The sequence below is a fragment of the Lontra canadensis genome, unplaced genomic scaffold (genome assembly GCF_010015895.1).
Source record: "Lontra canadensis isolate GAN:19392208 unplaced genomic scaffold, GSC_riverotter_1.0 scaffold107, whole genome shotgun sequence".
NCBI classification, from domain to species: domain Eukaryota; kingdom Metazoa; phylum Chordata; class Mammalia; order Carnivora; family Mustelidae; genus Lontra; species Lontra canadensis.
The window spans coordinates 4687783-4757471 of NW_022631101.1; the positions used below are offsets into that span (position 1 = coordinate 4687783).

Sequence of the window (69689 nt, forward strand, 5' to 3'; positions counted from 1 at the left end):
TCCCTGCGGAGTCCCATAGACAGTGCTGATTTTTCCCAGCACTGGTGTGTGATGAGAGGCAGGGGGGTGGGTGTGGGCAGGGGGGTGGGTGTGGACGGGGGGTGGTACTGCCACCAGGGAAGCTCACCCTTGCCTTGTGTCCTGGGTTTCTACTGGGGGTCAGTCACGTGAGTATGGAGCACCTGTATGACTGACCTTGGTTACGTGGTCTCCAGCCCCTCTAGAGGTCAAGCTAATACTGTGTGGCCAGAGGCCCCAGGTGAACGGAGATGTTCCCATCAGGCAGGACCTTCCACTGGCTTAGAGCTTCCCTCCCAGGGGCTGGGGCAAAGGGTCAACCCTTTCTTCGGGCACACTGGGCCTTTTACCACACAACGTCCTTTGCTTTCAGGGTTCATGGTATAATTTTGTAATTGTTTGCCTGAACTTCTGAAATACTGGATGGTCCCTGAGGGCAGTTCAGCTCTGAGCAAATCCCTGTCTTCTCACACAACCCACCCTAATCCTGAGCATCCTATCACAATTTACTATTAGATAGTAGTCTAATTGACTACTACTAAAATGTCAGCTATCCCCACTGTGAGCTAGCTGGTGTAATGGACCATGTCTGCCCTGTTTCCCCACCGAAGAGCCAGGGCCTGGCAGGGGCAGACACTAGGGCCAGAGAGACCTGGGTGTTAGTCTTGGCCCCACCAATAACTCAGCGTGTGATTTGGGGGATATTTACTTAGCCTCACTTTCTCCACCTGATAAATGGCGATAACCGTGTCTCCTTAATGGCTTAAGGAATTAAGCCATTAAGGAATGAGGGATCTGGGAGCTTGGTAACTGATTACCAAGGGCCAGGCATTATTATTCTCAAATATTTATTGAATGAATGAATGAATAATGTGGGCGCAGCCAATGTTTGTGGAACGAATGGATGAAAGACTAAGTGCTCAGTTTCCAGGTTTGCTTGTGGATCCTCCTTACCGTCTGCCAGCTCCCATTATCCTAACTGGACCCCCTTCTTTCCTCTCCATTCAGGGTTACCAGCCAGAGTATCCGGGAAGCATCCCCCTAGCCTGCCCGCCCCCAGCTGTGGCCCCGCCCACCTTGGAGGAGGAGTCCGAGCTCCATTACGCCTCCCTCACCTTCCACCCGCTGAGGCCCTGGAAGCCTCAGGACCCGGAGGGCTCTAACACCACCGAGTATTCAGAGATCAAGATCTGCAAGTGACACATCGGGGGTACAACTCCTGAGAGAAGAGTCTTCCATGGAAACGGGTTGCCAACTAGTGAGTGGGAAGCCCCCTGCTGTGGTGATGGGCAGAACGGGCTCAAATTCAGCCCGAGCTCGAGCAAGTCACTTTACTTCCCAGTCGCCCCCCTCTGTAAAGTGGATGCAAGAAACCGAACTCATAGGGTTGCTGTGGGGGCGGTCAAGGTGGCAATGAGTATGACGGGTCCAACAAGGGGGCAGGGGCAGAGAGCACCTTGGCGCAGCTCTCGCCCCTTCCCAGGGCAGCCCGCCTGGTGTAAGGGTCCGCTCTGAACGGGGACCACTCTGCAGGGCTGTTCTAGCTCCAGAGCACCGCCCCCCCCCAACCCCGGGGCGCTTCCTCAGGAACACTCTGAGCTTGCCTCCTGGGAACCCAACTTGTGTATTTTCACCACACAGAAAATAGTTCGCGGATTTTCTAAAATAAACGACAGGTTATCTAAATTATATACCTCTTCCTTTATATGTCCCGGAGGTTTTGATTCTCACCAGTGTCTTCTATTTGTAGAACTGGCTTGTAAAATTCCTTGCAGTTTCGGTCTATGTTCCGTTAACATTGCAATATTGTGTTGATCTTAAAATAAAAACTGCCAGCTCCTTTACCAGCAAAAATGGATTTACTGGGGGAATAAAAGAGTGCTGTGAACCAAAAAAACCCAAACCAACCAAGAAACCAAACAACCTTCTCCCGAAACTGCAGGAAGTCGAAGAACAAAACAGGAGCACGCTTTTATGGAGAAAAGGAGCAGGGAGGGCTGTTATAAACTAAAAGTCCATTGGAGTAAACTGGGAGTTGGAAGTATACTGACTTCTCATTGGCTGAGCTGTTGGGGGCGGGGTGGGAATAAGGAAAGCCAGTCTTCCCGCCCTCTGGGAGAGTGGAACACATCCCCGTGCAAGGTCAAGTGCATTCAAGGTTATGTCTGTTTCTTCTTGTAGGGTCTGCAGTTGACTCTGCGTGTAGGGCATCAGAGCTCTCCCTTGTGAAATCACCCACGAATGTCTATTTACTTTTTTTTATCCCGTTGTGTCCATTAATGAGAAAACATGCTCAACCTTAGCATCATGATCCAATACAGTGTCAAAGGGCACCTGGCTAGGTCAGTCAGTGGAGGGAGTGACTTTTGAATTCAGGTTCGTGGGTTCGAGCCCCACACGGGGTGCAGAGATTACTGAAAAATAAAAGTCTTTAAACAAAATTTCGATATGTCAAATTCCATTGTTCATGGCGCAATTTGCTTTGCCCTTCTTCAGGATTATGCGGCATCTCCGGCTCAACGAGTTTTAAAAATAGTGTCTACCCACAAAATAGGAGCATTGTTCTCATTTCTTATTCCCATTTTCAACACCTTACAGGGTGATTCCATTTGTTCTGTGCTGGTATTTACTTCATGTAAAAGAATAAAATTCTTTAGGGATTAAAATCATTTTGTAAAGGGCATTACGGAAATGCTGCAGTAACTATCCACTTCAAATCAGAAATTCTCTTTCTGTTCTGAGCAACATCTCCTTTAAGAATAGTCTTGACAGGGGCGCCTGGGTGGCCCAGTGGGTTAAGGCCTCTGCCTTCCGCTCAGGTCATGATCTCAGGGTCCTGGGATCGAGCCCCCCGTCGGGCTCTCTGCTTGGCAGCGAGCCTGCTTCCTCCTCTCTCCCTGTCTGCCTGCCTCTCTGCCTACTTGTGATCTCCGTCTGTCAAATAAATAAATAAATAAATAAATAAATAAAATCTTAAAAAAAAAAAAAAGAATAGCCTTGCCAGGGGCACCTGGGTGGCTCAGTCAATTAAAAGTCTGCCTTCTGCTCAGGTCATGATCCCAGGGTCCTGGGTTGGAGCCCCTCTTCCCAGCTCTCTGCTCAGCAGGGAGTCAGCTTCTCCCTCTCCCTCTGTGCTCACTTGACCTCTCTCACTCTCTCTCAAATAAATAAAATCTTTTTAAAAAAAGAATAGCCTTGACATGTAAAGAGATAAATTTTTCATCAATTTTTTAAACACATTCAAGAAGTTATTTTTTTAAAAGATTTATTTACTTATTTGAGAGAGAGAGAGGGAGAGAGAGAATCTCAAGCAGACTCCACGCTGAGTGCAGAGCCCATGGTGGAACTAATCTCACCACTGTGAGATCATGACCTGAACTGAACCCAAGAGTTGGACTCTTAGTTGACTGCCCCACTTGGGCGTCCCAAGAAGTTAGTGTAAATACAGAGCACTTAACACTGTTTTCTTCTTTCAATTTGCATAATTTTGTTGCTAAACAGATATTGGAAATCATAAGGAAAAATAAAAATTAAATAGGCTTCCCAACATGGATTATTTTATTTGTTTTTTAAAGCTTTATTTTTTTAATTTTTTAATTTTAAAAATATTTTATTTATTTATTTGACAGAGAGAGACACAGTGAGAGAGGGAACACAAGCAGGGGAGTAGCAGAGTGAGAGGGAGAAGCAGGCCACCCGCCAAGCAGAGAACCTGATGTGGGGCTTGATCTGAGGACCCTGGGATCATGACCTGAGCTGAAGGCAGACCCTTAACGACTGAGCCACCCAGGCGCCCCTATTTTTATTTTTTATTATGTTCAATTAATTAACATACAGTACATTAGCTTTTTATTTTTATTTCTTATTATTTTTTAATATTTTTATTTATTTATTTAACAGAGAGAGAGAGATCACAAGTAGGCAGAGAGGCAGGCGGGGGGGTGGGGGGGAAGCAGGCTCCCCACCGACCAGAGAGCCCAATGTGGGGCTCGATCCCAGGACCCTGAGACCATGAGCTGAGCAGAAGGCAGAGGCTTTAATCCACTGAGCCACCCAGGTGCCCCTATTTTTATTTTTAAAAAAAGATTTTAAGTAATCTCTTAAAATAGTTAGATAAAATCTCTTAAGATAGTTAAGTAATCTCAATGCCCACCCAGCATGGGGCTTGAACTCACAACCCTGAGATCAAAAGTCACATGCTTGGGGTGCCTGGATGGCTCAGTCGTTAAACATCTGCCTTCAGCTCAGGTTGTGCTCCCGGGGTCCTGGGATAGAGCTCTGCATTGGGCTCCCTGCTTAGCGGGAAGCCTGCTTCTCCCTCTCCCACACTTCCTGCTTGTATTCCCTCTCTCACTGTCTCTCTGTCAAATAAATAAATAAAATCTTAAAAAAAAAAAGTCACATGCTCTACCAACTGAGCCAGCCGGCGTCCGCATGGCTTACTTCAAAAATCAAGAATTTGGGCAGCTTTTTTTTCAGAATGAAAATGTAATTTCAGCACTTCAACCAAAACTGAGGATTTTCCCAACGTTATTTGTTCGAGAGAGCCACTGGGGAGATTTTGAGAGAGAATTGAAAAATACTGCGCAGCAACAAGTGGCAACAATCCTTTGATCCCACAGTTGTAACAGCATAAGGGGTAAGTCAGAAACCAATTTCCTGACACTTTAGTGTCGGCAGAAGAGCCAACAGGCTGTTTGAGCCGCGTTGAAAGGCAGGACAGCCAACGCCTCCCACAGAATCATTCCAACTGCACTCCGGCTCTGAAAAAATACTGTCTATTACATCTTCCATCAACAGCCATCAACATTTGTATTTGTAGTGTCTCCCATCAAAAGCAGTAAAATTCTGTCAACTTCCAGCACAGCGTGAAAAATAAGACAACAACAGTCCCAACATGGAGTTGCTTATGCTAAGCTCCACGTTCCCTAACCCGGGTGTGCAGTTTCAGCTCGCCCACACGTGGAATCGGAACCGAGCTGTGCGGGAATCGCCCTGATCGGCTCTAGTCAAGTACTCTGCACAACAGACCCCTGAGGGAAGGCGACCTTGCAACAGGCAACCTGTTTTTGGCCTCCTACAACTTACTGCCCTCTTCTGCCCACAGAAGTCTTTCACTTCCGCCGCTCCCTGGAGCGCCTTTCCCTTGGCTCCATTGGTTGTTGCCGGATTCATGAATCACTGACAAGAGCCAACAAGATCTTTAAAAAATTTGCTCGGTGGAGTTTTGTTTTTTAATCTCAGTAAGGGAGTCTCTGTGAACATTTGCTATTGTTTCTGGGGTCTCATCTGGGAGGGATTCTACTTGTACTAGTCTTAGAAACAAGCTTTGATCACAAGAAAAATACTTTCTAAGTCAAGGGAAATGGGTTAGTCCTTCCCAGCTGCCTCCTGGGACCCCTCTTGGAGACGCACTACATACCTGCATTTACAGAAGGAATCCTGTAGTAAAAATTATTTTTTTAATTAATTCATTTAAAAAAAAGATTTTATTTATTTATTTGACAGAGATCACAAGTAGGCAGAGAGGCAGACAGAGGGAGAGGGGGAAGCAGGCTCCCTGATGAGCAGAGAGCCCGAGGCAGGGCTCAATCCCAGGACCCTGGGATCATGACCTGAGCTGAAGACAAAGGCTCTAACCCATTGAGCCACCCAGGTGCCCCTTTATTTTTTAAAAGATTTTATTTATTTATTTATTTGAGAGAGAGAGAGAGAGAGAAGGAGCAGAGGGAGAGGGCAAAACAGAGGCCCTGCTCAGCAGGGACCCCAATGTGGGGTTCGATCCCTAGACTCTGGGACCATGACCTGAGCTGAAGGCAGATGCCCAACTGACTGAGCCACCCAGGTGCCCTGTAGTAAAAATTACTAAACAACAACAACAACAACAACAACAACAATAACAACAACAAAAACAGAGCAAAACAAAAAACCCACCACCAGCCCCTGCACCACAAACATCTGATCAACTCTGGGCCAGAGTTCCACTTGAAGGTAGAGGCGAGGTGTAGAGGACAAAGAATGGGCACCAAAATCTCCCCATAGGCCCTCCCTTCCTCCAACCATGACCACTGCTCAGGCCTCATGCTCCCCGGGGGCGGCTGTGCCTGCCTCCTCCACCGTCGCTCTATCTAGGCTCTCTGCCAAGGCGTCTCCCCTCCCCTTGGCCTCCATCACATCTTTCTCCAGGATGTGGAGCACAGCCCCAAGTTGTCGTCTCACTTGATGGCTTCTCCTTCCACTTGATTGGAGGGTCCACAAGCTCAAGGACCTCAGTGTGTCTTGTTCATCAGGATCCTCCGAGCATCATGATGAGTGTCAAGATATGGCTGCTGAATATGTTTCATAAAAGGATAAACATATGGAGGAGGAAGGTACATGGATGGGAGAATGAGCAGATGGGTGAAAAGGAAGAAAGGTGAGTGGGAGAGTGGATGATGGAAAAGTATAGGAAGGTTGGATGGATGGATGGATGAATGACTGGGTGGATAAATGGATGGATGGATGGATGGATGGATGGAAGATGGATGGAAAGATGGGTGGGTGGGTGGATGGATGGTGGATGGATGGATGGGTAGATGACTGGATAAATGGATGGGTGGATGGGTCATTGGTTGTATAAATGTAAGAATGGATGGCTGGGGGGCGCCTGGGTGGCTCAGTGGGTTAAGCCTCTGCCTTCAGCTCAGGTCATGATCCTGGGGTCCTGGGATCGAGTCCTGCATTGGGCTCTCTGCTTGGTGGGGAGCCTGCTTTCCCTCCGCCCTGCCTACCTCTCTGCCTACTTGTGATCTCTGTCAAATAAATAAATAAAATCTTAAAAAAAAAAAAGATTGGATGGCTGGAAAAATGGACGGATGGAAGGATGGGTGGGTAGATGGATAGATGATGGATTGATGGATAGATGGATGGTTGAGTAAATGGATGGGTAGATGGGTGGGTGGACGGATGGATGGGTAGACGGCTGGATAAATGGATGTGTGGATGGGTAGTTGGTTGGATAAATGTAAGAATGGATGACTGGAAAAATGGGTGGATGGCTGGAAGGATGGGTATCTACATGAAACTTTGGATAGAGGGATGAAAGTTTGAAGGGATAGATAGATGGAGAAAAAGAGAAGGTAAACTTTTCCAAAGAGAACTCCTTTTTCAGACACTCAATTCTCCATCTCTGGTGAAACAATTTATTACCGAAGCATAGAGGTGCCAAGAGTAGCAGGAAGGGTCTCCACTGAGGGGGCTGGCTCACCCCCTATCATGAGTTTAGGGGTCTTCTCTGTCTACAGCCCCAGTGTCTGGTGGGAGATGATGGCTGAAAGGACAGGACAGCCAAGCACAGGAATTCACATTATCTGGAGCCTAACTGCTGGGTTCCCTGATGCTAGGCAAGACCGAGTCACAGTGTTGCTTAAAGTAGCAGTAGGCGTGCACATTCGAGGGATCCTTCAGGAAGCGTATCTGATACTACAGCAGGCCTTGAGTCACATTTCTTTTTTCTTTTTTCTTTTTTTTCTATTTCAAACCTCGAGTCAAAAGTTCTGGAAGACAACAAAAATGGCTGTTAGTGTCCTAGTCATTCAAGGAGTACCCATGAAGTCCCTCCTGTGTGACAGGCTCTTTATAGAGACTGGCGATACTCCCATGAACAAGAACCTTTGCTGGGGTGATGATGCAGAAGCAGGGGTAGAGACACTACAAATTGAACACACGCTTCCTTCCAGAAGGGGACGGGGCTGTGTGGAAAACAGGTGATGTGATGAGAGGGGTTGGGGAGGTACTTCCCTGGGGTAGTCAGGGAAGGCTCAGGTCTGAAAGTCAATAATGAGAAGGAGCCAGTCATTCAAAGATGAAGGGGGAAAATGGGAATGGTAAGTGCAAAGGTCCTGAGGTGGGATCAAGCTTGGCCTGGTTTAGAATCTGAGGGGAGGACAGTGTGGCTGGCCCAGAGTGGACTGAGGCGGGCGAGGGGTGTAGGGGAGGTCAGACTCGCAGGCCAAGGCAAGGAGCTGCCATAAAGCTGAGATGGGGTGATCCTTCAGTTACTCCAAAGTCACCAGGTTCTTTGAATGGCACCTCCTTACTCAGTTCCTAACTGTGGCACAAACCTGCTCCTCAGGGGACCCACTCAGTTTCAGACCCCAAATTGGCAATGATCCTGAAAGGGGCTGTTAGTTGTTTTTTTCTTTTTCTTTTTTAAGATTCTATTTGTCAGAGAGAGAGAGAGAGAGAGATAGACAGCACTCGCTCGCACCCAAGTAGGGGGAGGGGCAGAGGGAGAAGCAGGCTCCTCGCTGAGCAGGGAGCTGGATACAAGGCTCTATCCCAGGATCCGGGCGGGGATCACAACCTGAGCCCAAGGCAGGCACTTAACCGACTGAGCCACCCAGCCACCCCTACATAAAATCTTTAAAAATAAAATAAAATTTCCATTGCACTGGGTGGACAGGAAGGCACCACGGGACAGGCCAGCGCCAATACGAGGATGGGTATATATGGGTGGCGTCTCTATGCGTCTGGTCAGCGAGCGGCAGGCGAGATTGCAGACATAAGCCAGACAGAGGAGACTATGACAAGTGACTGCGCCCCTGGGAGATCCCGGGAGGAGGCGGGAGGCAGAGACCTGGAGGAGATGGACTAGGGAGGCTGGCCACCGCCTGGAGGGACAGAGTGAGTGGGGGAGAGGTGTGGGGCAGGGTATGGGGCGGGGGGCTCCCCGACAGCTGTCTGCTGGGCTGGAGAGACAGGCAGCAGGCGAGGCGTGTGGGTGGACAGGGTCACACCTTCACTTTCGGACAGTCTCTGTGGTGGCCGCCGGCTACGTGTCTCGGGGCATTGAGTGGTGTCCCGGTCTCCACCCACCCGATGCTCGCAGCACCCTTTCCCCACTTGTGACAACCCCAAGGGTCTCCAGACACCCCCTCCCTGGAGCAACATGGCCTCCCTCTGAGAACCCCTGACTGAGACAGACACTGAACTCTGATTCCAGCCAGCCACGAAGACAGGAATCACAACGCCGTGGACAGCGGAGGGCACCGGGGAAGCTTCGCTTCAGAACACGTCCATGCAGCCTTGCCGGAACTAACTCGCGAGTGAACTTGGCTATGTCGTTTTGACCTCCCCCGATTTCTGTACATCCTCCCAGGGGCTAACGGGAGTGCAGACGGGTACATGGTTCCGACAGAGAGCAATCCAGTGCTTGCTTTCCAAGTAAGAACCCCCTGCACAGACACACGAGTGAGGCCTGTGCACTCAGGTGTTCAAGCTTGTAGAACAAACACCCTGGGTGTTTGCCAATGCCCAGCCACTGGGCATGAGTCGCCGCCTTCCAACCCACATGGGAATACGGTGCAACAAGGTCGTGGACCTTCTGTGTGGACAGGGGAGAGCCAGGTGTGGTGGGGGCACACAGCCAGCGAGGTTTGCCGTGGGGCCGGGGGATGGGGGTTTGAGAGCCAGCCCAAAGGAAAGTAGAGGCTACAGGGGGCTGGCGGGATGGACAGAGAGACAGAGGGATGAAGAAAGACGGAGAGAGCGATGGCATCTTGATTCTATCTTCCAAGCCCTGAATCTGGTCATGCCTAGAGCTCCCCCCTTAGAAGTTTCTTGTTACAAGAGCCAATGCATCCCCCTTTTCCTTAAAGCCAATTTGAGTCAGCCTGGAGCTACTTGCCATTCCCGAGGACTGGAAGGTTCGAGAACCCCACAGAAAAATCCAGCATCTACCTGGGAAGTTGGTCCTGGAGTAATGGCTTCCGGGAACTAGGGTTGGGGGCAGGAGGGGGGGTGGGGTTCAGATTCACAAACTCCTTCCACCAGAACCCACCTATGGAACCATCTGGAGGTCCACCGGGTCGTAGGCTGACGCCCGCAGATCCCGTAGCAAGTCTTCTAGACTGCTCCTCAGCATGTTGTAGGGCGGCTTCTCATCGTACCCGAGGGTCATCACCACCTTCATGTACTCCTGCAGGGTCTCTGCAGTCAAGACACCCCCCACCATGAGAGAGGCCTGAGAGGGGGCCTCCCCCGAAACCCAGAGCCTTGGGGGCTGTCCCCCGTCTCCACCATGGAATTGCCTGGAACTGAGGCCTGGAATTGCCTCAGGCACGTAGATTAAATTTTTTGTTTTTTTCTTTTTTTTGGTAAAACATCCAACATATGTAACAATAGAGCGGTATCATGAGCCCCAGTCTACCCATCGCCCAGTTTCAACAACTACCAGCTCACAGCCAATCTTGGTCATCAAAACCCCCGCCACTTCCTGTTCTGGTCTTGGGATAAAGCAAATCCCAGCTAATTATATCATTTTCCTACAACCATTTAGGGTGTCATCTCTAAAACAGGAGTTAGCAAGCTTGCACTGGAAATTGCCAGAGGATGACAGTTTTGGCTGTGTGTGTGTGTGTGTGTGTGTTTGGGTGGGGTCTGTGCAACCCCAAAACAGCCACAGACAACTTGTAAGCCGGTGGGCACGGCTGTGAGTGAGGAAGACAGGTCTGTTTGTGGACACAGAAGGCTTATGTTAAGACGAGTTTCATGTACCATGAAATGTTCTTCTGATTTTTTTTCCCCTCAGCTATTTATTTATTTTTTTAAGATTTTATTTATTATTTGAGAGAGAGCGAGAGCACACATGAGCAGTAGCAGGGGTGTAGAGGTGAGTGGGGGGAGGGGCAGAGGGAGAGGGAGAAGCTGACTCCCTACTGAGTGCGGAGGCCCCCCCCACCCCATGCCAGGGCTCGATCCCAGGACGCCGGGATCATGACCTGAGCTGAAGGTAGATGCTTAACCGACTGAGCTCCCAGGTGCCCCTTTCCTCAGCTATTTCGAAATGTAAAACAAATCGGGACACCTGGGTGGTTTAGTTGTTTAAGTGTCTGACTCTTGATTTCAGCTTGGGTCATGATTGCAGGGTCCTAGGATCGAGTCCCTCCTTGGGCTCCTTGCTCAGCGGGGAACCTGCTTCTCCCTCTGCCTGCTGCGCTCCCTGCTTGTGCATTCTCTCTCCCTCACTCTCTAATTAATAAATTAAATATTTAAAAAATAGTTTGTTTGTTTTTTTTTAAATGAGAGTTCTGTAAGACAAAACCAGGTGTACGTGTGTTTATCTGGGTTTGCTTCGTATGTAGAGGAGCCCAGCAGCAGCTTGGAGGAGTGCAGCCCTCCCATCTCTGTGTCATGTCCCTTTGTCAACGTCTGCTGCCGCCCCCAGCATGACGCAGAGCTACTTGGCCACCTGCTGAGTCTGGGTTGGCCTTGTGACTTGCTCGAATGTGGCAGACTGATGTTCTGGGACCCCCATGGTCTACAGCTTCCCCTCTTGTCCTCTTGGAAAGCTGACAGGGCTTCAAGAAGAAGCCCAGAGCTGAGGCCTCCCAGGCCTGCCGGCGACAAGTCACCTCCAATTGCCAGGCAGGAGAGAGGAGCGTGAACAAGCCGGCCCCGGTCGAGCCGCTGGATGGTGGCATCGGCATGCGTTCCCTTGCCCTGTGGGGCCCGGAGAAGAATCACCTGGCAGAACCTAGTCCGTACTGCTATCTCAGAGAAATTTTCTAGGGAAATGTAACATTGTGTGTGCGGTTGCATATGTGCCTCGTGTGCACAGAAGCATATTCAGAGATGCCTCTTTATTCTGCTGGGAAGATTCTGGTTTTACGAGAATGGGCATAGATGCATATGTGATTTGGAGAGGTAACACTGGGTTGGACACAAGTCACCTGTCCCCACCACAGCCCCCACCTCAGGACATACCTGAGGGACAGATCCAGCGACTGCACTGTCCCACGAGGCTCTCCGGGTTGTCAAGAAACCTGACAGGACAGAGGTGTATGCAAGAGGTCTTTTAGGGAATGGAGAGCAAACTTTCAAAGTAGAATGTCTAGCAGGGGTATGCAGAACCCTGTGATCTGTGGGAGTTATTCCGGGTAGCGGGGCCTGCCAACACCCCATCAGTGAGTGCTTTTAGGGAAAACACAGCCTCAGGCTCCTGTGAGGTTCTGGTTACAATGTTTTCATCGTGACCTCCACCACTCTCTACTTAACTTTGTCTTATGTGTTTAAAGATACCTTGTTTACTATATTGTTGATCTAGCCACACTGAACTCACAGTCAGCAGCACCAAAACCTAACATGTATTTTCCCTGTAAGGCTCATTCCAGTGTTCTTACATCTTAGGGAACCTCGACGGCTCTTCAGCATCAAGCGTGAGACCATTTTAAATGGCGAGATCACCAAGAAAAAGCACAAAAATCTGGAAAATGTGGCATTAAATGGACCACATAAAGGAGCCTTGTTTATAGTGTGAGATTCAAAGGAAGAAGGCAGAACGTCGCCTTTTTTGACCTCACCTGGGACTGTGTGCATCAGACAACTCAAAATTTTCTCTCCTCTGTGTGTGTCTGAGAATGATCTGGAAAGTACAGTGAGTATGGATTCTGTGGTCACAAATACCTTTTGGTGAACAGGCAAATTCACAAATACGGAGCCTCTGAATCATGAGGACTATCTTCCTCTTTATAAATGCACACACGTATTTGTGTACACACACACTCTCTCTCTCTCTCGGACCACTTGAGAAAGCCAGAAATTTACCCACTTCCTTTGTTCCATCCTTGCAGTCCCAGCTCACTGTATCCTCTCGGGCCTGGACCACAGGCCTAGCTCCCCACTATTTGCACAGTGCTGGCTGCTATCCTTGTCTCCCCCAACCCCAGCCCAGAAGTCTCCAAGCTCTACCCTCCTGCTCCCCAACCCCCTCTGACTCATCCCCTCTCTCTCCAGTTCAGTCCTCATCCTCTCTTCTGGGACCTCAGCCTCCTCCCCAGCTTTCTGGCCCAGTTTCTATGTTTCTACGCCTAGAACTGACTTTGCCCCCTCCTGCTCACAGCCCTCAGGGGACTCCCCAGTGCCCTAGCATGCAGGGCTGCCAGCCCCTCTGGCCTTGTCTCTCTGACTTCCTCTTCTGAGCTCATGCTCAGGCCACACCAAGCCCCTTCTGGTTCCCTAAGCACCCACCCACGTCTCTTGGCCTTGGCAGATCCTTCCCGAGTGCCTGGGCACTGTGTGCAGAGTCCACGGATGCCTTGATGCAACTGTCAAAGACACAGGAAGGATCAGGCAGGTCTGACCCTCATCTCTCCCAGCAGTCTCAGGATATGTGTGGCGAACTGCTGAGGGATGGCACCAAAGAGCTGTGCCCCTCGCATGTCATAGATTGCACAGCAACCCTACCACTGGCTGTCGGTGTCTGTGGGACCTCCCTGCCCAGCCTGCAGCCTTAAGAGCAGGGACCAACTCCCACCGGCACCTGGGCTTTCCCAGAAAGCCTTGGAGAATCAAAATGTCTCTCCTAATTCTTTTATTCATTCATTCCATCATGAACGAGACTGTATCAAAAAATGAATTAATGTCGAATACATGGAAAAAGGCCATGCACACCAGGAAGACACCCTAGAGAAGTTAGAGTTCCAGAAAATGTGCATGTGGCAACATCGCCCCCTCGTGGACCTTTGTGTTACTGCTTCAGGTCTTGGGACCGAGGCTTGGTGCGGAGTCCATGATGCGCCCATCACCACCATCCCCATCCCCTTGTGGAGGGCCTTGATGTCCCAAACACAACCCTCTGTGGTTGTGGTTGGGATCTGGGGCTCCGGGAATGAACTGTTACTCACACTCCAGTCATCTATGTTAAAGTTATTACTAGGACCTATCTTATTTACCCTGCACTAACTTGGTGAGTGTGGAGCCTCTTAGGGAAGCACTCACTGATGATCTCTGGTGAAGCAGAAGGTGGCAGAGTTGTGCAAAGTGGTATAGGGCTGTTCTTAAGAGTCAGAGGAAGTAGTGGAAGGGGGATTCAACCCAGTGGAGCCTCAATGGGTGACTTCACCCATGACAAGCGATGCCCTCCGCTGATTCACATCTGGGTCTCCAGCATTTCCCAGCACAGGGACTGGCACATAAATGCCCTCTGGAAACAGGTTCTGGATGAATGAGTAGTTCATTCATGTGCTGTCTTATCTGTGTAGAAATCTTGCCTCTCTTGTCCCTCTGGGAAAGCCCTCTGCTCTGACACCGGGTCAGGCATCTCAGTGGCCTGAAGCCAGCTAACCTGCCTCCCCTCTGCTCCTGTGATGCTCCTGGGGCTGCCTCTGCCCTCATGGGCAGTGCCTGCTTCCTGCCCAGGCGTCTCCTCCCAGCCTGGGAACTCCCCAAGGCCAGGGCCGCGTCTGCCTGACCCGTGTGTCCACACTGAAGCCTGGGCCTGTGAAGGAAGGCTCATGCATGCTTTCCTTGTTCATTCGTTCCGCAATTATTTCATGAGCACCCGTTGCATGCCAAGTGCTGTGGCGTGAGCAATACAGTGAGGGGGGAGCAGATGCGGTCCCTACCCACACAGAAATTTGGCTGAAGGTGGCACCGTGGAGGGGTCTCTATCTGCTGTCCACTGTCACTTCTCCCCTTTAAGGGCAGAACCTCCAGGGTCAGTAGCCGCAGGCTGGAAGTATGGCTTTGGGGTGGCCATGTGGTCAAGAGACGCATGTCATTGCCAGTCCTGTCTCTCAAAAGCAATGAGAGATGGTGCCTGCAGAGCTAGCCCCACGGGAGGACAGATGCACGTTGGAGAGGCCAAGGCTCTCCTCCTGAGAGGCAAGTAAACATCTACCTCGTCTGAGCCACTGTGTTTTGGGATCTCCTCGTAAGAGCAGCTCAGCTTTGTCCTTAATGTAAGCGTGTAAGGGGCAGTTCACAGGCTCCGGGCACACCGAGACCTTTAGCAGTTGGGCCCAACGCTCCTACTGCTGCTGTTACCAATTCTGTGACTCGTTTTCACCTGGCTTGGTTTAAAAATGTCGAGCTACTGGAAAACTAGAAAGGAAGTGCAAAAATAAATTCTGACAAAAATAGGGCAATGGGCTTCTGGTGGGTTCTGAGGCTGGCTTCTGGGGCAGCGGTTGCCCGTGGAAGCCTGGGAGCCCAGGACTTCTCTCTCTCTCTCTCTCTGTCGCTCCCTTTTTCTGGAGAGGTCAAGGGCATATCAGCGCCAAAGTGAGATATCCTCCTCACCTCACTGTCCTTCTGGAGGCGACTCACCTGTCACCACTGCCATGAGACCTGCCCGGGCCATTAAACCAAAAGGATTGGTGTGTGCCTGCGCCCTGACAGTCAGCCTGGGGGGTACCCAGGGCTCTGGCCCGTTGGTCCCAACTAGTCTGGCCTATGACAAGGTCTGTGTTTCACTCTTCATCTCTTTACTGTCTGTCACCTCCACTAGTATAGGAGCTCCCGAAGGGCAGGGATGTTTGTCTCAGTTATTCCTGTATATCCAGGGACTAGACCACGGTGTGGTGCATAATAAATGCTCAATAAGTATCTGTTGAGTGACGGAAGGCTGCATCCGAGCCACCAATCCATCTGTGATAAGCCTCCCACACAGCTTCATATTGAAAGAGCCTTCTCCGGAGTCAAATGGTCTGGCTCTGAGTCTAAGCACCTCTCCTTAGTAGCTGTGTAGCTGTGTGACCTGAGCTGATTCCCTAAGCATTCTGTGCCTCAGTCATAAGAGCATTTATCTCAGAGTTGTTCTGAGGATGACACAGAGCGCAGTGTCTGGCACAGACAAGCTGTCCTCCCATGGGTCATTACGAGCAGGACAGTGTGGCGGGGGGCAGATCCCTTCCTCTGACTGAGCACCACAAGCAGGAAAACTGATGCACTGGGAGTGAGTGAGCAGAAATCTGGACGATGAGTAGATTCAGGGCATGCGATAGTTCATGCCAATCTCATACCCACCCAACAGCAACATCACGGCTTTTTCAAGGATCCAGACACGTCCAAACAAACAAATTCAGCAGCAGTATTTGGAGGCAGTGAACTAGCAATGTAGCTAAAGTTAGAAAATACGGCACTAAGTGAAAGGAAGCAAGGAACAGGATGACATTTAGAGCTCAGTACCATTTATGCAAATTAAACACACCGATCATAGATTGTTCAAGGTCACAGACATGTCTGTAGTCATTGGAAATCAGAAGTCAGAAGCAGTAAACTGGATGCACGTGTGACAATGCAGTTAAAGTTGAAGCACAAGGTGCTGAGTGAAAAATGCCAGAAACAAGTGAGATTTGGAGCAGAACAGTATTTATGCAGGTCCAACACACATAGTGCTGCCCCCACCAGGCGAGTTAAGGATACAGATACACTTAAACACAAGTATCAGTAGAACATATATTAAGCATGTTTGAGTATGTGTCCATGCTTGAGAGAAGATGGTGGGGGGTTATAAAAGGGAAACAATAGAACAAGAGAGAGGCTCAGCATGAACTAGCGACACGGCACACAGAGAACTGAGAAGCACAAAGGACTCGATGTCCTCCCCTGGAGTTTTCCCTCCTCCCACCAGGCACACTTTCCCTGGATAATCCCATTCTTTCCCAGGTCATCTGCTGACAACTCCTGAGCTAGCAAGGAGGTCTGAGTCTCTAGACATTCCTGCACTTCAGACATGGATGGCCAAACATCTCCCAGATGGGCCCTCCTAGATGACTCCTGGGCAAATCTCAGCAGCCTCGCCAAGGCTATACCAGATTCTGGAGCCCAACCTCTGGACCCGCAGGGCTTCCCCTTATCCAGCGGTCCACTGTCCTTGGTGCTGAAGACCAAAGTGCCTGCGTGCCCTTCCCACCCAGCCCTGGTGACCACTGTCCTTGGTGCAGACTATTGCTCTGCCCCTGCATATTCTCCCGCTGTCCTTGGTGCTGAACATCTCTGCATTCAGCGACTCTTCCGCTGTCCCTGGTACTGAATGTCTAAACCAGAGCTAGGAGGATCTGGTGGTTTTATAAGCCGACGGCAGGGAGAGGAAGTGTGGACACGGGTGGCTGGTATTGTCGCATGCTGAAGCAGAGCCCAGGCCTAACTGCTTAGGCTGCCCACTTGTCTGTGAAGGAACGGATGAATCATGGTGTCCTGTGCACTGTGAGTGTTTTCTACAGGTCAGGCTCTGTGCTGAGTGCTGTGTACCTGACTCCCCTGAATCCTTCCACAAGTCCTGAGGTAGGTGCTAACAAGATCTCATCCCAGGGAGAACATAAGGCTTGTGGAAGTTATTAAGCTGCCCACCCAACACACTGCAGTGATGGGGTTGGTGTCTGACCCTGGCAGCGTGACTCTGGAGCCCATGCTCTTGTCCACTGCAATGGATGCTATTGGATATGCCCGAGTACTGTAGAGGCCTTGGTTCTGCTGGACGCTGCCTCCCCCTCCTTTTTGTTCCCTGCTGGGTTCTGAGCTTCTGCCCCACCTTCTGGGGTGCCGGGCCAGTGCTGCGTTCTGCTGACCCCCAGACTCACTTCTGTTTCAGCTTCATGATATCCTCGATGTTGGGAAGGCAGTCTGTCCATGGCAGGATACCGTAGAGCCATTTCAGCAAACAGTAGCCCAGGGTCTGGAGGTCGCTGCGGCGGGATGGCCCTGGGGAGGCAGGGCAAGAGGAGGCAAGCTCAGTCCGAATGCTCCACGTACTGACACCTCCACTCTCTTTCTCTGACTCAATGCACTCAACCACCCAAGCACACAGGTTCTCATCTGTTCATTCACTTTCTCATTTACCTGCTCTTGTGCCCTCATGAGTCTCTCAATTACTCTCATTCGCTCTGTCAGCTGTCCCTACATTCCTGCTTTTGCTAGCTTACTCCCTTGTCTACTTGTCTTTTATTCATGCACTCATCCATTCAATAGGTCCTCAGAGCTCTGTGCACCAGGCCCCATCCCACATTCTTAAATCCCAGGCAAGAGTTTGGTTGGCTTCCAACCCTTGACAGTTTAATGGAGACACCGTACGGTGTGGGATTACCTGAGCTAGGGTGGTAGCAGAAAAGGGCATGAGGGAGCCCAGAAGGATGGACACTGAACTCAGCCTCAATGGAGGAAGGTAATGGAGCCTGTGGGATTTTATTTTTTTTATGCTTCCTGAATAACATAATTTAGACAACAATGTGTGTAAGCATTAAACAAGCACTGAGAGTTGACTGTGCCAGACCTTCTGCCACTCAGTGCTGGAGGCAGAGGCACCACCCCTTTCCTGGGATGGGGGAGTCTGATGGGAGGACACAGGTAGACACGTGGATGTATACAACATCAAGGGATTTGGGAAGGAGAGGCTGAAAACTCCTCAAGGAGTTTTCTCCTCAAAGTACTCTCTTCTTACTTATTCTGTGCACTTTCCTTGGATAATCTCATTCCTCTCCCAGGGCTTCAGCTGACAACTCCTGAGATACTGCTGATATGTGGGTCTCCATCCAGACTTACTCCTGTGCTCCAGATATGGATAGTTAGTATCCATGCCTCCTTGACAACCTCTCCTGAATGACTCTTGGACAACTTTTATGTTCCCAGTCCCAGTTCCCAAGTGTTCAGCCACTTGCTGTCCTTGGTGCTGCCCTACAACTCACTAACACAGGCTGTCCGTGGTTCTGAATCCTTATTCTAGCTCCCTTAGTGGGATTCCTGTGTCTGGCCACCTGCTGTCTGCGGCTATGAAAACCTAGAGCCGGGGTGCCTGGGTAGCTCAGTTGGTTAAGTGTCTGCCTTCGGGTCAGGTCATGATCCTAGAGTCCCTGTTCAAGCCCCTTACCAGGCTCCCTGCTCAGTGGGGAGTCTGCTTCTCCCTCAGCCCCTCACACTGCTCTTGTGCACTCGTTTACTCTCTCTCTCTCTCAAATAAATAAATAAAATCTAAAAAAAAAAAAAAAAGAAAACCTACAGCTACCCTTGTATGAGAAGCATATCTCCATGGTCCTGAATCTCTGGACTCTTACCACATCCCTTGTGTAGGTCAAGGCTCATGAACTCAAGATCCCCCTCATGTGGGCTCCTGCTGCCTTCCATGTAGGCCACGTGTTTGCCACCGGGGGCATAGCGGAAGGTGAAGCCGTAGCCTGCCAGTGTCACCTGTGTGGACATGGGGAGAAGCCATACAGTTTGGAGGTTAGGAGCTTGGATTCTAGAGTCAGAGAGTTCAAACATGGGTGCAATTTGAAACAACTGAATGCCAAACAGTACAGAAGAGCATGAAGTGAAAAGAACCCAAACCAACCACCTCTAGCCCCCAACCCACCACTCAGAAGTAACCACTAATAGTCATTTCTTTTTTTTTAAAAGATTTTATTTATTTATTTGATAGAGAGAGAGAGAGCGAGCGAGCACAAGCCGGGGGAACAGCAGTGGGAGAGGGAGAAGCAGGCTCCACACGAGCAGGGAGCCCAAAGTGGGGCTTGATTCCAGGACTCTGAGCTGAAGGCAGACACTTAAATGACTGAGCCACCCAGGTGCCCTATTTTATTAAAAAAAAAAAAAAACTGACGGATTGATTAGGGAGGGAGAGAGTGGGGAGGGGCAGAGGGAGAGCGAAACTTGAGAAGACTCCTTGCTTAGCTCATGACCCTGAGATCATGACCTGAACCAAAACCAAGAGTCTGACGCTTAACTCACTGTGCCACCCAGGTGTCCCGCCCTTGCACTTTAATAGTGGTTCCAGGCATTAAAATTTGGAGCCAGATAGACCAAGTTTAGCCATGCCTGAAGTTAATGAAGTTCTGGATTTTTCCACTCAATGGGCAAATAATTTGCAACACCCCCTTATACATTTTTTTAAAGCCATGTTAAATTGGGTTTCTGTCATTTGCAACTCTAAAAGTAATTAAATTTACTTAAAAATGTTATCTAATCAGTACTCTACCAGGAATGTATATTTAAAGTTTTCTCACTTGACTACTACAATCAATGCTATCAGAAACATTTTGCACATATATCTTTGCACAGTCCTGTGAATATATGGATAGGACACATTCCTAAAAGATGAACCGTTGGATCAAAAAAACCCCATATGCATTTAAAATTTTGACTGCTATATCCAATGGCCTTCCAGAAAGGTTGGCCAATTCACACCTCCAACAGCATATAAAGAATTTCTGTTTCCTTACATCCTTATCAGCAATTCTTCATTCTTTTAAGTTTTATCCACCCCTAAAACAGGAAGTTTTAATTTTTCAATTTCTATGATTATGGACATTATTTAGGGAGGCTGAGCATCTTTTCACATGGTTAGCTAACCTGTGGGTTTCTTATTCTGTGAACTGCTTTTCCTAACCTTTGTCCATTTTCTACTAAGTCGTTTAACTCTTATTTATTCAAAGGAGCCCTTTGCATATGATGGATAGCAATCCTTTGTCTGTGGTAAGCATTGTGAGATACATGGAGGTTTTGTGGCAGATGAGATCCTGGGCCCAGAGAGCCCCTGGGGTGGAGGGGACCTGGCTATTACCTGGCTCAGGTCCTCTGGACTCACAAAGATGTTCTTAGCTGTCACATTTCCATGGACGTACTCATTCTCATGGAGGAACTCCAGGGCATCCAGCTGGGGGAAGAAAGCAAGCATCTCCATGATGACGAATGGGAAGAGGCTCTGAGGCAAAGCCCAGTGAAGGAACCTCCACAGATGGGCCTGGGGCCTGGAGGCGCTACTTGTGACTGGCAGGGGGAAGCGCGTTTAAACCTGATTCTGAGTGAAGCATTAGGAAGCCCGTTCCCGATGACATACCCAAGCATGTCTTCTAACTAGACTTTGGAAAAATCAGCATTAAAGGTAGTATCCGTTTTCCATCTACCTCTTCCGGCTATTCCTCTGTTGACTGTGAACTCAGGAGGGGAAGATGTTGGTTTCTTATTGCCACCCCACCCCCGGCCCCGCCAAAACTAAAAAAGCAAAACTCAATGGCCACTTACACCAAAGACTTCTCATTTCTCCCAAAGAGCAGAAATATGTTTATTTAAGCAATCTGTATTTCTTATCCCTAGCTCTGATTTCTTCGCTGAGATCTAGACTCATACACTGAGCTACCTGGGTGTTAGTTACATCCTGAATATATCCCGAAGCCCACCTTGACCCCAAGGCTTACCTGTCCACTAGGTTCTTGTTCTACAAACTCTCTGTCCCCAGAGCCCATCTCCTCAGGCATGTCCTTTCATGCCAACCTCACCTGGCCTCCTTATCACACCCTCCTGTCCATGGCCATGTGCCCCCAGGGTCTTTCTGTACCCACAGATGAGCCTGCCTTTCCTCTGCTCCCAATGCTCCCATGGCTCCCCAGTGCCCTTAGGACAGAGTCCTCAGCTTGGTGTTCTGTGTGATTGGTCACCATTGACCTCTCCATGCCATCCCTACCTTACCCTCTCTACCCAGACATATCAGCACAGAGACCTTCAGGACACACCTAACAGGTCACTCCCTGGCCACTCCCAGCTCTCCAGGAATTTAAATTGGGTCTTTATATCGCCTGTCACAGTACAGGGACATTTCTGTTCAGAGAACTTTCACAGCTTGTGAAACTGTTTAATATCATCCTCCCCCACTGGACATAAAAACCATACCCCTGTTACTCCCGGCCCCTGGGACAGTGTCTGACACCCAGCAGTGATCTGATAACTATTTAACGAAAGGATGGATGGGCGAGGGACTAAATCAGTGAACAAATGCCTTATGCTCCCTCTCCTATACACACCTTTGCCTAAGCTGTATCCTTGGCCTGGAATAGTCTCTCCGTGTAGCCCCTCCACTCCCACTCCACCCACCACCTTGCCATTTCCCACTCACGGCTTATAAACAGTCTCCACCAGGAAGCCCAGTGGAGTCCCTCATTTTGAGGCCGGGCCCCCTTCCTCCAACTCCCACATGGGAATGCTTATCTCTCTGGTTCTAATGGCCCAGTGTTCATTTGTTCTGGTCAAGTGCTAGTCCCCAGTGGCCAGCAGAGGGACGCACAGGTTGAATGTGTCAGTGAACAAGCCGGCAGATAATCTAGGACCCAGGTCTCCATCCCCTGGACGGGAGCCAGCAGCTGCAAGGCACCTACCAGCCGGCAGGCCATCTGGAATACAGACTTCACCGACAAGATGTGCTTCGGGTTGTCATCCAGGACCGACTGAAGGCTCCTCCCCAGCCTGGGAAACACCAGGAACCTGGAAGATAGAGGAGTATCCCAGGAAGAGGGAGAGAGGACAGGGCAGGGAGGGGACGCAGAACAGAGGCTGGACTCTGGCTGGGTGGCTATAAGGTCCCGGTCCCGGGCGAGAGCAAGGGTTCCTGATTGTTAGGGGATCAGCCTGGCTCAAATATGGGGAGAAGGAAGCCACGGACAGGCTCCAGGGGTCCGGGCACATGACACGGAGAAAAAGAAAGGGACCAGCAAGGTGGCTGGAGGTGGAGTGACTCACCTGTACCTGTCCTGGTGAATCCCAAAACCAACGCAGGTGGGGATGGCCAGGAGGGGGGTCGCGTTCAGCTTCTTCCACTTGTTCACTGTGGGAGGGGGGCGAGAGGTCAGAGCCCCCGTGGTCCTGGGGCCCATGGTCCCTTCTCAGGGCAGAAGCAAAGAGTGCCTGAGCCCAGTCCAGACTGCCAGAGTGCCTCTCCTGGTCAGAGATGCCGCCTCTATGGGCTGGTGACAATGGGGTGGTGAAAGAGTGTTCATTGCTGACCTCTGACTGTAACCTACATCTGCAGGGGACAGGGTGAGCCCAGCTGAACGCATATACGGATCTGGCGTGGAAGGGAGAAGGACAACAGAGTGACCTCTGAATTCACAGTGTCATTGGTAAGATCAGGAAATGTCTCAAGTGTCATGGCATCAACCAGTGGTCTGCCCATCTCCCAGGATCTCGGCTGGATGGTATAGAGCCAGTAGCGTGCTGGTAAAAGTTTAATGACTGGCCGTCCAGGGAAAGACAGCCCTGGCTGGTCGTGTTTGCCGATTTTTTGTGGTGTCAATGCTTCCCACCACGGCCCATTTCAGGCCATAGGTCTGAGATCACGGAATGTGGAGCTGGAAGAGACACCACACGCCATTCGTATGGCATTTTCACCAAGCAGGTACAGTGGACATGAGCAATGTGTTCCAGGTGGCCCACTGCCCGCTATGTACCTAGAAAAACGATTAGGAAGTGATGAGTTTTGAGGATCTGAATACTCATTACTGTTCTTAAATAATGTATTTGGTTGTAAGATGATGTAATTAATTTTAAATAATGACTATGCTTAGTAACTGCCTTGTGCTCCTGAAAATTGAACGCTTGGCTCAGAGCTGGTACAGCCAGCCTCAGCCCATGCTGTCTGTCCTCTGAGGCCTGCAAATGACTGGGCACATCTGGCCCTGTAATGTCATCCCCGCCCTTCCCACCCCTTCACGGGGAAGCTGCTGTTCTGACCAAGCTAGAAGCCCTAACTCTCTCCCCTTTGCCCATCTCCGGGCAAGATACCTTGCAGAGGCTTGGCGGCCCGCTGGAAGAAGTTCTGCTCGTTGAACAAGCGCCCATCCTTGGCATCCTAGTCAGGAATGGCGGGGGAGAAGGCATCATGGCAGAAGCTCTTAGACAAGGTTGTCACTAGCCATGCCTCACCCCAGGTTAACGCCAGCAACGACCACCACGACCCCCACATCAGAACTGAATTCCCCAGGGTGCTGCATGTGAACACATGATTTCCCATTGCCCAGATTCCTTTTATTTTATGATAGGATCCACAGGTTTCCCTAGGCCTGTGGCCTTCAGTTAAAAACTACATTTCCCAGCCTCCCTTGCAACAAGGAATGACCCTGTGACCAACTTCTAGCCTATAGAGATGTAAGCAGATGAGATGGGAGTGACTTTCAGGTTACACCCTCAAAGGGCTGGGCAGGCTCTCCCTTTCCTCTTCTGTTCCAGGTGGCTGGAATGCAGCGGAGATAGCAGGAGCTGGGGCAGCCATCTCAGCCCATGAAATGGAGGTTATACACGACTGGTACAGCTGGCCTCTTAAGAGCACGGGTTAAAGAGAGCTAGGTTCAAATCTCAGCACTGCCATTCATTCCTTCTTTGTACAAAACACCTATTATGTGCGGAGTATTCTACTGGCATTGAAGATACAGAAGTGGACAAAGCAACTTGTATGCTGGGTGCCCCTGGGCAAGTGATCAAGTCCCCATTTCCTCATCTGTTAAATGGGGGGAACAAAGGAACTACCTACCAGGCCTGCTCGTGAGACTCTTAGCCCAGGGCTGGGCACAGAACAGGCCCTCTCTCTTTATCTCTCTTTTTATTTATTTATTTATTTATTTTTAAAAAGATTTTATTTATTTATTTGACAGAGATCACAGGTAGGCAGAGAGGCAGGCAGAGAGAGAGGACGAAGCAGGCTCCCTGCTGAGCAGAGAGCCCGATGCGGGGCTCGATCCCAGGACCCTGAGATCATGACCTGAGCCGAAGGCAGAGGCTTTAACCCACTGAGCCACCAAGGCGCCCCTATCTCTCTTTTAAAAAAAATTATTATTATTATTATTTTTTTGGAACAGGCTCTCAGCAAGCAGGTGCCATTACTCATCTGTTAGCCTGGCTCTGGAGTCCACTCACACAGCCTCCATCTAGGGCCACAGGGTGGGCGGGGGAGGGGGGCACCAGGACTGGCTGCCCTGGTGTTTTAGGGGTGAGAAAATCTGCATAAACGAAGGTAAGAAAATGAAAGTCACCTATAAGTGCAGCTCTCAGGGGTAATGATGAGGCTGCTAACCAGGATGATATACTGTTATAGGCTCTTCCTCTCTGGGAGGGACGCCACTCACCTGCCTGGCTGCTCTCGTGTTCTTGGTTGGCTTTTCCTCTGGGCCCCCCTCAAGTGCATGTTTCCCATGTGCTGAGATTGTGTGTGATTTCATGGACTCCTCAGTGAAGGGACCCCATCTCATTGCTTGTCTGATGGGCCCCAACACCCAGCACAGGGATATATAGCGGTGCTCAAGAAATACAAGCTCTAAGACAGGCAGGTGGGTCACACAGTGTGGGTATTAGTGGCTCCCTCACCCAGATGAGGAAACTCAGCCCCAGGAGGGAAGAAGGCACCTGCCCAGACCGCCTTGTGCCAGAACTGGGGTGTGGGGCAGACCTCACGGCAGTTTCCGAGTCCCTGTGATAAAGAACATGAGGCTGGAGGGAGATGTGCCTGGTCTGAGGTCCCACAGCCGCCCGCAGGCCAAGACCGAGCTCTTCTGCCTGGGCCAGCCCTCTGAGGGGCCTGGAGGTCGGTGGTGCCCAAGCCGCAGGCCCTCCCCTCTTGGCTCTGCACCTTGGGGATACTTACGAGTTTAAGCGAGAACGTCTGCTTCTGACTTGACTTGCAGGCGAGGGTGGAGAGAGCTTCAGCTGTGGGTGGACAAAATGAACCAGGTTATCATCTAGAGGGAAGGTGAGTCATGGTCCTCAAGCTTCCCAGGAACAAGCAGCACTTCCGCTTCTCTGGTTCCCTGGGGATCAAGTGCACTCTTGGCTTTCAAGACCCCTTCCTTCCTATTTTCAAACAGGCTCTTTTTTTTCTTTGTTAATATTCAGCTACACAAAGAGGGTTATTGATGAGAAGGCCTGCCTGCTCTCCTTGGAAAGGCTTGCTTGCAAGGGTGACCCCTGACTGGTGTCTGGGAACCTGGGTTTGAGGAGGGTTCCAGCATTCTCTAACAATAAGAGGGGGGTCCTGTGCCCAAACTATCATGCTGAATAGCTGCTTTCCTTGTAAGAGTCTAGAATTTGGTACGTTCCAGGCAGAGTGCGCCTATGTAACGAGTTTCCAGTAAAAAACCTGGGTGCTGAGTCTTTCAGGAGCGTCCCTGGTAGATGACATTTCACACATGTTGTCACGCTTCCTTGTGCAACCTGTGTGACTCCACAGGGATTGGACTCTCAGAGGCCGATGCTGGTCTCCCCCGGACTTCATGTGTCTTTCTCCCCATTGCCTGTGCTCTGTGTCCTTCTGCTGTAATGAATCATGGGATGAGAACAGCTAAGGACTGAGGCTTGTGGATGGGTCCTCTTTGTGAACAAGTGAGCCTGGGGGGTGGTCCTAGAGACCCTCAACACACCAGCTATTTGGATTTGTTGACACGTATGGGGAAGTACAGATGCAGAAGCCCTGCGAGGAAGGACTTCTTGTCCCAGCCCTGTCCCCCCGGGGAGTGCTGTCCCAAGTAGCCTTCAGCATCTCGGGGGTCCCCAAAGCTGCAATCCTGGGGCGGCTCATATCCAACAGGTTTTCAAGGGGGATGTAAAGGCCCAGCTGTGTCGGGCCAACACAGAACGATGCTCAAAGACCACTTCTGCTCCAGAGTCCCCATGGGGACAGCTGAAGCTATGGCTGGGCTGCACCCGCCTCCCACCTCCTTCTTCCCCTCTTGCTCATAAACACCCTGCATGTTTGTGCCATTCTGTTTGGTTACAAACCCCGCGCTAAGAGTGGGTTTTAAAAGCTCATGGTTTCCCTTTAAGGTCTACTACGATGTTACTATTACTGCTCTTGCTGTCATCATTAGCGCCACCTGGTGGAGGAGACGAGAGCGGAGGGTCAGAGAGGCCAAAAGACAGAGGAGGCCACTGGGCCACCAACTCTCTGTATGACTTTGCCGGAGGCGTTAGACTTCTCTGGGCCTCCGTTGCCATGTCTGTGAAATAGGAATGACGAAGCCCGCCCCCGGGCTCTGAAGCAAGGGCTCCGACGGGCCATAGCTGAGCATCATAGCTAGTTTCCGCCTTCAAATGCACCACTTGGTGAACCCGCCTGGCCCCAGAGCCAAGCACCAAGCCGGGGTCACAGTGGGTGCCTGGTGTGTGGCAGTTTTTAAAATATCATAATTGGCCCAAGGACCCACAACCAGTAAGTGGAAGGGCTGGCCCTGCCTTGTCATCCAGAGCCCATGAACTAAAACAGCATAGTTCATCCCCGTGGCCCTCCGAGTCCTCCCTCCTCTCCTTCCATCCTCCCATCTTTCCTACCCCTTCACCATCCAGGTTTGTGTTGTTTAAGATGCTGAGCCAAGGGACAGGGAGGTGACAGTTACCCAGAGGTCACCCTTGTTCTTGAGAAGCTCCAGCTGGAGCAGGGTGGGAGCCCAGGGTTTGCAAATTCAGGGCCAAAGGTGACCTGAGCTGGTCCTTTAAGAAGGAAATGTGTGAGGGGCTGAGATCTCAGGGTGCAGAGGGGTCCGTCCCAGCTGCGGGAAGGGGGCTTGGGGAGATCGTCAGCGGGTGTCTGGAGTGGACTATGGCACCTCTCATGCATACTAACCGGGCTCCCAGAGTTCCCACGTGGGCAGGTGACAGGTACACGCCTGGCACTCAGAAGCAGGCAGGAAGAGCTGGCAACTTACATACATCTCTTGCACTTCTCTGCGGATTATGAAGGGCTTCTCTTGTCCACTCCTCTAATAGCCCGGGGAGCCAGCTGGGCCACTCGCATTATAGAGGGGGGCCGACAGAGGCCCAGGAGGGGCAATGTGCTTGGCCAACGGCTCCTGCAGAGCCTGGCTATCAACCCAGGGCTCCGGACTCTGGGACCTGGGGAGACCCCTGTCTGACGCAGACCTGATACATGGAAAGTCCCTATGTGCTCCCAAGGCTGACAAGGGCATAGCAGGCGAGCAGGTGGAGGCCCCCGACTACCAGAAGACTGGCGATGTTGAACCTGGAGCAAGAAAGCTGCTCTGAGATCCATCATGAGCAGCACAGTGACAAGAAGCACTTGCACTGTACTTGTTGCTTTCCTCTGCATTGGTCCACCTGCGCAGCTTTCCCAACAATGACTCTTATCCCATTCTGCAGGTGAGGAAACTGAGGCACAAGGTCAGGACATCACTTGAACCCGAACGAGGTTAGACAACTAGCTGCCAGCAGAGACAGGAGGACAGCCCACAAGGTCTGGCTGCGCTGTCCCACCTCCCAGCGAGGGGAGGGCTTGCTGGAGACTCTGGGCACCCCGCACCCCCACTCTCACTGCCAGGAACGCCAGCATCCTGATGCTTCCTGCTCCTGTTCTTGGGTTTCTAGCCTCTGAGTCTTTGCTTATGCCCCGCCTGAGCCTGGCATGCCCATCTCTGCCCCAACCTCTCTGTTGTGGGCCGTTTGAAAGGTGCTTAATAAAATCACAGTGCTGGGGTGCCTGGGGGGCTTAGGTCGTGGAGCGTCTGACTCTTGGTTTCAGCTCAGGTCATGATCTCAGGGTCATGGAGTCAAGCCCTACTCGGGCTCCATGCTCAGCGGGGGAGTGAGCTTGAAATTCCCTCTCCCCTTCTCCCTCTGTTCCTTCCCCTCTCATGCGCGTGCTCTAATAAATAAAAAAAAACCTTAAAAAATAAAATAAAATCACAGCGCTTCCATGTGACTGTTAAACTTATATGTCTGGGATGGCCTGACTCAGTGGGTCTCAATTTCCCCTGTGGGCAGCTGGCAGTGTCTGGAGATAGTTTTGGTTGTCACGGTGGGGGGAGGGGCTGGGTGCTACTGGCGTCCAGTGGTTTTTCTATTGGCATCTACTGGTTCTCCCGGATTGTTCTGGGGAGACAGGGAGGATGATGTCATAACCCAGGAGCTGATGAGGAAGAGAACGCCCCCTCACAGGGCTGCTTGAGTAAGGGAGTGAGATGAGCTGAGTGGTGGGATGAACCAAGGACGGGGGACAGAGTGGGCCAAGAGTGTCAGCAGCCGGGGCGCCTGGGTGGCTCGGTGGGTTAAGCCACTGCCTTCGGCTCAGGTTGTGATCTCAGGGTCCTGGGATCGAGCCCCGCATCAGGCTCTCTGCTCAGCAGGGAGTCTGCTTCCCTTCCTCTCTCTCTGCCTGTCTCTCTGCCTGCTTGTGATTTCTGTCTGTCAAATAAATAAATAAAATCTTAAAAAAAAAAAAGAGTGTCAGCAGCCATTAAAAAAAAATCACAATTCTGGCTGTTGTTTAATTGTTATTGGCTTTAACTACAGGACATAAAACTGCACCATTTCTTGACTGGTGCAAGCTCGCAGAGGAGAAAGGCGATGTGGCTGGTGGGTGACACAGCCCCAAACAGTGCAAACGTGCTCCACAGCCCTCACCAGCCCTGCTCCCCACCCGGACAGTAGCCCACGCCCAGATGGCACTTCCAAATCAAAGATTTCCCATCAAAATCCAGATTTCTGGCTTTTCCCGCAAACTTGGAAGATCTCTGGAGCCAGATCTCCGGCTGGTTATTGACATCTCTGGGATTCACATCCCTCCTCTAGGACACGGGGACAGTGACAGTGCTGGCGCCCGTGGTGAGTTAGGAAGTACAAAGCAAACATTCGTCCCCATGGGAATGTGTACTCAGACGCTCAGGGCAAGGGGAGTCATCACAGCCCAAAGCGGAAACAATCCACTTGTCCACCAGCCGACCGGTGAATGTAGACACTGACATACACACACCAAGAGAGTATTGCTCAGCTACAAGACAGAATGAAGTTCTCACACACACTATGATGTGGACCGACCTTGAAAACATCACGCTGTGGGGGAAGAAGACAGATGCAAAATCTGGAACGTCCACAACAGAGAAACCCGATGAGACAGAGGGAAGATGAGCAGATGCCCGAGGCTGGAAAGTGTGGGGTGGGTGGGGAGTGAGTGCTTTGGCACGGGGCTTCCTTTACGGCTAATAGAAACGTTCTGCAATGAGATACAGGTGATGGCTGCACAGCACTGTGAACGGACTATACCCCACTGAACTGCAGACTTTAAAATCATCAATTTCATGTTATGTGGCTTTTATCTCAATTGAAAAAATGACCAAACCTCCCACAGAGTGCTTAGAACACAGTGTGGCCGTGAATAAGCACTCGATAAACATCAGGTTGGTTAATACTAACACTCCCAGCACAGTTCTTTTTCTCTTCATTGTCACAAGGTGTCTGACTCCATTTTTTAAACTTTGACAACGCCAGTGTCTAAGCCGGGTCCTGCCTCTTCCTCTCTGGCCCCACATCTGGGCAGGCTGATAAGCAAGCCTGAGGACGGGGGCTCCCTCCTTTGCTGCCATGGGAGATGCAAATCACGGAGGCCCTGGCCCCAGGGCAGGAACCCTCACTCCTTAACTGAACAAAAACCCAGACCAGGTGCCCTTTCTTCCTCTTCTCAGGGAGGTGCAGACCCGCACTCCCCAGAAACCTCAATTATGCAAGCAAGTAGTCATGCATATCCTCCATCACCACTCAACATTCAAACTACATTTTTGCGGGGGGGCCCTGCCACCACTGCAGGATAGATAGAACATTTGTCATGATCCTTATCATTCACTGCCCTGGGCCTGTACTCCCCCGTGATGGAGGTGGAGGTGGGGCGTGCCTCTTTACACAGAGCACATGCTTTCCAGTTGGCCACAGTCCCCACCATTACCAACTGCTCACTCTCGGACTCCTGCACACATTTACTCGATCTGCCCAGCCCCTGTGGGTGGTGAGTTCTGCAGGCCCAAGTCTAAGAGAAAGTTGTACAGAGGCAGGTCTGCAGCTGGGAGATGGCTTCCATTTCCATTCCCAGAAAGGGGTTCCATTCCCCTTGCCCTGGTTCGAAGACACCCCGGTCCAGCCCAGCCCAGGGCCTGCCGGCCTGTGGACACTGTACCTTCATAGAGAATGCCCTGGTCATCCCTGGTCTGGAGGGGTCCCAGCTTCCAGTGCCGCCCACTCTTGTCTGTCACCACCGCCCCTGTGGGCAGAGCCTCAAGTGAGGTTGTCACCCGGCTCCGCTTCAGTGTCTGTGGGCTTCTCTTCGTCGCCTGTGGGCTTCGCTTGGTTGCCTGTGGGCTGCTTTTGGGGGTTGGGGGTCTGCTCCAGGACCCTGCGGGATGATGCTCAGATTAAAGAGAAAGCAGCATCTGGGAGAATGCAGTTGGATGGGTAATAGGACAATGCTTGCCACTCTGCTCATTTATTCACTTGCTCATTCAACAGATGCTTCCCGGGACCTTTCATGAGTCAGGACCTCGTGGGATAAAGCTGGAGACCCAGACAGGACTCAGACCTGGGCCCTGTCCCTTGGGAGCCCCTAATTTGGTGGGGGAGGCTGATCTGGACACAGCTGGTCAGAACTGAGTCCGAAACAGGGCCATAGAGAGGAATATGAGAAAGAGATTTTTGGTGCCTTGAGAAGTCAAGAGAGGCTTTCTGGAGGAGGGAACATTTGAGTTGGGTCTTGTTGGATGAGCAGAATTTTATGAAGAGGAAGAAAGACATTCCAGATACTCAACCAGAAACATCCCAAACCAGGCCCTGGCCTTGTGCTGAGTATAAAGAAGCTTCAGAAATTTGTTAGACCGAGACCCTGTCCTTGAGGGGCTCCCAGGCTGGCAAGAGAATGGGATGGCATGGTGGACACAAGAAAGGATACTGTCTAATGCATTCCTCCCACCCACCATCCACCCAAGGCATAGAATGGCAAGAGGCAGAGGGGCCCGGAAGATAACGGGATGGAAGCAAGGCACCGAGGGCTGAGACTTTAGATCCTAGGGCCACCTGGGAAGGAGATGGGCACATGGTCCTCAAGACTCCCACACTTGCTGGCGGGCACCAGGCTTATGCAGATGAATCTACCTGGTCCCTGCCCACACAGGACTCTCAGTCCAGCAAGTGAGGCAGAAGGATGAGGGCCCAGGCAGGGTAGGGGATGCCCGAGCAGGGGAATGAAGCCCAGAACTCTGTCCAACAACCCGCCTTTTCCCCATTGAGTCCAGCGGGATTGACCCCAACTCTTACCTTTGGATCTCACAGTATCTTCAGACCCGGAACTGTCACCATCTAAGCAGAGGGATGATGAGGGGGAGGTGACAGAGCTGGACCATCTCACTTTCTTAGAAGGGATCTCAGGACTGGAGTTGCTTTGTCTCCTTGAGCCTATAGAAAGGGAGACCAGACACAAACTGGGATGACAAAGCCTCTTCTAGGAACCCCTGAACCAGGAACTCTGAGGGCACATTCGAGTACTCTCTTCCCTTGGACCCCCAGAGCCAAGTATTGGTTCTCTTGTCACCTAAATATCTAAGCAAACTTCCCTTCATTTTAGTTATTTGCTTTTCCTCCTTGGGTCATGGTGTCTCTTGTGTGTCTTCTACTGCTTTGTCATTCTGCTTTCTTCTAGGCAATTTCTTTGAATCTATCTTCCAATTTGCTAATTCTCCCTTCAGCTGTGTCTGGTCGGCAGTTAAACCATCCAGCAAGTTTCTGGTCACCATGATGATGTCTGGTTCCTTTTCAAATTGTTTTGGTTCCTTTACAATTCTAACTAACTTCTGCTTCTTCACCATATTTTGAATTTCTTCTTTTATTTCTTTAACTATGTTAAGTGTGTTTCAGACATATTCTCATCTGTTAATTCTGAGGTCTCTGGTCATCATCAGTGTGATTCTGTGGTTTGTTGTTTGTCCTGACACTGGCGTCTTTTGTTTTCCTGGTGTCTTTTATTTTAAAGATTTTATTTATTCATTTGAAAGAGAGCAGGAGAGCCAGCAAAAGAACACAAGCGGCAGAGGGAGAGGGAGAAGAAGATTCCCCACTGAACTGAGAGCCTGGTGTGGGGCTCGATCCTAGGACCCTGGAATTGTGACCCGAGCTGAAGGCAGATGTCCAGTCAAATGAGCCACCCAGGTGTCTTTCCTGGTATCTTTTGATTGACTGGGAGCTCCTGGTCCTAAGAGAATTCTCTAAGTCAGAGGCAGTGGGAGAGAATCTTAAGCAGGCTCCACACCCAGCACAGAGCCTCATCCGGGCTCAGTCTCATGATCCCAAGATCATGACCTGAGCCAAAATCAAGAGTCAGATGCTTAACTGACTGAGCCACCTAGGTGCTCCTCTAAGGTCTGTCTTTTTTTTTTTTTTTTAAGATTTTATTTATTTATTTGACACAAAAGAGAGAGAGATCACAAGTAGGCAGAGAGGTAGGCAGAGAGAGAGAGGGAAGCAGGCTCCCCGCCAAGCAGAGAGCCTGATGCGGGGCTCGATCCCAGGACCCTGGGATCATGACCCAAACCGAAGGCAGAGGCTTAACCCACTGAGTCACCCAGGTGCCCCTAAGATCTGTCTTTAAAGGGGGTGTCCCCAAGAGAAGTTTTGCCTCTGTTGGAGAAGGGCACCCACCCCTCATTCCTTTACACTAACTTTCCCACTTGGGTTTTTCTGGGGGCTACACAGATCAGTACAAATTCTGGCCCCAAACTGGTGAGGATGTGAGTTCTTGGCTAGGAATTCTCAGGGAGGACATTCTTCTACCTTTCACCCACAGCCAAGGCTGAGGCAGACAAATGTCTTTACTAACTTTCTCTGTTCGGTGTTTTTCCAAACGTTTTGTTGTTGTTGTTCCAGTTTACCCACTGAGGAGTCCTGGATTTTACATTTTCCAGTCTTACCTCTTGCACTGCTCAGGCCCTAAACTTTGTCTCTTATACTCCATTAAAACCCAGGCTCGAAACCACCAGTGACCAGCAAACAGTCCAGGATCACCACGATCCACGGCATGTGCTCAGCCCTGTGTTTTGTTACTGTTTCTCACTCTCTCAGAATTCACTCACTGAGTGATAGGACCCACTTGGTCCTGCTTTTCAGCAGATACTTTTTATATTTTATCCAACATTTTGTGGCGTGTTGAACCATAAGGGGCTTTTGCCGATCATTTAGTCTGCCATATTACTAAAAACAGAAGTCTTTCAGTTGCCACTAACTTAACTAGCATGGCTGGTTCCCGGACTGCTGGAAGGACCTCCTAACTGGTCTCTTTTCTTTCTTTCTTCTTCTTTTTTTAATTTTTTATTTAATTTTTTATTTTTTTAAAGATTGTATTTATTTATTTGACAGAGATCACAAGTAGGCAGAGAGGCAAGCAGAGAGAGAGGAAGGGAAGCAGACTCTCCGCTGAGCAGAGAGCCCAATGTGGGGCTTGATCCCAGGACTCTGGGATCATGACCCGAGCCGAAGGCAGAGGCCTTAACCCACTGAACCACCCAGGCACCCCTCTTCTTCTTTTTTTTTTTAGAAAGAGAGAGCATGAGTGCTCATGAGTGGGAGGAGGGGCAGAGGGAGAGAGAATAGAATCTTAAGCAGGCTCCAAATCCAGTATGGAGCCTGACACAGGGCTCCATCTCAAGACCCTGAGATTGTGACCTGAGCCAAAATCAAGTGTCAAACACTTAACTGACTGAGCCACCCAGGCACCCCCACTTTCCACAGAGATCTTTTCAAAATGCAAATCATATTGTATCTCCCACTTGGTAGAAACCCTCCACAGCTCCCGACTACATCAATGATTACTAACCTCCTTACCCAAGGTCTACAGAGCCCTGCCTGTCTACCCCCAGTCAAGATGCCCGCCTTGGGGTCCCTGGGTGGCTCAGTGGGTTAAAGCCTCTGCCTTCGGCTCAGGTCATGGTTCCAGGGTCCTGGGATCAAGCCCCACGTCAGGCTCTCTGCTCAGTAGGGAGCCTGCTTCCTCCATTCTCTCTCTCTGCCTGCCTCTCTGCCTACTTGAGATCTCTGTCTGTCAAATAAATAAATAAAATCTTTAAAAAAAAAAAGATGCCCACCTCTATCTTTCCTACGTGCGTGGCTCCCCGCCACGTGGCCTTTCCCTTTACCGTGCCCCGGTGCGTGGAACTTTTGTGACTCCCTCAACTCGACCCCACTCTTCACTTAGCTAATTTTTATCACCCCTCGGTCTGGGTTCAAATGTGACCCACAAGGGAGTCTTTCCCAGATCCCCCCAAAAACAAAGTTCCTTTCAGTGGGTTCCATGATCCATCCATTTCCCTTGCGTTATCATATGCTCTCCTGGTAGTTGCTTATTCAATGTCTGTTTGCCTTACTGACTTTCAAAAGCTCTGAGAAACCAGACACCTGGTAAGTATTGTGTGTGTTACTACCTCTCTGGGACAGACAGCACCTAGGTACACAGGAGGCGGTCCAGGTGTATTTGATGCCTGGCGACTGAATAAATGAATAATGAACCGAGTCCTAGGTTGGCATTAGAGAAGGCCGTGGTTAAAACTCAGGCTCTGAGGGCGCCACTGGTTAAGCATCTGACTCTTGGCTTCAGCTCAGGTCATGATCTCAGGGTTGTGAGATCGAGCCCCAAGTCGGGCTCTGTGCTCAGAACAGAGTCTGCTTGAGATTCTCTCTCCCTCTGAACCTCTTGCTCATGCTTGCGCACTCTCTCTCTCTCACGCTCTCTGAAATAAATAAATCTTAAAAAACAAAAAACCAGAAGCAAAACCAAACCCTCAGACTCTGACCTCAGGTGAAGGTAAATACTGTCGGCAACTGTCTGGAATGCAGCCACGACACCGGAGATGAGAAGCCATCTTGAAAACTCAAGGCAATAAGCATGGGGGGAAAACCCTTCTGTTCAGAATGTCCTAACAGAAAGACGGGGAGCCTGGGTCCCTTATGGCATTGGGGGACCCCATTCCTCCACTGGACTGGTCCCCGCAGACTTTTTTAGTATGAAAAGTAAACCCATTCATTAAAAAAAACCAAAAAACCTCCTGAGGAAGCATTTTTCTGTTACTTGCAGTCAAATGCAATCTCAAATGATAAAATGAATGTCACATATGCCGACTTCCTTTTGTGGCCTTCAGACAAGCTCGCTCGCTTTGATTTCTCAAGGCAGGATCTGTGCTTGGGCTTGCCATTGGCCAGGACCTACTGCTGATATTTCATTCATTCAGTCCATCAATCTGTGAGATTTCTCAGCACCCAACTCTGCCAGGTCCTGAGAGGTAGGGGACGGACGGGGCAGGGTGGCGGCTCAGGAGGTGGCAGAAGTGGGGACCGATTTTGAAGGGAGAATGGCCAAGATTTGCCGGAGAGCTGAAGTCGCAGGGTGGGAGAGAAAGAGGACTGAAGGATGGTGACTGCAGGGTCTGGTCTGGGAAACCGGATTACATGGTTGCCATGTATACCGTGATGCAAAGTCTATGGAAGGGACAAATGGGTGGGTGAGAGTCCCATCAGGAGCTCAGCCCTGGGCATGTGTGGAGATGCGTATGGGACACACAACAGGTGCAGCGGGCGAATACATACACATATGAATTTGGATTTCAGGGGAGGAGTTCAGACTGGAGACAGGAATGTGTGAGTTGTCAACTTTAACGGGGCCGATCAGATGCCAAAAAACTGAGTGTAGACTGAGCCCAAGTCCCCAGGCAGCTCCGGGATCAGCGCAGCATCAAACAGGCTGCAAAGATGACTGTCCTCCCTCCCTAAATGCACGCACGCACGCATCATCCCTTGAAGGCCTGGTTCTTACCTCGGAAGGATGACGTACGCGGTCTGACAAAGTTCTGGGACCCTTCATACTCCGCTAAGGACAAAGGTTTTCCGCAGTAGGGGCAGAATTTGAATGAGGCTTCGATACTTTTGCCACAGTCTGGACAGAAGGTGAACATGCTAGAAAACAAGAAGTGGAGGGAGGGAACAGGAAGCTGAAGGCAAAAACCAAACCCACCACCAGTGAGTCGTCACCTGCGCTCCCTGTGGTTACCAGACTGGAAAAGGGAGGAAAGTTATCAGGTTGGAGCAGACTGTCTTAGGAAGTGGCCACTTTGGAAATGAATTCCTGGCACCTGGATCCAGGATCCAGCCTCCAGCCTCCAGCCTCCAGCCACTCCTCTCTCCTTTGTGGCCTGGGTTGGGGGGCTGGTGAAAAGTAGAAAAATGCAACACGGGCGTGCCTCTGAGTCAACGGATGTCATGCAGGAACTCTGCTCCAGGCGTGGGAGCATGGAGGGTTTTCTGCCATCATCTGTGATGTTCATTTCTTAGAACCCACGACAGGGATGGGAGAGAAGGTGAAAGCTGGCCAATCAGCCACACGCTCCCCTACACTTCCCGGACACAAAACCCCTGCCCCGCGCAGATTGGGGCCATGTGACTAGTTCTGGCCAATGGCGTGTGAGTGGAAGTCACTTCCCAGCTGAGGCTGTTAAAAGCTGAAGTGCCTTCTCTGTCCATCAGCTCCGGGGGGCATAGCTGCAAAATGGAGGAGGGTGGCCTGGTCCACACTGGAATCTCAGGATCAGCAAATAAACTTATGCCACATGAAGCCACCAGGGCTTTAGAGTTGGTTAGAGCTATGCAGCGGGTCTCATCCTGACATACTTAGTGAGACACGGGAGTTCATAGCACTGTCCCCCAGGCCTTGCGTGTCTCTGGAATATTCCCTAACACTTGTCAAAATCAAGACCAAAATCACACATAGAGCCCACTACAAAGGAGGACAGGGCAGGAGTATTCATTTGCTTGGGCTGCCCTCCCTAAACACTACTCCCTGGGTGGTTTCAAGGACAGGAATTAATTTTCTCAGAATTTTTGAGGCTAGAAGTCTGATATCAAGGTGTGAGAATGGGGTGCCTGGGGGGCTTGGTCTGTTACACGTCTGACTCTTGGTTTCCACTCAGGTCATGATCTCAGGTCCTAAGATTGAGTCCCACACCCCTGCTGAGAACAGGGCCTGGCCTACGGAAAGCCTTTTATGGTAGTGGATGTTATTACCGTATCACACCCTGTGTCCAACTTATATTTCAGTTGTTAATGTTTCCATTTTCTCCCTTCTCTGTCCATAAGTCCTGAGCCTCGCAGGCCTCCCCATTTCCTCTTGGTGCTGACTTATGGAATTCTAGTGCTTGCCCTTGAAAACCCCACGCCATCCAGACAGTGAACGAAAGAAATTTCAGCCAGAGCGGACAAGGGTTCCTCTTCCTGTTGGTCTGCAGAAAAGCAGAAACCATTTTTTTCCTGTGGGAAAGAGTTGCCCTTCCTTCATTTCACACAAACAAGTGGTGTACGACACCAGACACCACAGACTGTCGCCAAGTATCCTTTAGCCTCGACAAAACCTGTAATTCTGACTGGTTGTGTCACTTGATAATTTGTTGTCCTCATCATGACATTTAAAAGGACATCTCTACCTTCTCGAAGGTACAAATACTGATGAGTATTTTTGTTAAGCTGGAGAAGTCACCTCCACTTCCCCTTTCTCCCTTTAGGCCACAACAAACCTGAAGCCTTGGTGTTGATGTCAGAGCCACAAGATCAAGATTGCCTAGAGGGTGGCTACCCTAAGGAGCTGTTCCAGACTTTGTTTTTAGTGAGAAACTTGTATTTGGGTTAAGCCACTGAGATTTGAGGGCTGCTGCTACTGCAGCGTAGTCTAGCCTCAACTGACTAGCATAGTAGGACTTTACTAGGTTACTTAGGAAACCAGAAATATGAAAATCTGGGGATGCCTGGGTGGCTCAGTTGGTGAAGCGGCTGCCTTCGGCTCAGGTCATGATCGCGGGGTCTTGGGACTGAATCCCGGAACGGGCTTCCTGCTCAGCGGGGAGTCTGCTTCTCCTGCCCCCTCTGCCCCCACCCCTGCTCATGCTCTCTATAAAAATAAATAAAAATTTTTAAAAAATGAAAATCCATGGCATTTTTAAGTGGCTTTGCTTTATGTGGAATTTTCCCCAGTGCCAAGTGCCTTGGTTAAAGATGGCCTCTAGGGCGGGGCAAAAGTCTAACTCAGTGACCCTGCCATGCCCATGATAACCTTCCTCCTGGGAGTGAAGTCTGAGAGCAGCAACATGGAGAAGATGGAATAGGAGCAGGTGTTGATGGGGAAAAGGCCTTAAGGGGCATGTCCCTGAGGGGATGGTACCTTTAAGGGGTCACGGTCTGGCCCTCAGATTCACTGGGCTGACAACTCCATCTTAGCAGTATCCTGTAAATGAATGAAAGTGGAGAGGTTGACTCAGGTCCACTTCACATATAAGTGGAAGATAATGGATAGTGTTTATTGATCATTGGCAACATAGCCAGCATGTGCTAAGTTCATTCATTCATTCAGTAATCATTCACTGAACTCCTGATATGTGCTGACCACTGCGATACAGCAGCCAAGGCAACAAACAGGCTCCTGACTGGAGAAAGCTCACATTCTAGTGGCAAAAGGGGACATTAATAAACAAATGAGCAACAGTTTAATAGGTCAGATGAATTTAGTGCTATAGAAAACGCTCAAGAAATATGGATGGAAGAAGGGAGTCTCCAAGTGAAGTCACCAGTCGAAGATCACATGGCTAGGACTTAAACCCAAGGCTCCAACACTCAGGGGTCTTTATCATTCATTCACCCATTTATTTTATTTATTCAACAAATATTTACTGAACATCTCTATGTCAAGAATTACGTCCATCGGAGGACCTGGGTAGCTCAGTGGGTTAAGTCTCTGCCTTTGGCTCAGGTCATGATCTCAGGGTCCTGGGGTCGAGCCCCGCATCGGGCTCTCTCTCAGCAGGGAGCCTGCTTCCCCCTCTCTCTGCCTGCCTCTCTGCCTACTTGTGATCATCTCTGTGTCAAATAAATAAAATCTTAAAAAAAAAAAAAGAGAACTGCTTCTGTCCTGGCATGTTCTCAGCCACAGCACAGCAAAAGAGATAAAGGCTGAATTCCACCTCCCCGCAGGAGGGACAGGTGTCGAGATAACCCCCATTCGCCTAGGCCCCGCCCTCAAAAGAAACCAGGGATGACGTAGTGCCAAGGAGGGGCACCTGTCAAACTCCCCACTAGCTCCGCCCACCTCGGTCGTAGTCACGACCACCAAGAGCCAACAAGTGGCTTACAGGGGTCGCAAGGGCAGGCCAGTTATCCCGGCCACCAGAAGTTTCTTTCATCCAGACCCCTGCCCCCGGGGACTCTGTCTCCCACAAAAGATCGTGCAGACGGCATAGGCACCACTACTGGACTGCGGTCAGTGGATCGGGAGACCTCCCCCTGCTCCGCCTCACCTTCCCCTCACCTCTGGACTCCGTGACCGGGATAGGAAGCCAGACGGCTGCGGCCCAATTCTCCTACCCTTCCCAAAGAGTAGGACTCACCTTAGCTGTCCTACGCAAACTTCCGGATGGCGGAAAGCGCTGCGCGCGCATCCTCCACCCGGAGGGAGGACAGCGCCCGCGCAGGCGCTGCTGACAACCAGATGGCCCTCGGGCTGTGCCGGGGAGAGATTATTTCCTCATCGTTCACCCCCATTCCACCCTCTTTTGGAAGTTTCCTGGTACTATTGCGCATGTGCTAACCTGGAGCCAATCATAAGGAGGGATGAAGTATGAGGCATCTCTCCGCCTATCAGAGAAAGGCCATATTATCATTTTCCCGCCTCAACTCCGCCCCTTACGTCCAAGCGTCTTTTCAGGAACTGCCCTCTCAACGCGTTCCCATGGCAATCCTCGGTCGCCTTCAGGCCCGAGTGCGCTGATTAGGTGGTCCTTCAACAGTGTAAAAACTGAACTACAGGGTGCCTGGGTGGCTCAGTGGGTTAAGCCGCTGCCTTCGGCTCAGGTCATGATCTCAGGGTCCTAGGATCGAGTCCCGCATCGGGCTCTCTGCTCAACAGGGAGCCTGCTTCCCTTCCTCTCTCTCTGCCTGCCTCTCTGCCTACTTGTGATCTCTGTCTGTCAAATAAATAAATAAAATCTTAAAAAAACAAAAAAACAAAACTGAACTACAATACCCACAGGCCACCTAGCCCCGATTTCGTTTCTATTCTATTTCCCAGAGTGCTCAGCGGAACCTCTAAGGCCGAGAAGCGGGTGGAGATAGGAAGACCGGGGAAGGAGCTCGCACAGTCTTCTGGGAAACGGAGTCTTCGAGCTGGTGCGGAGTCTCCTCAGTGGAGTAGTTTGAGGAAATTCACGCGGCGCCGGAAGTGGTTATGAGGCGCGAGTGAGAGGAGTTGGGTTGGCGTCTCCCTCTGGGCGGGAGTCGCGTCTGTTAATCCGGCGGAGCAGTCTTCCAGGTGAGGAGACGCCGAGGCTGGTGTCGCTGAGTACTCCGGACGTTTGGGCGTTCGGTCCTTCCTGAAGGGTGACGGAACCCTCACGGGGCGATTTCGGCAAAGGGTGCGCCGTCTTGGACGGTAAGGTGTCTAGATAGGGTCTTGAAGGCTGTCGGTTCAGAGCCTGTTCTGGGTCGGGCTCTCGCTGAAACAGAGGAGCGGTTAAATTTTTATTTTACTTTTGATTGAGGAGTCTGAGGCCGAAGGAGGCGTTGAGTTGCCCAAAGTTGAAGCGAGGCATATCTCGAGGGACGAATGAATGGGAGTTCTTCAGGAGGTCGCCCTGCTTCACATTTGAGCGCGCCTGCTGCGTGCCAGGCGCCGCGCTGTTCTCGGATTTCCTCCTGGGAACTCTGCAACTGTGCCAAGAGCAGCTCCTCGCTTTTATCGGCTCCCTTGGAAGCGTCTCGGGAATCACAATTTTTCAGAGCTTAGAAAGTTAATAGGGTGCATATTTCATAGTTAGGCATACCCCAGAGGGATCTGGGACAATTCTTGGAAATTATTTCTGCTGGGAAAGCGTGTATCTTCACACTATGGGCAGCATGTGGCTATTCGGGTTCTGTTTTGCTGTCGGTTTATGAATAAAGTTCTGGTTTTCAGAACTCTTTTTGGTTTTTAGAATTACAGATAGGGCACTGTGGATTTTATAATTTGTCCCATTTTGTGCATGTGGTAACCAGACGCAGAGAGCATGAATGATCTAGATCTAGCCATGGCCCCACATTAAGAAGCAAGACTTCCCAACTCCAGGGCCCAAGATTTTTCAGTCCTGTAGTTGTTTGGCTCAAGTTATTCTGACAGGCTGGGTGACCTTGAGCTTCACAGTCAGGCTCCAGTTTCTTCTGTCCCAGGGCTTAGAGTGTATGAGATATGGACAGACGTGATGTGAAAACTGTAGACAGGTCTCAAACTCAGATGTCTCTGAGAGTCAGACAGATAAGTTAAAGGAGAGAATCCAACTGGAGGAGGACTGTGGGGGCATCAGGGAGCATGTGCCCCATCTAAGGGAGATAGCTTTAAATAGGTACCAACAGACAGCTAAGTGGGCCAAATCCTAGGAATTTTTGGAAACTGGAAATAGAATTTTTAAGCGAAATTTCCCAGTTTTCAAGTTTGAGACTACTTAATTTTCTTTCAAAACCTATCTGCCAACTCTGTGGGCAAAAAAAAACACATCTGTGGACCAAATTATACTTACAAGTTGAGACTTAACCTCCGTCATGTGAGGAAAACCACTGATGAGTAAATGTTAGCACTTACAAGTCTGCTACTTTGCCTTATCTGCAATCAAAATCTGGAAAGCCCTGGAGATCATTTTTTCCATAAATTTGGTATCTGCTGATTGGAACTGCTAAGAGTTACAACCTTTAATTATCCTACCTAGATTGAATATTTATACCCTTCATATGAAATAGCGATGTGTTCAATTACCAAATGCTGCCTATCCCACACTGCACTGTGAAATTTAATGAAATATATTGTATATATGGTATATCACCTTCTAAAAAAATCTGAACATTTCTGAACTTTGAAGCACATCTGGGCCCAGAGGCTTAAGACTTGTGGGCTCATCATTAAGTCCTGCTGCTTTGTGACTGGGGAGTGTTTTCATCACTCCACAGATACGTGCCAACTAGGAAGGTCACAGTGGCTACCGATGTGTAAAAAGCCCTATGCTACAGTATTTTGTATATTATGGGTCATGAAAATAGCTTGGCAGTGGCCATAATATATATATAATATTTATAATATATATTATATATTATATAATATTAATATATATATAATATATAATATATATTATATATATTTTTTTAAATGAAGTAAAATAGAAAAGATCCTGATATATTTTACTTTATAAGATTCAGTATTATTTTATGAAGCTTTTGTTCAGTTATGCGTGTGAATGAGTAGTAATGGTATATATTGTCTTTGTTCCTGTGGGTGGGTCATGGTTAAAAAAAAAAAAGTTGGAGAAATCTTGCTATTGTAGAATAGCAAGTTTTGGAGGCCAACTCATCTGGACTTATATCCTAGAGATGCTCATTAGAAATCCCAGAAGTGTCATCCCAGGGGTTCAATTAGACTTTGCGTTCTGTCAAAAAACACGTAGAAAGTATTTACTGTGCTGGGCCTGAGACACCATAGTGAGCGAGACAGGAGGTCCCATCACCTTAATCGAAGGTCCCACCACCATAATCGGCATCTCTCCCAAACATGCACCCGGACTCTAACAAGTGCCAAGGATGGTCACGAAGTGGCTTTGTAGGCTCTGAAGCACAGTGGAAATGGGGGGCTGGGGGAGTTTCAATAAGTACAAAATGATTGTTGTGATTCCTGCAGGGAGACTCACATTCTGCCTGGTCCTCCTACTTCCGGACATTTTGGGGCTCATCCAGCATGGCCAGGGAGTCAGCCCTCAGAGGAAGGGAGACTTTGCCCCAGTTCCCTTATGCCCCCTGCAGCCCTGCCAGTGGGGAACGTGGAGGAAAAGGAGAGGGAGCTTGAACGAGACCTCCAGCTGCTGGGCCCTAGTTGGCTGTGACTGAGGTGAGTTGAGGGCCCCTCCATCCTAATTGGTCATCCCCAGAGCCTGCACAGCTGGCCTGCCTTTATTCTAGGCTCATTTTCCTCTGGTGGCCCCCAAGTAATCCTCTTGTTATACTGTCACTCCCCTGTGGACTCCTTCCAGGAATCCTTGCTGCTTATAGGATGAAATCCATATTTCTCAGCACGATCCTGTGTGATCTGAGTCCCACCCCCTTACAGCATCTTCTCTGCTTCCCTGTGTAACCAGAACTCCCTTCTAAACTCCCTTCTCGGCCTGGTGATAAAACGTTCCACTGTACTTTCCAGATTCCCAGCCTCTGCTCTGGCTCCACCCTCTGTCAGAATACCCTGCCTGCCGTCACTGGCGAGTCTTCCACAGCCTCCACCTTCTCTGGGCGTCAGCTCTCCCCAGCTCTGCTCTGCTCTCCCGTAGCACCCCCTGCTGCCTCCCCCCAGCACAGGTCCACCTGGATGTGGTTGTCCCTTCCCCTGTCCAGCAGCCCCACCATACACGGTGCTCCTTGGGGACTGGTATGGATTGGGACTCACCTCTGGGCCCCCAGGGACCAGCACAGGCCTGGTACACGAGAGTTCTTGAGGTGTTGCTTGAACGATGAATGAAAACCTTCCTCTCCCTGGTAAATACCTGCTTATCCTTAACGGCCCAACTTGAATATCTCACCCGATCAGGAAGCTTTCCCTGACTCCAAGGCAATGTTCTCATACCCTTTCCCGGACACAGCCCTGGATACTACCCTCTGTCACAGCCCTGTCATCTCCTTATGCTCACTATCAGCATCCCTGAGTGTCCCCTCCAGGCCAGGTACCGGGTCTGACACCTCTATGCCTCCAGCCTTCTCAGAGGGTTCTGGCACACAAGAGAAATGACTGTTGAAGGAATGAATGCATGCTCTCACCTTGTCACTGTCCAGTATAAAACTCTTTGTGGTTCCCTAGTGCCCCATGGATCAAGGCCAGGGTCTTCCCACATCCTCCATCACCATTTCAGGGGTGCTGCTGTCCCTTGAGGTCGAGGAGTCCAGGAAAGGAAGCTACTTGGGACTCTCTAATCGGAGGCCTGCTGAGAAAATCTCTTTGGCTAATCCCTTCCAACAGGGTAGAGATACCAACAGTTTCAGCTACAAATAAGAGAACACTTGACTCAACCCAGTTTAAACAGCCAGCAGATTCTAGCGCGCATAACTGGAAAGGCCAGCGCGGGTGCTGGCTTGATCCGCCAGCTCATCTGGTGTGATCAGGACCCAGTTTATTGTTGCCATCTCTGAACCCCACTATCTGTTGTCTCCGTCCTTGTCCCGAAACAGGACTGCATGCTCCCACGTGCCTTCTCCGGGTGGGCTTTGTTCCAGGCGCTGTATCTACACACTAGGGAACTGGCGGATGTGGTCCCTGCCGTCCTGCAGCTCACATGTTATGGGGGGGTGTGGTGAGAGCAGGTCTGTTTGCGAGGGCTGCTGTAACAAACTGCCTTGAACAACAGAAATTTATTGTCTTAGTTCTGGAGGCTAGAAGTCTAAGTCAAGGTGTCAGCAGGGCTCCTTTGTTTTGGAGGCTGCGGGGAGAATCCCTTCCATGCCTCTTGCAGCTTCTAGAGGGGCCTGTGTTCCCTTGACTCGTGGTCACATCCCTCTGACCTCTGCTTCCGTCATCACCTTGCTTTCTCCCTCCTTTGACTCCTTCTGCCCCTCATAAGGATATTGGTCCTGACACTTAGGGCCCACATTGATCATCTGGGAGAAGCTCCCCATCTTAGGACCCTTAACCTGTCACACCTGTAAAGTCCTTTTTGCAATACAAAGTAACAGCTGTGAGTTCTGGGGATTAGAACGTGGATGTCTTTAGGGGATCATTATGTCTAAGGTCTAAAAGGTTATCTCAAACTTAACTTGTACTAAACCAAACTCAGACTCTGCCCTGAAACCTGCTTCTCTCACATCTCCGGAAGCTACAACTCTGTCCTTCCAGCTGCTCAGGCTAAGATCTTAGCGATATCTGGGTCCCTCTCTTTCACTTGCTATATTTGATCTCTTGGGAAATGTCAGCACCATCATCAAAATGTCTACATCTCACCCTCCCCCATTCCTGTCTCATTTCTCACCTGGATCATAGAATTTGTCCTTTTGCTTGTCTCTGTGCCTTTGCCCTTCCACCTTTGAACATTTTCCAGGAGGAGAAACCTGTTGAGAATATGCTTCATTAATATGCTTAATTTTTGAGAAATCTTTCTGTTGTATTTTTTAAATTTAATTTAATTTTAAAATTTATTTTATTTTATTTTTATTTTTTTAAGTAGGCTTTACACCTAGCATGGAGCCCAACACGGGGCCTGGACTCATGACCCTGAAGTCAAGACCTGAATTGAGATCAAGAGTCAGATGCTCAGCCGACTGAGCCACTAAGGTGTCCCGAAATCTTTGTTGTAAAATAAAGCACAAATACAGAAACCCATGCACGTCAAATGAATGACTTAGTGAAGGCAAACACCAACCGGGTTAAGAGTGAGATCTTGGCCATCCTGGAGGCCCTCAGTGGGCTATATCCCAGCCTTCTTGTGTCCCCATAAATAACCTGAGTTTTGTAGTCATCATTTCCTTTAGAGAAGTTGGTGTGGGGGGGAAGTGGGGAGAGGCAGAGGGAGAAAGAGAATCTCAAGCCGACCCCATGCTCAGCACAAAGCCCAATGCTGGACTCCATCCCACCACCCTGAGATCATGACCTGAGTGGAAATCAAGACCAGACACCCAACTTACTGAGCCACTGAGGCGCTCCTTCCTTCTGGTTTTTTGAACAATAGTTTTATCACCCAAATGCATGTCCCTGTTGCCCCATCTCTTTTTTTAATGCTTTTTTGTGGGGGTGGGGGGGTTCTTAACATACAGGTTCCTCCTCTGTCCTGTTTTGTTCTTAGTAGTTTGTCCATTGAAGAACCAGGGCTGTTTGACCTGTAGAATTTCTCCCAGTCTGGTTTTTTTTTTTTTTTTTGCTGGTTACATACTTTTGCTGCCATTCAGCACGCTCTCAGTTGGTGGAGGGATTCAGAGGCCTGATCAGTCTCAGCTAATCCTTTTGGCAGACACACTTATGCTCTCATCTCTGCATTCCTCACGGCCTGTGAGATGGTGGTGCTCTAATTCCCTCGTTCCTTTTCATTAGTTGGAATACTCTTATAAAAAGAGCTCCCTGGGGCGCCTGGGTGGCTGAGTTGGTTAGGCGTCTGACTCTTGGTTTCAGCTCAGGTCATGATCTCAGGGTTGTGAGATCGAGCCCTGCATTGGACTCTGCCCTGAGCGTGGAGTCTGCTTGAGATTCTCTCTCTCCCTCTCTTTGGCCCCTCCCCTGCTGCATACACACACACTCTCTCTCTTAAAAAAAGATACCTTTCATCTATTTGGTAACCCACTGATACAGTTCATATAGCAGAGGTGGGATAAATGCTTGATTCTTTCCTCTTATTTACCAATTTTCAATATCAGATCAGTTCCTTACTGTCATTCTCTGAAGATGAGCATTTTTTTTTAACATACCCACGTGTGTGTGTTGACTGTTAATTCTTAAGAGTTTTACAAAGCATTTTCCACAAATATCAGTAGGACTCACCCAGACTAAATCCCGTAAGGACTAGACTTCTCTGCTGGGTGCTTGGCATGAGGCAGGCTTGGAGCAGGTGTGCAGTGGTCCCTGGCCGATGGGTGGTGCTGTGCAGACAGGCCTTGGCTCACTTCATCCCCACAGCAGCTGTATTTTAGAGATGAGGAAACAGGGCCTTAGAGATATGGAATAACAAGATCCCACGGTTCATAAATAGCAGAACCAGAATTGGATCTGGGGGTCTGACAGACTACAGGGTCATGCCTCTAACTGGTTGGCATCCTAGGGTCACGCTGATGGGGCTCTTGCTCCTTTGCCCCCACTTAGAGAATGTGTGACTTTGGGCAGGTGAATCTGATTCTCTGGGTCTCAGTCTTTTGTAAACGGGATAATCCAGCTTTCAAGGAGGTGGTGAATGAGGACTCCTGGATGAGACGTGTGATGGGGATGGAGAGGCGTGGACCTGTCCTTTGGTTCCTTTGCTTGGATCCTTCCTACGTGATAGGAGGACTAGGTCACTTCTTGGAGTAGCCCTATGCCATGGGGCTCATTAGTCCCATTTTACTAATGGGGTAGGAATCAGGGTTCAGAAGGGGCATGTGACTTACTTGCCAGTGGTCATCCAGAGGGGAAGGTAGTGGGGCCAAGTGCCAAGCCCAGCTAGAGACTCGGGTTCCGTTCTCAGGTAAAACATCCCTGTAGGGGCACGTGGGTGGTATAGTCACTTAAGCTTCCGACTCTTGGTTTCGGCTCAGCTTATGATCTCAGGGTCATGGAACCGAGCTCTGTGTCGGCCTCTGCTCTCAGCGTGGAGTTTGCTTGACAGTCTCTCTTCCTTTCTTTCTGCTCCTTCCCCTCATGCTTTCTCTCTCTCAAATGAATAAATCTTAAAAAAAACACAAAAAACAAAACCATGCCTATGTGTGCATTGATAGCAGTCTGGAGGGAGCACACCACAGAGCCTTGGGTCTTCCTGGAGATGGGGTGCTTGGGAGAAGGCTGGCACTTTTTTTTTTTTTTTTAAAGATTTTATTTATGTATTTGAGAGAGAGAGAGAGAGGGTTGAGAGACAGAGGGAGAAGCAGACTCCCTGTTGAGCAAGGAGCCTGATGCGGGGCTCGATCTCAGGACCCTGAGATCATGACCTGAGCCCAAGGCAGACACTTAATCCACTGAGCCACCCAGGGCCCCAAGGCTGGCACTTTATTGTCAATACTTCTCGAATATTGGAGGGTTTATTCTAAGTCCCTATTCACTAGGAAGTTTTCAAATTAAGAAATATGGTGTCACTTAGAGTTGGACTTTCGGGTGCCTCAAAATGGACCCAGCACTACCTCCGAGGGCTCTTGCTCCCCCTCAGAAGTCATCTGAATCTAATCAGGCCGCTTGCCACACAGTTTCCCAGAGATGCAGTGGGGAGAGGATCAGCCAAATGACAGCAAGAGGAATTGTCACGTCTATAATGGGGGACCTTCAGTCAGGATGGTGGAGGGCAAGGGCCGCTTTGGCTTCTGATGCCAACAAGCCAGAAAAACATACTGTCAGACCCAGAGCGGTCAAATCATCGAGACCAAAACCCAAATGGTGGTGCCAGGGGGTGGGGTGGGGGTGGGGAGATGGTGGTTAAAGGGGACAGAGTTGGGATGCCTGGGTGGCTCAGTCAGTTAAGCCGCTGCCTTTGGCTCAGGTCGTGATCCCTGGGTCCTGGGATCCAGTCCCGCATCAGGCTCCCTGCTCATCGGGGAGCCTGCTTCTCTCTCTGCCTCTGTCTGCCACTCTGCCTGCTTGTGCTCTCTGACAAATGAATAAATTAATAAAATCTTAAAAAAAATAAAGGGGACAGAGTTTCCAGTTCTGCAAGACTAAGTAAGTTCTGGTGATGGCCTCATAATGTGAGCGTTTAATGCCACTGGATGAAGTGGCACTTTGGTGTTGTGGGTTTTTTTTGTTTTTGTTTGTTTGTTGTTGTTATTGTTTTTAACCAATTAAAAAATGAAAAAACCACCTCTGAGATGTTAGACAAATCTGCATTCAGATTTTGAGTATGGTCTAGGTAGTCAGTGATTAAGGAGTTCTATTGTAAATATTTAAGTATTCACAGGGGAAATCAGATCCTGCCTGGGATTCATTTTGAAATATTTTGCTCTCCCTCCCCCCAAAACCTTTAATGAACAAAACAGACCAATCTTAACAGGGTTTGAAGTTGGGTGATAGGTACATGGAAGTCTGTTACCTGCAAATCTCTACTTCTGTATTTGTTTGAAAATTTCCATAAGAACTTAAAATTTTGAATGAACACTCAAAAGCAAGAGCCCCAGTAAGTAGATTTAAGCAACAGGCAGCTTTAAGTGGATTTAAGTCCTGCTTGTGTGACCTTGAGGGGATCTCACGTCCCCTCTCCAAGACTCCATATCTCACCTATAAAAATATGGGGATGCCCCAGTCCCTTAAGTCTCAGGCTTCTCAGGAGATGATTTTTGTCAAAGGCCTGGTATGTTGAGAGTGGGGTGCATGGAGTAAGCCATTCGGTCCCTCCCTGACTCCAGTCCCGGTGTCACTGACGGTGTGTCACATTTCAGGAATTTGCACCTCTTGGGGATGCAGCCATGGACTTCACCTTGGACTGGGAGCACCTAGGGCTGGACCAGGGGGACGTGTTCTGGGACACAGCGCTGGACAACTACCAGAACCTTTTCCTTCTAAGTGAGTGTCCCCTCCAGCTCTGGGGGCCCAGTCACTGCCCTGCCCAGTGGCTCCTGTCCCCCAGGATAAACTCCTGGCTCCTGAGCACCAGGGAACCAGCATGATGTGGCCCAACCGTGCTCAGCCGGGTGGTTCTGGCCACAACCCCCGCTCCGGGGACATTGGCAATGCCCTTGCTAATTGTCGGCCCTTGGGAGTGGGGGGTGTGCCCAGGCTCACTGCCACATGTCCTGGAATGCAAGGACAGTCCCTACAGCTGAGGATTATCCAACCCCAAATGTCAGGAGGTTGAGAGACCCCGATTGGCCTCCACCTGCCCCTCTGGCCTCATCAGCACTTTTCTCTTTGTCCTTGTTGAGCTGACACACAGGGTCCTCTCATCTGCCTTCCCCTCTGCTAGACTCATCCCCTCGCTGTCCCCAGGACGGCCTGTGAGCAAGTCCTCCTCTGTCTTCTGCTCTGCTCGCCCACCTCCCCTGCACTTGCTAACTGCTCCCCTGATACTCTGTCTCCTGAAGCTAGGATGGGTACTCCCCGAGGGCGGGAGGACTCAACATGTAGTCGTACTCCTAGCTACGACATGGGACAGAGAAAGGACCCAGCACAGGCGGCCCAGGGGAAACCAGAGCCAGCTCCCAGAGCCCTCTCCCTGTGGACTCCCACAGGATGCTTACCGAGGTGACAGCACCTGTGAAATGTCTACCAGGAAACGTGTGTTAAGGAGACCCAGCTCCCATAGTCTTTATTTGGGGGCTGGTCACAGACGCGCCCTCTGCCTGGAACATGACAGGATTCTAGACTCCCAGCAGGAGAGCAGAAGTTCAGCATGACCGTGGAGGCACAGCTCATCTTGGTCCGGGAGATCGGGCACACACCTCCAGTCCAGGTTCCCAGACACCAGCCACGGGCCAGCCTTGCAGATTTTCTCTCAGCTCCGCTCGATGTGTGTGACACAAGCAGCTTGGCTCAGACCTCCGCGTCTTTTCTGTTTTTAAACTAGGGCCCCCGGTAAAGGCATGTTTCCCTTGACTCCCCCGCGTGCTTGTGTGCGTGTCTGAGTGGCGTACTGGCTTCCTGTGGCTGCTCCTGTGCTACGGACACCGCAGTGAGACAGTTCATATAGTTCTGGAGGTTGGAAGTACAAAACGGGTCTGACAGGGCTCGATCCTTTGGGAGGCTCCAGGGAAGGGTGTTTCTTTGCCCCTTTTCAGCTTCTAGAGGCGCCTGCATTGCGTGGCTCTCGGCCCTTTCATTTCAAGCCAGGAGGGGCTTTTCCTCCACTGTAGCACGGTCCCCCCTGGTATTATGACTCTGCTCCCTTCCTTGAACAGTCTGCAGGGGGCAGAGCACGGGGCCGACTGGTCCGTGGGAACCCAGCATGCTCCATCCTGGCCCGGCCCACGGAGGCCTCGGGTGATGTGCACTCCCTGGTGAATGCGGGAGCCACGGATGGCGGCGTAAGTATGAGCCTCTCTCCACCTGGCAGACCGCTCATTCCTCAAGAGCTGTGGCAGGTCCTTTGTATCCCCAGCCCCGGCTGTCACAGCTCTGATCGCCCTGGATTGTGACCGGGTCCCTCTCCTCCACCGGACTGGGAACCCAGCAGGGCAGGTGTCCCTGGAGTCACTCAGTGTGGCCGTCAGGAGTAGTGTGCTGAATAAAGCACTGGCTGGGCAGGACAGCCAGAAGCTTCCCGCTATGCAGCCGGCTGGCCCTCCGCGTCCTGGTGGATGGCGGTGCTCTTCTCTGCCTGCAGACCCTTCCAGACCCAGACTGACCTCCCAGCCAGATGGCGCCGAAGAGCAGAAGGTGCTGGAGAGAGAACGCCCAGAATCAGCCGGCCCCAGTGAGTGGGCCGGGACGGGAGGGCGGTGGGCCTGTGGGACCTGGCCCTTCGTGTGCCACCCATCTTTGGAACTTCCGGCAGACCCAGAACATTTATCCCGACATCTTGACCCTGGGCTGATGAGTGCCGCTCTGCTGTGTGCTGGCTTCTGTCCGCTTGTCCTAGTGGGTTGGGACCCTCCCTCTGCGGACCTGTCTTATCTCCGTCTCCATCAGTGTTCAGCATGTGGCTGTCTGGTGGCTTTCTTTTGTTCCCTCTTTGGTCCTTTCAGGCCCTGAGTTAGTCTGTCCACCTTCCTGCCGTGTGCCCCTTGAGCCCTGCGAACCCCCAGTCCGTTTCACCCCTCTTTGTACAGGTCCGCCCCATAGGGCACTGTGGGTGACTGCATCTGGGAATAAGCAAGCCCAGGGCTAGGTGCAGCCCAGAATATTTGTTCGGGTCTCCCCTAGGCCACAGCTCCTTTGGGGCGGGGGAGCAGGTTAGGCATTGAGGCTGTTAGCCTCGTCGAGATGTCCCCAGTGGGAAAAGGCAGAGGCAGGGGCCTTGCCTGGGGCACAGAAGGCTTTTCTCATGGTCACATCATTCACATAAGAAGGGCCCCTGAATCAGAGACCACAGGGTAGTGGCCGCATGGCTCAGTCTTGGCCTCCACCACCCAGTCAGGGTGCAGCTCTGTTCTTGGCTCACTGCTTGTGAGCTCGTGAGCTCGGACCTCTGTAGCCTCCTTTTGAGTGCACCAGTGTTTGTACAGAGGTGACTGGCCCAGGCACAGAATCCCAGTACCTTAACAATATACGCTGTTTCCAAGCATGTGTAGCCACGCCTTTGCCAACCACATCTGTCCTCCAGCGGTAATAACTGTACTGCATTATTATCATCTGTATCTCCTGCCCCTTCTACAGGAAGCAGGCCATAGCCGATGGGGGTGGTGGCAGAGACTATCTGCTGAGAGGCTCCCGTTCCCAGGGGGGACCCCGTGGCTGCCCAGTTCCCCGCTTAACTGTCCTGGAAGTGGGCTCTTAATTTCCTGTGATGCCGGTTCCAGCCAGGTCACCACTTTGGCCCCTTCTCCTTCATTGCCTTGAGGACAGGCTTACCGGGGAGCCATCCCCCGTTCTCCCTCTTGTCTGTGTTCTCACCCTGCACCTCCTGACATTTTTTACCCCAGGGAACGGGAGACATTTGCATTTTACCTCTCTTTCAGACCCGGCTGAGGTCAAGAACTGTCTTCTGGGCCAAGACTTCTTGGAAGAAGGACTGTCCAAGGAGATCGTGGAGACATTTTCCGAGGATGGCCTCTGGAACTCCAGTTGGGGGAAAGCCTGTATAGGCGAGAGTTGGTTAGATAGTTTCCTAGGAGATCCAGAAAGTTTTCTGAGGTCTGACTTTGTTACCAACAAGGAAAGTCCCATAGAAGGCAGGAGTCATGATCTCAAGGGAGACCTCGGTCCTGAGTCCCTCCTCTCCACAGGAGAGGATTCTGTGATACACAATCTTCCTGAAAAGAGCCCGGCACCAGCTACATCTCTGGAACATGGGAATGACTTTGGCTGTGACTTAGACCAGAGCCGACAGGAGACTGTCCAGGAAGAGGAGAAACTGTATAAATGTAGTGAATGTGGGAAGAGCTTTGGCCAGAGTTACCACCTTATCCAGCACTGGATTATTCATACTAGAGAGAAACCCACCGTGCATCAAGAGTATGAGGAAGGTTTCAGCCAGAGTTCTTGCCTCTTTGTGCCTCTGATGACTCATACAGGCTACAAATCCCACGTGTCTACCAAGCATGGGAAGACTTCCAGTCAGAATATACACCACCTGTGGCATCAGAAAAGTCACACTGGAGAAAAACCACCTAAGAATGAAGATGGTGACCAGCCGTCGGATCCCAGCTTACAGCCTGCTGAGCATCAGAAAACCCACACAGGGAGTCAGTCCTACAGATGCAGTGAGTGTGGCAAGAATTTCAGCCGAACCTTTCACCTTACGCAGCATCAGAAGACCCACACCCGGAAACGCTATGAATGTGCCAAATGCAAGGCGACCTTCAACTTCCATAAATACCTCCTCCGACACGAGAAAATCCATGCTGCAAACACTCCCGCTGAGTGTCAGGAGGGCGGGAAGGTCTTCAGGCAGAGCTTGCTGCTCTCCAAACACCAGTCTGTTCACACCGGAGAAAAGCCTTACAAGTGTGATCAGTGTGGGAAACCCTTCAGGAATGTCTCAACCCTAAAGATCCACCAGAGGGTTCACAGTGGAGAGAAGCCTTACAAATGCAGTGAGTGTGGGAAAGCCTTCTACCGGAACACTCACCTTAATGAACATCAGAGGATTCACACCGGTTACCGGCCCTACAAATGTCACAAATGCATCAAGAGTTTCAGCCGGCCCTCCCACCTGATTCGACATCAGTCCGTCCATGCCACAGAAGAGCCCTACAGCTGTGCTAAATGCAAGGAAGCTTTCAGCCACAATGAACACCTTGTCCAACACCAGAAAATGCACAGTGTGGAGACCCCTTATGAATGTCAGGAGTGTGGTGAGAACTTCCTCTGCAGCTCCACCCTAACTTGCCACCAGACTGTTCACACCAGAGAAAAACAAGGACGTGGGGAGAGCGGGAGGATCTTGAATCAGGACTCGGAGCAGAGGGAGCAACCAAGGATAGGCGAGAAGCACTTTAAATGTAACAAATGCGAGAAAACCTTTAGCCGCAGCAAATACCTGACTCAACACGAGAGGGTTCACACCAGGGTGAAGCCCTTTGAGTGTAACCAGTGTGGAAAAGCCTTTGGCCAAAGTACACAGCTCATTCGCCACCAGAGCATCCACTCTGGGGCAAGGCGGTATGAATGTGGGAACTGTGGGAAGGCCTTCATCCATAGCACTTCCCTCACCAAACATCAGTCTGTCCACAAGAGTGAGCACCCCTTTAAATGTAATGAATGTGGAAAGACCTTCAGTGAGAGCGCACATCTTTCAGAACATTGGTTAATCCACACTGCAGAGAAACTCTTCCAGTTTAACAAGTGCGACAAAGCCTTTGCCCACGGTAACTACCTTACTGAGGATCAGAGAGGTCATGCTAGAAAGAAGTCCTTTGAGTGTAACGAATGTGGAAAATCATTCCATCAGAGCTCGTGCCTTTCTAAGCATCAGAGAGATCACACAGGTGAGAAACACCACAAATGCCCAGATTGTGGGAAAACCTTCAGCCTGGGTGCTCAGCTCACTCAACACCAGAGAGTTCACACCGGAGAAAAGCCTTATGTTTGTCAGGAATGCGGGAAAGCCTTCAGCCAGAGCTCGTGCCTTTCTGTTCACCAGCGAGTTCACACCGGAGAAAAGCCTTATGTTTGTCAGGAATGCGGGAAAGCCTTCAGGCAGCGCTCGTGCCTTTCTGTTCACCAGAGAATTCACACTGGAGAGAAGCCTTATGTTTGTCAGGAATGCGGGAAAGCCTTTAGCCAGAGCTCATGCCTTTCTGTTCACCAGAGAATTCACACTGGGGAGAAGCCTTACGTGTGTGCTGAATGTGGGAAAGCCTTTGCCCAGAAAGCAAATCTGATGCAGCATGAGAGAATTCACACTGGGGAGAAGCCTTATGCCTGTAGGGTATGTGGGAAAGCCTTTGGCCTCAGTGTGCATCTCAGTCAGCACCAGAGAGTTCACACACAAGAGAAACCAGCAGTGTCAACCTTGTCAGCCCTTTGCTGCAGGTCTCAGCAGACATCAGCAAGTTCACGCTTACAGGTAACAAGGAGTTTAGAAAGTAACAAGTAGCAATACTTCCTACTACTGGGTGGCAGCAAAGCCCCAGACATCTGAACACAGTTCATCTGAGTTCTAAAGTTGAAATCACATTGTAAGCTCCCTGCCCCCAAATAAATACATCTCTTTATCCATAAAGAGTGATTAGAAAATTTGTACACAAGTTTCATGAAAACACAGTAGTTGAGAACATGGGAATTAAGAGGTAGAGCCAGTTGGCTGATTGAAATCTCAGCTCTGACACCTGCTACCTGAGTGATCCTGGGAGAGTCATGGAACCTCCTAGGGCCTCAGCATCCTCATCTGTAAAATGGGCACAAGACCTACTTCAGAGGGCTGTTGTGAGGATAAATAAATAGATGTAAATAAGCACTTTGAACTGAGTGCCCAGCACATATTGAGTAGCCACCAAATGTGAGCTACAAGTGCTTATGAGATACAACGAATATATATATATATATATATATATATATATATATATATATATCAATCCTCTATTTACTGCAGTTAATGTTCTTGCTAATACTATGTGGTGGCTTTTATTTTTTTTTTAAAGATACTTATTTATTTACTTGTGAGAGAGCATGAGCAGGGAGCCCAACCTGAAATTCGATCCTAGGACCCTGAGATCATGACCTGAGCCAAAGGTAGATGCCCAAATAACTGAGCCACCCAGGTGTGCCTCATTCTTTTAAAAGACTTTACTTTTAAGTAGATGTGGGGCTCAAACTCACCACCCTGAGACAAAGAGCCATATGCTCTTCTGATTGAGCCAGTTAGGTGCCCTTGTGTCACTCTCATTTTTTTAGATAGTTTTTTTTTTAAAGATTTTATTTATTTTAGAGTGAGTGGGAGGGTGAGGAAGAGAGAATCTGAAGCAGACTCCACACTGACTACAGAGCCTGATGCAGGGCTTGATCCCACAACCCTGAGATCACAACCTGAGCCAAAACCAAGAGTTGGATGGTCAACTAGCTGAGCCATCCAGGTGTCCCATATAGCTTTCATTTTTAAAAGTTTTCTCCAAAATGGCCCTGGCTAAATTTAGTTCCTAAGACCCAGCACCTTGCTCTTTTCTTTAAAAAAAGTCTAGGCTTTTCCTTCCCTTTCCTCTGTTGTACTTTCTTAACTAAACCACAGAAGCTAAGAAGAGCATGTAAACTAACACCAAATAGCTAGAACTTTCCACTCCTCTAACCTCCCAAACCTCCCACTCAGAAGGACACCCTCCCACATGTACATGTCACCTCTTCCCATAATTCCCTTCCCCCATTTAAAGTTGGTTATACAGTATGAGACCCAGTTTGCTGTGGGAGTTAGTGGTACTGGAAGCAGTAGGATATATTTGGGAAAGCTGCACTGTATATTGCCACGTGGTTCACAGAAGATGTGCTTGATGGTAGAAATTGTGATATACGGAAATGACAGCTAGAATGTTCCTCATGTACCATTTGTTCAAGCCAGGTGTTTTGTCAGGCTCCAGGGTAGGGAATACCAATGTGCTAAACCCTGCTTTGGCCTTGAAACTTCTGGAATCAAAGGGAAGTGGATGGCCCCAATTCCACAGAGAGGTATCATTCATTTACGAGTGACATCTTAAAATGCCACATTGCCTCATGTCACAGCAAGTTCTGGGACCATGGAGGAGTGCTAGAGAGCCCAGAGAGGACACCATCCTTCCTGTTGGAACTTTAGGTCAGCTGCTTGCCAGGCCTGTTCTACAACTGAGACACATGAAACCACGTGGCTCCCTCTTGATGACCCCTTCTCAGCTCTGGGTTTTTGTGTCCCACCCACTGAGTGACCAGTGACAGGTTTCCTGAAGCACAAACAGAATCTAATGAAGACACTGACACTTTGGGTATCTTTCATGTTTTTGGCGCTAAAAAGCTCAGGAGTATGTGCTCTGTGCTCGAGCTTTTTAAACCTTGCACCTTGCATTGTTCTGGTTGATTGTTATTGTTGAAACTGGGAACGGACTGGCTGACCACTGGGGCCCACACCACAGTGGGGAACATACTAATTTTCAAATGGCCAGAACAGCGAGCTCGCTGCATGTGGTCCCCACCCTCCGATCACTGTGTAGTCTCTGCAGTGGGCCTGTTCTCTACCAAAGGGGCAGCGCAGAGGCAGGAACTCAAACTGATGAGTGTGTTCAATGAGAGTTTTGACACTAGAGAGAGAGGCGAGAGGCCCTGTGGAAAATTGGCAGCCATGCTGGGGGGGAAGACTCTGTAACTACTGACCTGTATTGCTGTGGGCCAGTGTGGAAGTGCCCTTCATGTGTGCGTGTTGGTTCTCTGATTAAAGTTTTGTCTAAAAAGTGTTGGTTTCTTCTTTCAGCCTGGTGCCATGTATCTTACCGGATGCTGGGCACACAAGGGCCTCCATGCCAGCCAAGTGCTTATGTACTGGAGGAGGAAGGCTTCCAAGGGTGAAAACTGCCCCTTGAGAGGGGATGGTTATGTCTGTTTCCCCAAGTGTGGGTGGGGCATGGACACCAGGGAGCCACACAATTTCTGCTGGTCCTCAGATACATCGTCAGACCACACTTCCTTCTAGTGTGATCCTGACTGAGGAGGAAACATGGACCACATGTCGTTCACTCCTCTCTAGTTACAAAGACATAGGCCTCAGGCTCAGGCAACCACTGCAGCTACAGATTAATTATTTTCCCCTCAGCATTTTAGTTCCTTTCTCCCCCTTTTCCCTTTACCGACAAGAGATACTAGTTTCCCACTCATGGCAATATAGAAAGTCCTCCTTAAAAATAAAACAGTTTAGGGGCGCCTGGGTGGTGTGGGTAAGGGCCTGGCTCTTGATTTTGGCTCAGGTCATGATCTCAGGGTTCTGAGATCAAGCCCCGTGTCACGCTCCATGCTCACGGCCATGACTCATTACAGCAAAATCATGCAGAGCAAAATCAGCAAAGGGATAAGGCCCATGGGGTGAAGTCCAGGGGAGACCAGTGCCAGCTTCCAGAATCCTCTCCCTATGGAGCCACACAAGTCACATTAATTCCGCCAGCAGTGAGGTGTGACAATGCGTGTGGAATGTTCTCTACCAGGGATGCTCAGTAGAGACCCAGTCATCGCCAGAGTTTGTACTGGAGGCTGGTCCCCTAGACGCCCTTGGCCTGGGATGCATCAAAATTAGAGACTCCCAGAAGGAAAGCAGATGTTCAGCAGCAACCAAAATTAAAAAGTCACCTATTGTGTGATTCCACTTATATGAAACTTCCAGAATAGGTAAATCCATAGAGACAGAAAGCAGATCAGGGCTGCCAGGGGCAGGGTTGTGGAGAATGGGGAGTAAATGCTTAATAGGGAGGGGGTCTCCTTTTGGGGTGATGTAAATGTCTCAGATCTAGATAGTGCGGATGGTTGCACAACAGCGTGGGCTGTGTGCCCCATAGAGCAAAGGTGACCCAAAAAACTCAGTATAGAAATAATGACAAGGCCAAACACCCAGGCGTGACCTCTGTACTCTTAAGGACACAAAAATAAGTGTAAGTTTGTTGTTAGGGGCCCATGGCACTCAGTCCTCCCAGGGTTATGTGACACTTCTGTGATAGGCTGCTTGTGAAGAGTGTGGGCCAGGGCCTGGCTCCCATATGTGGCCCAAGATGGATCAGGCCTGCCCAGGGAGCCAGGCGCCCTTCATGTTTCTGTGAGATGCCCCCCTGCCCATTGTGCCAGTGAACTCTCCCATGGTTTTGTCAGAAGAAACCATTAATATTCTCCTGGTCCTGAGACTTGCTACATAGCGGAGACTAAAATCTCCATGTTGTGGGGAGGCTGGGTGGCTCAGTTGGGTAAGCATTTGACTCTTGATTTCAGGTTAGGTTAGGATCTCAGGGTTGTGGGATCAAGCCCAGCGTCTGGCCCTGTGCTGGGTGTGGAACCTACTTGGAATTCTCTTTCTCCCTTTCTTCCCTCGGCCCCTCCCGCTGCTCATGTTCTCCCTCTCTCTCAAAATAAAAAATAAAATAAAATAAAATAAAATAAAATTTACATGCTGTGAACTCTAGGATGAAATGGACTTATTTCTGGGTTTCAGTTTTAGTCTTTTCTCCCTACTAGCTGTGGGACCACTAGTGAGTCACTTGGCTCCTCTGGGCCTTAGTTTCTGCATCTGTGGAGTGGGTGATCCTACAGCCTCCCCCATAGGGTTGATGTGCAGTCTTTACACTTCACTGAAGCTGGGCGTTATATTCAGAAGACACTGGACTTGGGCTGGACTCTCAAAGTGTGAGCCAGGATGTTAAGAGTTCTGACTCAAGCAAACCCTTTGTTGGGGTCCATTTGAGGCAAGTGGTTCAAGTGGCCTTTTATTGGCACTAGCTCTCTTCCTATGCTGCGTGCCCCACAGTGGCTGGGGCTTCTGTCTCATTCTCCTCTGTGTCTCCTGTGCCCAGAACCCCCGGTATACCCCAGGGCCCAACACCCACTGGTCACTGACTGCTCTGTCTTCTTGAGCCCTGGGTGTGGGATGTACCCTGCTCACTGCTCCTCTGACTGGGCTGGGTAAACCCAACATTTGAGGGCCTTTCAGGCAAGACACACCTGAGTTCTGGACATCCACACAGCCCACCAAGCTGCCCCTTCCTCCTCAGAGGTCCCCTTTTACGGAAGGGTAGAGCCCTAAGCCCACAGAGCTGAGGGAAGAAAAGTAGGAAGACTGGCCTGGCCTGCAGTCCCAGGAATGCTCGGTGCCAGACCCCCTTCCTCCATTCCATGCATGCTGGACTCCGCTGGGCTCCAGCGTTCTCAAGGCTGTTCCAGGCTCTGCCTGGTGTCGGTGAGTCCCTGGCCATGAGCCACCTTGGGTCTGAAGGGGTAGGTGCAGGAGTTTACCACGGGACTGGGAGTCAGCCAATCTGCTCTCTGCCTACTTCCTGCCTGTGCGACTTTAGGTAGTATCACCTCTCCATGCCTCAGTTTTCTGCATCTATATAATGGGTATGATATATGTGCTGCTGAAGCAAGCACTATAACAGGTATGAAAGCACACAGGGTAACATGAGGATATCACCAAGCACACAGGTTGTAAGCGCTCCTTAAACGTGTAGTTTCCACGTAGTTTCACAACATCCCTCTAAGGTAAGTTTTGCTCAGTCTGTTTTGAGACAGAAATGAGACCTCAAAGAGATTGGGTGACTTGTCCAAGGTCTGCCAGGAAACAGCAAACCCATCCACGCTCAGCCTTGAAATTCCATGATCTTACCTGCTTTATTTGTATTTTCTTTCTTTTTCAGAGAAGAGTGTGAGTGGCAGGGGTGGGGGAGAGGAAAAGAGAGAGAGAGAGAGAATCTCAAGCAAATTCCACATTCAGTGCTGAGCTGGATGGATGCAGGGCTTGATCTCATGGCCTTGAGATCATGACCTGAGCTGAAATCAAGACCCGGACCCTTAATTGAGCCACCACTACTTCTTCAGGGACAGTCAAGTATAACACAGAAGGAATTTAAACCCAGTGGATTTTTGACAAGGGTGCCACAATTCAAGGGAAAAGAACAATCTCTTCAACAAACACTCCAGGGACAACTGGATAACCACGTGTAAAAGAGCCCTACCTCACATCATATACCCAAATCAACAACAAATCAAAGCAGTGATGATATCTAACATTCACTGACGACTCACCATGTGCCAGGGGCTTTCCATAAATCAAAGTAGCCCCCAGAGCTGCACTATGAGACAGATATTGGTATCATTCTTACCATATAAATGAGGAAACCTAGGGACAATGAGGTTAAGGAAACCTGACCCTGTTGGTCAGTATGGAAGTTCTAGAACCAGAATTTGAACCAGGATTTTGAACTTCCACACCTGGACTCCTAACCACTATGTGAAAGGGGAAGACTCCCATCTCACCAAAACATCTGGTGACCCTGGGCAGGTGCCATCACCCCTGCAAGTCTGCGTTTCCTCATATACAACACGGCAAGAACAATGTTGGGACTCCACCAGGAGGCTGTGAGGGGTAAATGCTGGTGAAATGTTTAGAGCTGTGGTTGGCTCCCAGGACGCATACATATTAGCTGTTTTGGTGTAATTAATCATTTTTAGTAATTATTAGCATTAAAACTAAGCGTTAAAACTAAAACTACCCTTGGCTCATAATAAGCACTCAACCGATTTTATTATTATAAATTTTAGTGATTTATTTTGTAAGGTTAGCATTTCTAAATTTGGAGCCCTACTCTTAACCTCGACCATAGCACATCACCTGGCGATTAATAAGTGACTGAGAAATGTATTATTTGTAAAACAATAATAGTGGTAGATTTTATTACTAAGCATTTACTAATCACCTTCCTTAGAAAGTGAGTTAGAAACTGAAATAGAGCTAGTTCCACACCATTCAACTCAGCCAGTGAATTCCTAAACCAAGAGCAGGAGAGGATCGGTTAACAACCCTGGTCGAACACCCACGCCCTCTGACCCTGTTTTTCCACTGGACTCAAGAAGGAGCCCGGGCATGAGGATTCTCAGAACAAACGCCAGCATCTTCTGCCCAGCCTGCTTCTTTGGCTGAGGGCTCCCCTCTTTTTCCCGGGCACAGGCACGCCCCCGTGCTTACCCCAGCCAATCCTCGCGTTAGCCCCGCCCACAGCCCCGCCCCGCCCCACCTCGCTTGAGGCCGCGTGCCAGCCACCACTCTGGGGCTCCACTGGAAAGGGCCGGCTTCTCGCGCGTCTTCGTCCCGGTTAAGTGGCCTAAGTCCTCCAGATCCCTCCGAACCACTTTTCTGGCCAAAGAGGGGAGGATGCGACGAGTGTCTGGGGCCCCAAGTACCTGGCAGTTGTGTCCTGGACCTCGAGTGGGCCTCCCACGCGGAGCCCCCACCACGGCGGCGACGGTGCGTGCGGCGCAGCCCCAGGGCTGTGCATGCGTCTGCGCCTGCACCGACTCCCCGACGGCCTACGCTTCCCAGATCCCTGCAGCATTCGGGCTCCTCTGGGCTACCATCCTTCGTCGGTCAAGGAGGAAGAAAACCCGGAGCCCCCCGCGGCCTTCGCCAGGGATATACAGATGTCCGAGTTCTTCTGCTTCCGTAGGCGGAGTGGAGAAGCATCGCCAGCGTCTGTCTCCAGTGCAACCGTCAGCTGGCATCAACGGGTCTGTCTCCATGGCAACAGCCTAAGAGCTGGCGCTAGGAGAAGGCCCCTCATTACAGGCGCTTTTAAGTAGCAGGGATGCTCAACAAAACAGCGTGCTCTGCGCATAAGACTTAATGGGAAACATATGTTCGAGCACGAAGAAGGGTAGGAAAGAGCTGATGTGAGGAAGGTTTTCCAGAGGAGGGGATCTTTGAATAAGTTTCTGAGGGATGAATAGGAGGTCACCAGGAAGAGAAGAAAAGGAGGAAAAAAAATGCCATCTTTATCTCTCTGGTCAAAATTTGAAGCTGTATGACATAGTCTTAAGGAGGGTGTGGGGAAACTACCATTCTCATACCACGCAGGCAGGGAGGGGAATGACTTCAGCCTTGAAGTCAATCAGACAATTGAAGACTATTTTTTGAGAACCTACTCTGTTCTACACAGTGCTCCAGGCGCTAGGGATATAGTGGTAGACGACCTGGACCCTGCCTTTCAGGGGTTAGGGAGCGGGCAGTACATAGGAGACATATAAAGGGAAATTATGATTTGTGCTGTGAAGTAAACAGGCAAGCAGCTGAGACCAATGAAAGGACACCTCTGTGATCAGGAAATATAAATGTTTGGGAACATACACGTGCAATAAAAAACAAATAAATCTCGGGTGAATTGTAAAGAGATATTAGTGTTTAGCAGCTAGAGGTTGCCGTACCTGTAGATTTCTTCTTTCTAGAGTTTGTGAGGATCTGAGTTGGGGTTTTCTTTTACTTGCCATTGGAGGCATTCTTAAGTACCAGGATAAACAGGTTAAATGCCTAGTCTTTTTGATCACTTAGTAAGTAAATCATCTCTCTTGCTTGAATTATTCTGAGTTTTCTGTGACTTGAAATCGAAAACATCCTTCATAACAAAGTCATATTATTCTCCTTTGAAAAATAAGGACACAGGGGCGCCTGGGTAACTCAGTGGGTTAAGCCTCTGCCTTCAGCTCAGGTCATGATCTCAGGGTCCTGGGATCAAGCCCTGTATCAGGCTCTCTGCTTAGCAGGGAACCTGCTTCCCCCCTTCTCTCTCCACCTGCCTCTCTGCCTACTTGTGATTCCTGTTGATCAAATGAATAAATAAATAAATAAGAAAAATAAGGAAACTGGATCAGACAGTTAGACAATGGCAAAGGCAAGATTCAAAATTAGCTTCTTTTTATACTAAAAAAATTCAAGAGCATTCTAAATTATTATGTGAATAAAAGGGTGAGGGTGAGTCTTTGAGAAGGAAGTGGATCAAATGTGCTGAGAAAGGTACATATGTGATGGAATATATTAGGAGAAGGCATTTAAAGACACTACCCTGCTGACTTTGAACATGGAGGAAGGGGCTACAAGCCAAAGAATGCAGGTGGCCTCTAGAGATTGAAAATTCATACCATAAGACATTTTTAAAAATGCAGACAGAATAAAAATTTAATTGTTAAAAAGTCATAAAAGTACTAGAATACAATATAGGATAATCTTGGCAGTGAGGAACGCCTTTCTTAGCATGACAATCGGTCCAAGAATGATAAAAGAAAATACAAATAGATTTGAATACTAAAAATTTAAAAATTCTATGTAGCAAAATACATCATAAACAAAATTGCAATAACAAACCTGGAGAAAATATTAGTGATGTATATACCAAAGGGTTAATCTATGTAATACATAAAGACTTGCTCCTATAAATCAATACACAAAGGCAGCCCAATTCAAAGTGGGCAAAATACATAAATAAGCAATCCCAAGAAGACAAAACCCTAACAAACATATAAAAGGTCATTAATCTCACTATTGCTAGGACATCTTTACTTATTGGATTACAAATATTTTTTAAAACCTTTTAAAAGATGTATTTATTTGAGAGAGAGCAGAGGGAGCACACAGAGGGAGAGGGAGCATGGAGAAAGAAAGAGAAGCAGACTCCCCACTGAGCAAGGAACACAATGCAGGGCTCAATCCCAGTACCCTGAGATCGGGACTTGAACCAAAGGCAGACACTTAATCGACTGGTCCACCCAGGTGCCCTTAGAAATATTTTTAAAAGGATAATACTGAGTAATTTTTGAAGGAAGTTGGACAACAGAGAAATAGGCATTCATATACACTTTCAGGAGTCATGTAAACTGGTTCATCCTTTTTTGGGAAGATTATTTAGCAGTAATTATCAAAATTTAAACGTGGACATTTTTGGTCCCACAAGTTTATTTCTAGGAATTTATCTTATGGAGATACCTTGCACAAGTGTCAAATAGTAAATGTCCAATGATGGAAAAGAAAACACTCTCAATGTCCATTAATAGGGATTGGTTAGGGATGCCTGGGTGGCTCAGTCAGTTAAGCCACTGCCTTCAGCTCAGGTCATGATCCCTGGGTCCTGGGATAAAGTCCCACATCAGGCTCCTTGCTCGGCAGGGAGCCTGCTTCTCTCTCCACCTCTGCCTGCCACTCTGCCTGCTTGTGCGCTCTCTCTCTCTGATGAATAAATAAATAAATAAATAAATAAATAAAATATTTTTAAAAAATAGGGATTGGTTAAATAAACTCAAGAAACCCTAGTATGAAGTATTATTATGAGGATACACATACATGTTTCTATATATTTATATATATGTTTATATATAAACATGCTTGCATTATCATGGGAAAATATCCACATTATACTAAGTGAAAAAAGTCACTTCTAAAATTGTATGTGTGGGGTTGCCTGGCTGGCTGTGGGTGGAGCATGTGACTTTTGATCTAGGGGTTGTGGGTTCAAGCCCCATGTTGGGTATAGAGATTACTTAAAAAAATAAAAATCTTAAATCATATGTGTGCATATACCATACAAATTGTATACTGTATTTATGTGGATATATACATGTGTGTATACACACAACCAGTTTTATGAAAACAAAAAAGGAAAAACAAAAAAGGAAGTTTGTATTTACAGAAAAAAATCTAGAATCTTTGGAATAAAGATTTACAGGGAGTCATTGCTTTCATTTTTGTCTTCTAAATTATTCACCATAAACGAGCATTTCTTCAACCATGAAAGGAGTCATATACTAAAAGAAATAACTGGGAAGACTTTAAACATGGTACTAGTTACCATGGGTGATATTGGTGAGACATAGTCCTGTCCTCTGCTGGTCAGATTGCCAACAGATACAAAAGTTCTGGGAAGCCATTGGCCCACTCATTTGGGATCACTGAAACATTCTTCTTTTGATCCCATGACTTCCCTGCCAGGATTTCACTTGGAAACTGGTCAGGTGCTCAACCACAGACTTCAGCTCAAGGGACATTTATAAAAGTAAAAAACTGGAAACAACCAAGGTGTCCAAGAGGGGATTGGTGAAGTTACTGGCTGAATTACTATGCAAACTTCCCCCCAAACATCTGGTTCTTGAAGATGATTTACAAGATCCTAGCAAACAGGATCCAATAGCACATTAAAAAGATTATCCACCAGGGCACCTGGGTGGCTCAGTGGGTTAAAGCCTCTGCCTTTGGCTCAGGTCATGATCTCAGGGTCCTGGGATCGAGCCCTGCATCAGGCTCTCTGCTCAGCAGGGAGCCTGATTCCCTTCCTCTCTCTCTGCCTGCCTCTCTGCCTACTTGTGATCTCTGTCTGTCATATGAATAAATAAAATCTTTAAAAAAAAAAGATTATCCACCATGACCAGGTGGTATTCATCCCTGGGCTACAAGGATGGTTCAACATTTGCAAATCAATTAATGTGATAGAACAAATTAACAAGAGAAGAGAGAAGAAACACATGGCCCTCTCAATTGATGCAGAAAAAGCATTTGACAAAATCCAGCATCCGTTCCTGATTAAAACACTTCAAAGTATAGGGATAGAGGGAACATTCCTGAACCTCATAAAATCTATCTATGAAAGACCCACAGCAAATATCATCCTCAATGGGAAAAAGCTTGCAGCCTTCCCGTTGAGATCAGGAACACGACAAGGATGCCCACTCTCACCACTCTTGTTCAACATAGTATTAGAAGTCCTAGCAACAGCAATCAGACAACAAAGAGAAATAAAAGGTATCCAAATTGGCAATGAAGAAGTCAAACTCTCTCTCTTTGCAGATGACATGATTCTTTATATGGAAAACCCAAAAGACTCCACCCCCAAACTACTAGAACTCATACAGCAATTCAGCAACGTGGCAGGATACAAAGTCAATGTACAGAAATCAGTGGCTTTCTTATACACTAACAATGAAAATACAGAAAGAGAAATTAGAGAATCGATTCCATTTACTATAGCACCAAGAACCATAAGATACCTGGGAATAAATCTAACCAAAAAGGTAAAGGAACTGTACTCGAGGAACTACAGAGCACTCATGAAAGAAATTGAAGAAGACACAAAAAGATGGAAGACCATTCCATGCTCTTGCATCGGAAGAATAAACATCGTTAAAATGTCTCTACTGCCTAGAGCAATCTATACTTTTAATGCCATTCCAATCAAAATTCCACCGGTATTTTTCAAGGAGCTGGAGCAAATAATCCTAAAATTTGTATGGAATCAGAAGAGATGCTGAATCGCTAAGGAAATGTTGAAAAACAAAAATAAAACTGGGGGCATCACGTTACCTGATTTCAAGCTTTACTACAAAGCCGTGATCACCAAGACAGCGTGGTACTGGCATAAAAACAGACACATAGACCAGTGGAACAGAGTAGAGAGCCCAGATATGGACCCTCAACTCTATGGTCAAATAATCTTCGACAAAACAGGAAAAAATATACAGTGGAAAAAAGACAGTCTCTTCAATAAATGGTGCTGGGAAAACTGGACAGCTATATGTACAAGAATGAAACTCGACCATTCTCTTACACCGTACACAAAGATAAACTCAAAATGGATAAAAGACCTCAACATGAGACAGGAATCCATCAGAATCCTAGAGGAGAACATAGGCAGTAACCTCTTTGATATCAGCCACAGCAACTTCTTTCAAGATATGTCTCCAAAGGCAAAGGAAAAAAAAGCAAAAATGAACTTTTGGGACTTCATCAAGATCAAATCCTTCTGCACAGCAAAGGAAACAGTTAACAAAACAAAGAGGCAACCCACGGAATGGGAGAAGATATTTGCAAATGACAGTACAGACAAAAGGTTGATATCCAGGATCTATAAAGAACTCCTCAAACTCAACACACACAGAACAGACAATCATATAAAAAAGTGGGCAGAAGATATGAACAAACACTTCTCCAATGAAGACACACAAATGGCTATCAGACACATGAAAAAATGTTCATCATCACTAGCCATCAGGGAGATTCAAATTAAAACCACATTGAGATACCACCTTACACCACTTAGAATGGCCAAAATTAGCAAGACAGGAAATAACATGTGTTGGAGAGGATGTGGAGAAAGGGGAACCCTCTTACACTGTTGGTGGGAATGCAAGTTGGTGCAGCCACTTTGGAAAACAGTGTGGAGATTCCTCAAGAAATTAAAAATAGAGCTTCCCTATGACCCTGCCATTGCACTACTGGGTATTTACCCCAAAGATACAGATGTAGTGAAAAGAAGGGCCATATGTACCCCAATGTTTATAGCAGCAATGGCCACGGTCGCCAAACTGTGGAAAGAACCAAGATGCCCTTCAACGGACAAATGGATAAGGAAGATGTGGTCCATATACACTATGGAGTATCATGCCTCCATCAGAAAGGATGAATACCCAATTTTTGTAGCAACATGGACGGGACTGGAAGAGATTATGCTGAGTGAAATAAGTCAAGCAGAGAGAGTCAATTATCATATGGTTTCACTTATTTGTGGAGCATAACAAATAGCATGGAGAACAAGGGGAGATGGAGAGGAGAAGGGTGTTGAGGGAAATTGGAAGGGGAGGTGAACCATTAGAGACTCTCCATTCCCTCAGCCTTCTTCCTCAGCTGCCCCTGTCCTCTCCCTCAGAATTACATTTTCTGCCTCTCTTTTTTTTTTCCTTTTTTTTGGGGGGGGGGGGTCCTAGAACACAGTGCCTGGCACATAATAGGCACTCAATAAAAAATACTTGTTGTTTGTTGAATGTCTCCTCTCTTCCACTCTGGGAAACCTAGATTTCTGCCATTCTCAGTAACCCTGTATTTCCTTTCGGTGTCCCCTTCTCCCATCTGTCCAGTTGGTATTTCCCTTTGTTTTATAAGATAATTCTCCAAGAAGCTGGGTCTCATCAGATCCCATCTAGAACCAAGTGCTTAAAACCCAGTAGATGGACATCATCCTAAGCCCATGTGGTAGGCCCGGGGAAAGGAAACAAAGCTACCTCATAGCAGTAGAGGTACCTGTAAGGAAGGGGTAGGGTTTTCTATTCTAGAGCAGTTTTGGAGAGGGATATCCAGGCTCTTGAGTCCTAATTTCCAGGAATTTCCCTGCTCCTCTCAGCTTCAGGAGAGGTGTTGACAGTATTATCTCTATTTTTCCATCTTCTTCCAAGCTGTGTCCTGAGCTGCTTGTTTTGCAGGGGTCTGCCCCACCCCTGTTAAAGCAGGATCCTTCCCTTTTCCTACAGAACCACCTTCACATGTTGGATTCCTTCCTTTTCCCCTTGGTTGGAAATGGGGGCCAAGAAGGGGAATAAGGACTAGCCTCCAGAAAGACCCTCCACATCCCCACCCTTTCTTAGTAAACACCCAGCTCTGCTGTGTATATACAGAAAGGTTTGTACTGCCACCTAAATCTTTTGAATCATTCTTCCAGAGAGGGGACAAGGAGACCCTCCCATCTTTGGCAACATCTCATTTTTTCCTTTTGCTATTCCCTCCACTGCCCTTGGTTTCATCCTGTCCTACACTTCAAATTTCTATTTTGTGTTGAACTTGCTTTTTTTCATATTGAAAAGATAACATTGCCCCAAGAGCCAAAAATTAATGGCAACTGAAAAAAAAAAGATGATTTAATGATATGGTTATATTTAATGATAGGGGCTCGTGATAATAAAGTAAACTAGAAGTATGATAAATTGTATATTCAGTATACCCCAAATTTATTAAAGCATCTATAATATTCTATATTATTTTTTAAATAGCAGAAGTGACCCAAATGTTAACAGCTATGTCTGCATGAAACTGGACTTTGGGTGAAATCTTCTGGATTTCTTGGATCTTCTAAATTTTCTATAAGAAGCATGTATTGAGTTTTATAATAATAAACATTACTTTAAGAAGGAAATGTTATATGTGAAATGTGTTCAATCCCCATAGATGTTCAGAGCATAGCTTCTGAGCCTGACTACCTGGGCTTGAATCTCTATACTCCACAAGCTCATAGCCATGAGGTTTTGGCCACTTCATCTCCCGTGCTTTGGTGTCCTTACCTGTAAAATG

The 69689-nt window shown here is 49.1% G+C and overlaps 3 protein-coding genes across 9 annotated transcripts in view; 2 read left to right on the forward strand and 1 right to left on the reverse strand.

The window, feature by feature from the left end:
• Positions 1–1800, forward strand: part of SIGLEC11 (sialic acid binding Ig like lectin 11) — a 7604-nt gene extending 5804 nt beyond the window's left edge. The window contains exon 9 of the mRNA XM_032839039.1: positions 1027–1800. Within this exon, the coding sequence (XP_032694930.1) occupies positions 1027–1218 (192 nt within the window). The 3' untranslated portion in view covers positions 1219–1800. The remainder of the gene's footprint in view (positions 1–1026) is intronic.
• A 4401-nt stretch (positions 1801–6201) lies between these two features.
• On the reverse strand, positions 6202–39940 carry VRK3 (VRK serine/threonine kinase 3). 4 transcript variants are annotated; one of them, XM_032839336.1, is made up of 15 exons: positions 39759–39940; positions 38540–38602; positions 36149–36288; positions 31612–31749; positions 30482–30697; positions 25175–25236; positions 23323–23389; positions 22282–22366; positions 21921–22026; positions 20333–20425; positions 18828–18960; positions 17361–17481; positions 11764–11822; positions 9839–9987; positions 6202–6314 (listed from the first exon to the last, which is right to left on the reverse strand). In XM_032839336.1, the coding sequence occupies exons 3-14, from the start codon at positions 36285–36287 to the stop codon at positions 9839–9841; spliced, it is 1368 nt and encodes a 455-aa protein (XP_032695227.1). In that variant the 5' UTR covers position 36288; positions 38540–38602; positions 39759–39940; the 3' UTR covers positions 6202–6314. The 4 variants fall into 4 exon arrangements, with proteins under 4 accessions (XP_032695227.1, XP_032695226.1, XP_032695228.1 ...); XM_032839335.1 differs by lacking the exon at positions 6202–6314 and adding an exon at positions 7520–7553; XM_032839337.1 differs by lacking the exon at positions 6202–6314 and adding an exon at positions 7520–7553 and having other exon boundaries at positions 39680–39940.
• A 459-nt stretch (positions 39941–40399) lies between these two features.
• ZNF473 (zinc finger protein 473) lies at positions 40400–55598 on the forward strand. 4 transcript variants are annotated; one of them, XM_032839329.1, is made up of 5 exons: positions 40400–40678; positions 43064–43270; positions 49459–49582; positions 51339–51428; positions 52633–55598. In XM_032839329.1, exons 3-5 carry the CDS (start codon positions 49486–49488, stop codon positions 55212–55214), a joined length of 2769 nt encoding a protein of 922 aa, XP_032695220.1. In that variant the 5' UTR covers positions 40400–40678; positions 43064–43270; positions 49459–49485; the 3' UTR covers positions 55215–55598. The 4 variants fall into 4 exon arrangements, with proteins under 4 accessions (XP_032695220.1, XP_032695221.1, XP_032695222.1 ...); XM_032839330.1 differs by lacking the exon at positions 43064–43270; XM_032839331.1 differs by lacking the exons at positions 40400–40678; positions 43064–43270 and adding an exon at positions 40757–40798.
• Positions 55599–69689: the final 14091 nt, after the last annotated feature.

Bases quoted from the DNA above. Each gene is read 5' to 3' on its own strand.
- VRK3 (XM_032839336.1), bottom strand. From the start codon at position 36,287: ATGTTCACCTTCTGTCCAGACTGTGGCAAAAGTATCGAAGCCTCATTC. The intron at 31,750-36,148 runs GTAAGAACCAGG...CCCTTTCTATAG, and splicing joins GCGTACGTCATCCTTCCGAG to GCTCAAGGAGACAAAGCAAC. The intron at 22,027-22,281 runs GTGAGTCACTCC...TCTATCTTCCAG, and splicing joins ATTCACCAGGACAGGTACAG to GTTCCTGGTGTTTCCCAGGC.
- ZNF473 (XM_032839329.1), top strand. From the start codon at position 49,486: ATGGACTTCACCTTGGACTGGGAGCACCTAGGGCTGGACCAGGGGGAC. The intron at 49,583-51,338 runs GTGAGTGTCCCC...CTCTGCCTGCAG, and splicing joins CCAGAACCTTTTCCTTCTAA to ACCCTTCCAGACCCAGACTG. The intron at 51,429-52,632 runs GTGAGTGGGCCG...CCTCTCTTTCAG, and splicing joins CCCAGAATCAGCCGGCCCCA to ACCCGGCTGAGGTCAAGAAC.